This window comes from Gorilla gorilla, chromosome 9 (genome assembly GCF_029281585.2).
Source record: "Gorilla gorilla gorilla isolate KB3781 chromosome 9, NHGRI_mGorGor1-v2.1_pri, whole genome shotgun sequence".
Taxonomy (NCBI): Eukaryota; Metazoa; Chordata; class Mammalia; order Primates; family Hominidae; genus Gorilla; species Gorilla gorilla.
Window position 1 is genome coordinate 69,887,210 of NC_073233.2, and position 72,089 is coordinate 69,959,298.

Genomic DNA, 72,089 nt, shown 5'->3' on the forward strand with positions numbered 1-72,089 from the left:
AGCTTCCAAATCTTGGCTATTGTAAATCATGCTATAATAAACATAGAAGTGCAGATATCTCTTCAGTGTACTGAGTTCCTTTCTTTTCGGTATTTACCCAGCAGTGGGACTGTTGGATTATATGGTAGCTTTATTTTTAATTTCTTGAGGAACCTCCAAACTGTTCTCCATAGCGGTTGTACTAATTTACATTCCCACCAATAGTGTACGAGGCTTCCCTTTTCTCCACATCCTCACCAGCATTTGTTATTGTGTGTCTTTTGGATATTGGCCATTTTAACTGGGGTGAGATGATTGTAGTTTTGATTTGCTTTTCTCTGATGATCAATGATATTGACCATCTTTTCATATACCTGCTTGTCACTTTTATGTCTTCTTTTGAGGAATGTCTATTCACCTCTTTTGCCCATTTTTAGAAGATTTTTTCCTATATCATTTTTTGAATTTTTTTTTTTTTTTTTTTTTTTTGCAACAAAGTCTCACTCTGTCACTCAGGCTGGAGTGCAGCAGTGCGATCTCGGCTCACTGCAACCTCTGCTGCCCAGGTTCAAGCCATTCTCCTGCCTCAGCCTCCCAAGTAGCTGGGATTACAGGCAGCTGCCACCATGCCTGGCTAATTTTTTTTGTAGTTTTTAGTAGAGACGGGGTTTCCCCATCTTGGCCAGGCTGGACTTGAACTCCTGACCTCATGATCCACCCACCTTGGCTTCCCAAAGTGCTGAGATTATAGGCACGAACCACCGTGCCTGGCCTTGAACTCTTATACAGTCTGGTTATTAGTCCTTTGTAAGATGTTTGCAAATATTTTCTCCCATTCTGTGGGTTGTCTCTTCACATTATGGATTGTTTCCTTTGCTGTGCAGAAGCGTTTTAACTTGATGTGATCCCATTTGTCCATTTTTGTTTTGGTTGCCTATGCTTATAGGGTATTGGTCAAGAAATTTTTGCCCATTTCAATGTCCTGAATATTTTCCCTGATGTTTTCTTGTAATGGTTTCATAGTTGGAAGTCTTAGATTTAAGTCTCTCTCTTTTTTTTTTTTTTTTTTTTTTGAGACGGAGTCTCAGTCTGTTGCCCAGGCGGAAGTACAGTGGCCTGATCTCAGTTCACTGTAACTTCTGCCTCCCGGGTTCAAGCGATTCTCTTGCTTCAGCCTCCTGAGTAGCTGGGATTACAGGCAATCACTGCCACGCCCAGCTAATTTTTGTAATTTTAGTAGAAACAGGGTTTCACCATGTTGGCCAGGATGGTCTTGAACTGCTGACCTCAGGTGATCTGCCTGCCTTGGCCTCCCAAAGTGCTGGGATTACAGGCATGAGCCACTGCACCCAGCCCAGATTTAAGTCTTTAATCCATTTTGATTTCATTTTTGTACATGGTGAGAGATAGCGTCGTTCTTCTCCATATGGATATCCAGTTTCCCCAGCACCATTTATTGGAGAGACTGTCCTTTCCTCAATGTGTGTTCTTGGCACCTTTGTTGAAAATGAGTTCACTGTAGATGCATGGATTTGTTTCTGGGTTCTCTATTCTGTTCCATTGGCCTATGTGTCTATTTTTATGCCAGTACTATGCTGTTTTGGTTTCTATAGCTCTGTAGTATAATTTGAAGTTAGGTAATGTGATTCCTCCAGTTTTATTCATTTTGCTCAGGATAGCTTTGGCTATTCCAGGTCTTATATGGTTCCATATACATTTTAGAATAGATTTTTTCTATTTCTGTGAAGAATGTCTTGGTATTTTGATATAGATTGCCTTGAATCTGTAGATAGCTTTGGGTAGTATGGACATTTTAACAATATTGATTTTTCTAATCCATGAACATGGAATATCTTTCCATTTTTTCATGTCCTCTTCATTTTTTTCATCAATGTTTTATAGTTTTCATTGTAGAGATCTTTCACTTCTTTGGTTAAGTTAATTCCTAGGTATTTAATTTTATTTGTAGCTATTGCAAATGGGATTAATTTTTTGATTTCTTTTTCAGATTGTTCACTGTTGGCATATAGAAATGTTATTAATTTTTGTATGTTGATTTTGTATTCTGCAACTTTACTGAATTTATCAGTTGTAACAGTTTTTTGGTGGAGTCTTTAGGTTTTTCCAAATATAAGATCATATCATCTGCAAACAAGGATAATTTAACTTTTTCCTATCCAATTTGAATGCTCTTTATTTCTTTCTCTTATCTGATTGCTCTAGCTAGGACTTCCCTTTTGATTGTTTTTAACTTGTTTGAATGTAATCTTATTGTTTGTATTTTGTTGTGTCCTGTATTTTTTGCTCAGTATTGTTTATGAGACTCATCCAAGTGTTACATGTAGCTACAGTTTGTTCATTGCCATCACTGCATAATATCCATTAAATGAACTTATTTTTACATTCATTTATTCTACTGATAATGGATGTTTCAGATGTTTCCAGGTTTGTTTTTTTTGTTTTTTTTTTTTTTTTTTGAGATGAAGTCTCGCTCTTGTCCCCCAGGCTGGAGTGCATGGCACAATCTCTGTTCACTGCAACTTCTGCTTCCCGGGTTCAAGCAATTCTCCTGACTCAGCCTCCCGAGTAGCTGGGATTACAGGTGCCTGCCACCATGCCTGACTAATTTTTGTATCTTTAGTAGAGACGGGGTTTCACCATATTGGCCAGGCTGGTCTCGAACTCCTGACCTCAGGTGATCCACCCGCCCCGGCCTCCCAAAGTGCTGGGATTACAGGTGTGAGCCACCGTGCCCAGCAGACGTTTCCACATTTTTGTTGTTGTTGTTATTACAATCCTGTGTAAGTATTCCTATATATCAGGTCTAGCAAACTTATTCTGTAAAGCACAGATAATAAACATCTTAGGCTTCGTGGGTACAGCTGGTTTCTGTTGCATATACATTCTTCTTCTTTTTTTAAAATAGAGATGAGTTCTCACAATTTGCCCAGGCTGGTCTCAAACTCCTGGGCTCAAGTGATCCTCTTACCTCAGGCTCCTAAAGTGCTCAGATTACAGGCATGGGCCACCACTCCCAGCCTACATTCTTTCTTTCTTTTTTTAAAAAGAAAAATGTGGCCAGGTGTGGTGGCTCACGCCTGTAATCCCAGCACTTTGGGAGGCCGAGGCGGGTGGATCACCTGAGGTCAGAAGTTCAAGACCAGCCTGGTCAACATGGTGAAACCCCGTCTCTACTAAAAATACAAAAATTAGCCGGGCGTGATGGCGGGCGCCTGTAATCCCAGCTACTCAGGAGGCTGAGGCAGGAGAATCGCTCGAACTCAGGAGGCAGACAGAGGTTGCAGTGAGCCGAGATCGTGCCATTGTGCTCCAGCCTGGGCAACAAGAGCGAAATTTCGTTCCAAAAAAATAAATTAAATAAATAAATGAAAAATGTAAAAACCATTTAAAAATGTAAACATTGTTCTTAGCTTGCAGGCTATACAAAAACAGGTTGTTGGGGTTGGCTTTGGCCCACGGGCTGCAGTTTGCTGACCTCTGCTTTCTGCTATTCGGCGCATGTGACAAACATTTCTCCAGGAGTGCAATGGTTTGCACGTCTTTTGCCTCACTGGATGGTGCCCATCTTAAATTCAGCATATGGAAAATGGAAATTTCATCTTCTCAAGCAAATGAATCTGTGGGTACCAGCTTCCTGGGGAAAATGACATTCCGGTGGTTGCTATGGGACCTGAGCCCTCTGCAATGTCTTCCCCCTTCATTCCAGATGGTAGTGAATGGCACTGCTGTCCAGCAGGTGCCCATCAGAGTGGGCCAGGGAGGGTGGTACCAGACAGGTCAGAGGTGGGTCACAGTGGGCATTGAGGCTAGGTGGGGAGGTTGGATTTTATTCCACTTGTAATAGAAAACCAGTTTAGGAGGTGGAGCAGGATGGTGACAAATGAGCTATGTTTTAAAAGGATCACTTTGGGCCGGGTGTGGTGGCTCACTCTTGTAATCCCAGCAGTTTGCTAGGCCGAGGTAGGTGGATCATCTGAGGTCAGGAGTTCGAGAATAGGCTGGCCAACATGGCGAAACCCCGTCTCTACTAAAAATACAAATAATAATAATAATAATAATAAATAAATAAATAAATAAATAAAATTAGCTGGGCATGGTGGCAGGCACCTGTAATCCCAGCTACTTGGGAGGCTGAGGCAGGAGAATTGCTTGAACCCGGGAGGAGAAGGTTGCAGTGAGCCGAGATTGTGCCATTGCACTCCAGCCTGGGTGACGGAGCGAGACTCTGTCTCAAAAATAATAATAAAACGAAATAAAACAAAAGTATCACTTTGGCTTCTGATAATGGATCTTAGGGGGACAACAGGGGAGGTAGAAAGGCAGGCAGAAATCTCCCTAAGGAGTCTCATGACGGGGACACCCACAGCTCCAGCCACCCTGCACCTGAGCAAGTCTCTGAGCCATCCCCGCCCTTATCCCCTTGCACATCCTGCAGTCCTATCCCATTTCTGCAGTCCTCTCTCCCCTTACACAGTGAACATAGTTCAAATATCCTGCCCTGGCTGACCCCACTCCTAAGCCCCCAGACACTTTCTCTGTAGACAATTAGGTGACCCTGCTTCACATGTCTTGAGGATAAAATGTGACACATGCCTCAAATCTGTGGGTTTTTTTTTTTTAAAGGGAAATATCTTTTATTTTATTTTAGACAAGTCTTGCTCTGTTGCCCAGGCTGGAGTACAGTGATGAGATCTCAGCTCACTGCAACTTCTGCCTCCTGGGTTCAAGCAATTCTTGTGCCTCAGCCTCCCGAGCAGCTGGGATTACAGGCACCCACCACCACGCCTGGCTAATTTTTGTATTTTTAGTAGAGACGGGGTTTCCCCATGTTGGCCAGGCTGGTCTCGAGCTCCTGACCTCAGGTGATCCACCCGCCTCAGCCTCCCAAAAGTGCTGGGATTACAGGCGTGAGCCACCACACCCAGCCACGACTGTTTTCCCACTGAACTTTAGACAACCGTATCTTTGAGTCTTATCTTTGCAGTTCAGCTGACCACAGGCAATTGAGTGGGCCTTGAAGGAAAGAATGTGGAACTGAATCTGTTATCTGGCAGCCACCTGGGAGACTGGCAGGGCAGAGACGGTTCTGACTGTTGCGATTAGGAAACAGGGCCACGTGGATGCACCTGCAGACTGGGTCACCAGAAAAGATACAGGTCACTAGAGTGTGTGAGACCAAACTGGAATCCATGGGGCATGTGACATCCTCGAAAGAGTAAAGGCAGGTGGGGGTGAGTTAGAGTGGTTGCAGTAATAGTGGCACCCACGCTGTGCCACAGGGAGTGGGCTGGAGGTGCCCAGGGCTGGGGCCGCCCTATAATGCCAGCTGGAACACACCTTGCTGTTGCTTAACTAAGAGTGAGTCTCTCTTATCACTCCTCCTGCAACGTTAACTACCATAAACTGTTAGGAGTTGTTACAACCACCTCTGCCCCAAGATACCTTGGCTCCACTCCCATCTGTTCTCTGAGAAGCTGCAATACAAATTAACTCATCAAAAAAGGTCAAGACATCCAGTTAGTTTGGAATAAAGGGAGAAGAAGAGGAGGGAAGTAGAACTGACTGCTGGAGGAGGGGGCAGAGGAGTGGATTGGAAAAGGATAAATACTGTTTTTTACAATTGTAAACAAGTTATTTATAATATTATAATAAGGGACATGTTTTATTAAAAATACAGCAGATTATTTCATGGTAGGCTAAACCAGTACTACACACACTGTGTCCCTGGGACAGGACCTGGTCCATGAACTGTTGGTTACCAGTCTGAGAAGTAAGTAAAGAAGTCAAGAGAAATTCTTTAGAAAGTTTTGTAGCAATTGGACAGCATAATTTTCTGTCTGTTGTGAAAGGAAAATAAATCTTGGGACTCCAAAATCACCAAGCTAAAGGGGAAAATCAAGCTGGGAACTGCTTAGGCCAAACCTGCTTCCTGTTCTATTCAAAGTTATCCCCCTGAGGCTCACCTAAGACAAATGCATATCTGATTGCTTCCCCTGCCCTATTTATTTATTTATTTATTTATTTATTTATTTATTTATTTATTTATTTTTGCGATGGAATTTCACTCTTCTTACCCAGGCTGCAGTGCAATGGCCTGGTCTCGGCTCACCGCAACCTCCGCCTCCTGGGTTCAAGCGATTCTCCTGCCTCAGCCTCCCGAGTAGCTGGGATTACAGGCATGCACTGCCACGCCTGGCTAATTTTGTATTTTCAGTTGAGACGGGGTTTCTCCATGTTGGTTAGGCTGGTCTCAAACTCCTGACCCCAGGTGATCCACCCGCCTCGGCCTCCCAGGGCTGGGATTACAGGTGTGAGCCACCACGCCTATCTGCCCTACCATTTATGTAAAAATGAAGATTCACTGAGACAGCCTTCAGTGGAAGGCTGATCAAGGACTCAAAAGAATGCAACCTTCTGTCTCTTATCCACTTCTAACCTGGAAGCCCCCACTTCCAGTTGTCCCGCCTTGCTGGACCAAATCAATGTACATCTTACATGTATTGATTGATGTTTCGTGTCTCTCTAAAATGTATAAAAGCAAACTGTACCCCTGATGACCTTGGGCACATGCCTCAGGACTTCCTGAGGCTGTGTCACAGGCATGTCCTTAACCTTGGGAAAATAAAGTCTCTAAATTGACTGAGACCTGTCTCAGATATTCGGGGTTCACACTGTTGAATGTAATCATGAGAATGGGACCTGTATTTTGTAAGGCTTTTAAAAAATTTTCAACTTCCCAGTAATTTCTAACGTACTATACGGAAGTATTGGTCTCTGAGCCCTGTCAGTGAAGAAAAATAGCCTGGTTCTTCAGCCCAGGGATTCTGAGAAGCATTGAGTCCAATTTGGGGAGGTGTGGGGGTTGGGGGGAAGAGGCTGAAGCATTGAGACCTGTGTCCCTCTGGGAAAGGCAGTATTTGGACACTGGCCCTATAAAGAGAGTGCACGCGGTGTTGGGCAGAGAAGCAGCCACGTCCAAAGAGGAGAGGCCACTACAAAGAACAAAGAATAAACAACTCACCATGGGCAGTCCCATCGGATTTCCTCGTCCTTGTCCCAAACTCAACACCGAAAGAATAAGCACAGAGCAAGAGAGTGTAAGAAAGTAAACCACCCTCCTTGCTCACCTCCCCATCTCCCTCGCTTAGCTTTCTGGGCAGCCTTGAGGGGAGATTTGAAACAAATGACATTGAAGTTTTGTTTTTTTTTTGTGAGACGGAGTCTTGCTCTGTCGCCCAGGCTGGAGTGCAGCGGTGCGATTTCGGCTCACTGCAACCTCTGCCTCCCGGGTTCAAGCGATTCTTCTGCCTCAGGCTCCTGAGTAGCTGGAATTACAGGTGCACACCACAACGCCCGGCTAATTTTTGTATTTTTAGTAGAGACGGGGTTTCACCGTGTTGGTCAGGCTGGTCTCGAGCTCCCGACCTCAGATGATCCACCCACCTCAGTCTCTCAAAGTGCTGGAATTACAGGCATGAGCCACCGCGCCTGGCCCAAACTCTGTAAAATATTTTAAGAGATTTATTCTGAGCCAAATATGAATGACCATGGCCCATGACGCAGCCCTCAGGAGACCCTGAGAACATGTGCCTGTCACGCGCTTCTGTGTGAAGAGACCACCTAACAGGCTTTGCGTGAGCAATAAAACTTTTTATTTCGCTTGGGTGCAAGTGGGCTGAGTCAGAAAAGAGTCAGCAAAGGGAGATGGGGTGGGGCAGTTTTATAGGGTTCGGGTAGGTAGGTGGAAAATTACAGTTAAAGGGGGTTGTTCTCTTGCAGGCAGGAGTGGGGGTCACAAGGGGCAGGGTGGGGAGCTCATGAGACTCATTGTCCAGGGGAGGAATGTCACAAGGTTGATTGATTAGTTGGGGTGGGGCAGGAACAAATCACAAGGGTGGAATGGCATCTTTTGTGGTTCTTCAGTTGCTCCAGGCCATCTGGATGTATACGGGCAGGTCACAGGGGTTATGATGGCTTAGCTTGGGCTCAGAGGCCTGACAGTACCCAAGGTGGTCGGGATACAGCTTGGTTTTATACATTTTAGGGAGGCGTGAGACATCAATCAAGTACTTTTAAGAAATACATTGGTTTGGTTTAGAAAGGGAGGACAACTTAAAGCGGAGGGCTTCCAGGCTATAGGTAAATTTAAACATTTTCTGGTTGACAACTGGTTGAGTTTGTCTAAAGACCTGAGATCCATAGAAATGAATGTTCAGGTTAATGATAAAGGATTGTAGAGACCAAGTTTTATCGTTCAGAGGAAGCTCTTATAAAGCGGACTTCAGAGAGAGCAGTTTGTAAATTGTGTTTTAGCGGACTTTAAATTTTGGCTTTGTATTTTTTAGTGCCTGGCTCTTAGTTGATTATCTCCTGGATGTGGGAAGAAAGGAAGGAAAACAAAGGGGAAAGGGGATTCTGTATAGAATGTGGATTTTTCCCACAAGAGACTTTGGAGAGCAATTTCAAGGTATGGCAAGGAAATAGATTTTGGGGCAAAACATTTTGATTTTCTTTCTTGTTAGGCCAGAGTCAGATTGGAAAGTAAGTCATGATATGCAGGGTCAAACAAAACCCATCTGATGAGAATTTATGGTTTGTAGGGCATGACTCCCCAGACTCCTTAGATAGGAATCTGGGCAAGATAAAAAATCAGAGCTTAGTTCTCAATGCCAATCAACAAGGTGAGCAGTTCTCAAAGCAGCACAGACTCTGGGTAGGAATTGATCAGATTACTGTGAAAACGGGCTTCTTTGATAATCACAGAGGTGAATCTAGAAGGCTGGTAGAAGTTTAATTGACAAGAACAATTTGTTTGGTTTTGTTGGCTAGAAGGCAAAGGAAAGAATACAATAGAATGCCAGAATGCCAAAGGGCTTCTTGGTAATTGAATCACATTAAGTGACTCAGAGTTATTTACACCCAAAGCAGATAAAAACTGGCTCATACCTGTGAAACTGGCTCACGCCTGTAAAACTGGCTCACATCTGTAATCCCAGCACTTTGGGAGGCCAAGGCAGGTGGATCATGAGGGCAGGAGATTGAGACCATCCTGGCTAACATGGTGAAACCCCATCTCTACTACACATACAAAAAAATTAGCTAGGCCTGGTGGCACGCACCTGTAGTCCCAGCTACTCAGGAGGCTGAAGCAGGAGAATCGCTTGAACCTGGGAGGCAGAGGTTGCAGTGAGCTGAGATCACGCCACTCAACTCCAGCCTGGGTGACAGGCAAGACTCCATATCAAAAAACAACAACAACAAAAAAAAAACAGGTTCAAAGAGCACCTTTGGTGTTGTCTATAATTGCACTAGATAGCGATAAGGAAGATAAGGAAGAGCTGCTTTGGAATTACTTTTTTTTTTTTTTTGGAACGGAGTCTTACTCTTGTCACCCAGGCTGGAGTGCAGGGGTGTGATCCTGGCTCACTGCAACCTTTGCCTCCCAGGTTGAAGCAATTCTCCGCCTCAGCCTCCCGAGTTGCTGAGATTACAGGCGTCTGCCACAATGCCTGGCTAATTTTTTGTGTTTTTAGTAGAGATGGGGTTTCACCATGTTGGCCAGGCTGGTCTTGAATTCCTGACCTCAGGTGATCCACCCGCCTTGGCCTCCCAAAGTGCTGGGTTACAGGCGTGAACCATCGCACCTGGCCTGCTTTGGAATTATTAACATCAGCCAACCAGGATTGTAACATCCCTGGTTACAAATAGTACAGGAGAAGCAAGAAACTCCCTGTATCCGAGGAGACCAGTAGTGTCACCATGCACCACTAAGACAGGCAGTTCCTTGTCCAGAATGGGCAGAAAAGGCTGGCTCCTCATTCCAGTCCCTCCTTAGTTGGGTCAACATAACCTGCCTCAGAGTCCCCGGCTTGCTGGAACACCTCCCATTTCCTACACTATGCACCCCGAACATAGTCCTAGAAATGCACAGTGGGGAGATAATGTGGGTGACTGGAAGGTGGTGCTTTACTCCTGTGCCCAGCAAAGGGGTCCTCAGGGCAGAGGCCAGGGAGCACCCCACAAAGCTGACCCGGCACCCTCAATGTTACTTTGCCCAGGCCTCTTTCCAGAACACTCACTTGTATCCTCCTGTACATAAGCTAAATTTCTCATTTTTTGGGAAAAGGGCTAGGTGGTTATTTTTTATTTTCAGAGATCCTCAAAGGGCAAAGCCAACCAAAAGGGGACTTTGGATGAGCAGCCAGCTCCCCTAGCTTAGTCCTCAGGCTTGGCCAGTGCCGCAGGAGGCTCTGAGAACCCTTGGAGGTCCCACTACCCAGGGTTATTTGCTTATTCAATTAGTAAATATCAGTGTAAAGAATGGAAGGGTGGAGGGTGCCAACAGCACAGCTCCCACACTCCAGAGAGCCTCTGCTCACCTAGCTCATCGCCATTCTCCAGACCGGCTGGGCTGCTTCCTTTTTACCGGATCCAAGCCACAGACCAGGGCCACCTCAGATTATTCTTTCTCTTTCATGCTCCCTTCCCTGTCCTCCTTCCCTGCTCCCCACTATCTAATCCATCACCGAACTTTCTCAATCTCACCTCTTACAACTTCCCAAATACTAAATGTTAATAACTGAAGACAATGGGTGCTTGGGGCATGGAGGTTCATTATACAATTCTCTCTCCTTGTGTATGAGTCTGAACGTTTCCAAAACAGAAAATTACATGTAACAAAAGATAAAGGAATACAGTATCTCAAGCTGGTCCCCTCTGCTCTGTTACTTGCAGAATCCAGACTTTCACCATCTCCCTTGCCCACTTCGGCCCCAAGCCTCCAACTAGCCCGACCAGCCACCCTTGGATTAGCAGATGTGTTTCCCTCCATGCTGACGTGGATGGTGGCAGGGTCTCCTGTTTCCAGACAATAGTTTAAACTGCCTTTAAGTGAAGGAGTTTTAAGACATGTGATGCAGTTAGGCATGTAGCCAGACATACTTTACCCGAGGCTGGGGCTCAGGGCCCAGGTTCTAGTCCCAGCAACACCTCCAACAGGGTGATAGAATGAGCTATTTCTTCCACTTCTGTTTTGTACAAGTGAAATACACAAAAACACCACTAGCCCTGGGCCCAGGCTTTCACTGTCAAAGGGACTTGAAGAATTTTGTCATCATATATGAATCTCAAAACAGCCCCAGGGGAAGCAGGGCATGTTTTAAGAGGACTTCATCCAATGCTTTCTTGGTATGAACTAAGCACCTTCCCTTCCCTCCCTCTTCCTAGGGGAAGGCTGAGACATGTCTGGCTCCAGTAAATTAACGACCTCATCTCCACTGACTTATTTGTCTGAAACATGTTCAAAAAGCAAAGCAAATAGAAAAGAGGAGAAGTCTTGGAGGAAGAAGGAAAGCAGACACAGGATATTAGGATAAATATTTAAAGGCATGTATTTTAGCTTATTAGGATAAATGTTTAAAGGTATGTATTTTAAATTATGCATCAAGAACCAGATTCTTTGGATGACAAAGAAGTTCACAGAGGTGACCTGATCTGGCCAAAGCAATTCTTTTTTTTTTTTTTTGGGTCGGGGGGAATGGAGTCTCACCCTGTTGCCCAGGCTGGAGTGCAATGGCACAATCTTGGCTCACTGCAACCTCTGCCTCCCGGGTTCAAACGATTCTCCTGCATCAGCCTCCTGAGTAGCTGGGATTACAGGCACCCACCATCATGCCCATCTAATTTTTGTATTTTTTTTAGTAAAGGTGGGATTTCACCATCTTGGCCAGGCTGGTCTTGAACTGCTGACCTCCTGACCCTCCCACCTTGGCCTCCCAACATGCTGGGATTACAGGTGTGAGCCACTGCACCAGGCCAAAGTAATTCTTAATAATAATAGTAAGAGTACAAAATACTTACTGTGTATCAGGAGCAGCATAAAGAGCTTTCCTCATGGAAGCCTTACAAGGACCCTATGAGATGAATAGCACCCCCTTTATAGAGATAGGGAAACAGATCCAGAGAGTTACAAGTCCTGGAACCAGGGGTTGATGCCTGCTCTGCTGGACTCTATGGCCCATGCATGGCCCTGACTTTTCTTCTGCATGTCTTCCAGCCCCACCAGATCACTTCCCAGTTAGTGTTGGAACTGGGACAACACCTAGATCTGGCGCAGTGGTCTTTCCTAGTGTTTTCTCAAATAGTATCCAGGGCTTCCCTGGTTCTAAAACAGAAATAAATAAATGAATGAAGCAAGGAAGGAAGGAGGTATGGAAGGGAGAAAGAGAGAGAGAAATTAAAGAGGTGCCAAAAATTCTCAGACTTTTTCTTTTCTTGCTCTTGTCGCCCAGGCTGGAGTGCAATGTCGTGATCTTGGCTCACTTCCTCCCAGGTTCAAGCAATTCTCCTGCCTCAGCCTCCCAAGTAGCTGAGTTTACAGGCGTGCACCACCATGCCTGGCTAATTTTGTATTTTTTAGTGGAGACAGGGTTTCACCATGTTGGTCATGCTGGTCTCAAACTCCTGACCTCAGGTGATCCACCTGCCTTGGCCTCCCAAAGTGCTGGGATTACAGGCATGAGTCACCACGCCTGGCAATTCTCAGACTTTCAAAGCCAGTGATACCAGAGTGCTCAGTCCTTTGACCTCCACCTCCAGGCTCATATCTTCTTCCCCTCTCCCATCCTGTTCACAGCCTCACAGGACAGTGTAGCCTGCCACGATCCCTGTTGGACTGAACAAAGGGGGCTAACATGGGAATAAAAGACAAGGACGTAAGAGTATATTTGGAAGAATGGGTCGGGGGCACCTTGCCTCTAGTGGACAAGGGCCCCAAGCTTTACACAGCCCTCCGTATTTATTGGTAAAAGAGATAACAAGAAGGGGGGATGGTTGTCAGCCGGCAGTTTGATTCACAGCAAGCTTGCAAGACTGCATCCTTCGAACAATAGGTGCTAGATTTCCCAGTAGATAACTTTAAGGAGCCCGGTGCCAAGGAATGATGACCCTCAGCAAGCCTCCTGGCGGCAGGCGCAGTCGTGAGTTTGCTCACATCCTGCACTCATGATAAAGAGTTTGCTGTTTGATCACATAGCCTCCAGTGGAATGCTGGGTTGGTCACAATCCCTTCGGCCTTTTCAGCACCCAACATCTCCCCTTTTCTGTTTATGTATTAATTGAAAGAATGTAAGGCCAGGCTGGGCAGCTCTCATTTTCCAATTGGCGGTCCATCTGATTTTATAGACTATGAACAGAAGACAGAGACAAAACCACATTATTCCAAGAACTACATATAAGATGTTAATGTGGTGCCTTAGATAGGTCCAAGGGTTGAGGCTCTCCAGGCCTTGCTGGAATTCAGTCCAGTCTTCTAAAGAAGGCTGAAATTCTTGAGTTTGCCTATTTAAATCAAGAATTTTGTTCTGTAATTCACCAATATCAAAGGTGATGTTGGATGTGAATGCTCCCTGCAAACGGGCCTTCACAAGGTCCCACGGATACTCACTTTGGTTATATTCTAAGTTGGTTACACAAATATGAGTGTGATTAAAATGATAATGCAATTGCTGTTGCAACTGCAAGTTCTGTACTTGTTCTCCTAACCATAGAACATGGATTTTAACATTGCCACTTAAGCTTATAACTCAGTGTTAATTTTATTCTGAAGTAGCCACACTTGTTTGGCTGTGTGCATCCAGTTCTCCACGTACTGAGCTGTTTGGATAGAATTATGCAAAGCTACAGAAGACATCACAACAAAAGTTATTAGTGTGACCAAGGAAACAATAGCAAAAATTATCATGCCTAAGGCTCTACGGACACGATGAGTAAGCTGAGTTAGAAGAAGTTTCACAAAATGCCAGGCAGGTGTGGCAGCCCAAGGCTCAGACAGATTAACAGGAATCCATCACCCAGGGATGCAACCTAAAATCATCAAAGTAGAGAGATTATGTGTTTGCCATGTGCTATGATTAATGCAGTTATATAACTGGCAAGATTTACAGGTTAATTCGGTATTGTTTACCTGGAGCTGGTCCTTCTTAGCTGCCAAAAAGACATAAGGATTAAACACACAAACTGTAAATTGAGTGGTGATATCTTTACAAATGTAACATTAAGACTGCATTGCTTACTATTGCTATTATTGGATAGTATCCTAATCCAGATGCTGCGATTCGTAAATGGGATTGCTGCCTTCCACATCATCTCTTGAATTGGTCCTTTCCTCCCTAGATAACACCACTGAGGAAGAGGCGGGCTAAAGCCTGCTCCACGCCAAGCAATCTGGGTAGCAGACTGGGATTGGATCCCAGTACTGTATAAAGAAGAAGCATTAAAAGCTTGCCACCAATGCCAGCGAAGTTTGTGCCATGATTTCTGATTTTCATCTTTTCCATCTAATTGATCTTTAGGTCCCCAATCCACAATGTCTCCAGTTAACATAGATTGTTTTCTAGCCAGTGGACCAAGACACTGGGTCCATAGATGGGCGTAGGAAATATTGAATGGAATCCATTCCGTATAATCAGCACATTTAAGGTGATTGGGCCAGGAATGGTTGGTTAGCACACCAGTTACGTTAATAGAACCAAGACTTAACAGGTGCATGACTTTTTCATAGTGACTCAACCATGTTTGAGCTTGAATTTAAGACAGCTATGGCTGACCAACGTCTTTGTGGTGATACACAAAGGAAGTCCTTCCAGTGGAGCAGTATAATTAATGACATTATTCTGAAACTCTAACTGTTCTATGTCAGGGAGAGTCAGGGGGTCCTGGAGCCCACTCTCCCTGATCGTGATAAAGCTCAGGAGGAGTGTCACTCCAAAGCATAGGTCATACTACTGGGGGATTGGGAACATATGCCCAATATGTTTTTGCCTCTGCACAGGGAAAACATATCGCACAGGACATTATGGCTAACATGGCCAAGAACATGGAATCAGGGGTTCTGGCCTGTCCCTGATGCTACAGTAGTTTCTCAGCTTCCTGCATGGTTTTCTTGAGTTGTCCCCAGGTTATGGGGGTTGATGTCATTGGGCTCTGGTCAGACTTCTCTCTGTCTTTGCGCTCAGGCTCAGCTGGCTCACGGCTCGTACCGGAGGGACCGGGCCCATGGTTGGCCACCCTGGGCTCCTCAAGTCTCCCGTTCCATGGTCGCACACACCTTGAGGGCACCCACATGGCTTGTCCATCTCCTGTAAAAACACAAGCATACCCTCGTCCCCATATTAGTAAACACACCAGACCTTTCCATTGTTCTTCTTCCGGAGATTTCTCTAACACTTTCAGATAAACTTTCCTCTTTTCATCTAACACTTGCCAATGTCTTTCTTCTGGAGTCTTATCATTCATACCAGGAGTCAAAAAATTTAAGGTAAATAAGGCTAAATATAGTTTTGATTGAGGTGGTAGTTGGCCTCCTATACCCCCTTTTTGTCTTTTCAACATGCATTGTAATGTTTGATGTGCCTGCTCTATAATGCCTTGTCCTTTAGGATTATAAGGAATTCCTGTTTTATGGGTTATGGCCCAAAGCTGTAAGAAATTTTTAAAAGCATGACTAGTATTAGTGGGTCCATTGTCAGTTTTTAATTGTTGAGGTATCCCCATATGAGCAAATGATGACAGACAATGTCACCGTACATGACCAGCTGTCTCACCTGTTTGGCATGTAGCATGCAGCATATGAGAATAAGTGTTTATAATCACATGAACATAGCTAAGCTTACCAAAGGCTGCTATATGTGATTGTATATATATATATATATATATATATATAAAATTGCTATACGTGACTGGCTACATTTACAACATAAGCTGAATCACAGACAACGTTGATAGGATCTGAAGCTGTGAGCTGTAAAACCTGAATGACTGCAATTAGCTCTGAGCATTGAGCTGAAACCCCAGAGGTCATTATTGTTTCCAGACTTTTTTGGGATAACAAATTCCGGTGAATTCCAGGGGCTAACTGACGTTTCTGTATGTCCTGCATTCGATTGCTCTTTTACCAACAGGTGAAGTTGACCTAGCTTCTCCTGTGTTAGGGGCCATTGATCCACCCACACAGGTTTGTCACTAAGCCATTCTAATGATAAGGCAGGGGGCGGAGGAGAAAGATCAATGACCCCCATCAGAAATCCTGACATCCTAACACTTTTCTATCTGTTTTTCCAGTTACTGATATCAGGTTAGGGTTTCCTTGTAGAAATTTCCCTAAACCTTTTCTACTCTGATATCTCATGACCTTCAACATTTTAAATTCTGGGTTATCAAAGTTTTCATTTATAAGCCTCATATCCCATGCTGTAAGTAAGTCTCAACCCCATAAATTGATAGCTATATTTGCAACATAAGGCTGAAAAGTACATGACTGTCCGTCTGGACCAAGACAAGGTAAAATCTCAGCACTTTGTTGAACACTTTGAGCTGTTCCTACTCCCAGTAGGGACATAGAAGTTAATTGCAAGGGCCAGGATGGGGGCCAATTGTCTTTAGATACTACTGACACATCAGCTCCTGTATCCATAAGCCCATAAAATTTCTTTCCTTTAATTTGTATTACACAGGTGGGTCTACTAGAGGCTATGGGTTGGGATAGATAGATTTCCCATGTAGTTGTGCTCCCGAACCCTTTGTTTCCTTGTATCTCCTTTTGTGGAGAAGGGTGTAATTTGCAGGGAATAAGCAATAGCTGAGCAATATATTCTCCCAGTTCAAAAACCCAAAGATCTTGTGACATTAAAACTACTTGAATTTCTCCTTCAAAATCAGAGTCAATCACTCCCAGGACTACAGTGATGCCCTGTAAGTTAAGATGGCTTTTGCCTAAAATTAGTCCTGTGTATCCTGTTGGTAAAGGTCCCCAAATACCAGTGGGAACTTTGATAGGTTTGTCTCCACCAACTACTGTTATTCTTTCTCTGGCAGGTAGATCTAATCGTGCACTTCCTGGTGTTCCTGGGGTGAGGGAATCAATGTGCCTCTGGGAACCCATCCCTGAAACGGGGTTGAGGTCTGGACTGGGAATGCCCTCATTGTTTGAGGGGCCTGGGTCCAGGCCCCTGCCTCGTTTCCTGATAGGGGTGCTATTTTGATGAAATTTTGAGTGGCACTGATTAGCCCAGTGATTTCCTCTGTTACAGCGAGGACAAAGTCCTGGCATTTTTTTCCACTGAGTGGGGCACTGCATTGTAAGGTCCTTTCTGTCCTGAGATCTGGTGGCATTCCTTTTTAAAATGTCCAGTTTTTCCACAATTATAACATTTTCCCATTTTAGAGTTTGACCCTTGGCTCCTTTTAGATTTGTCAACTGCTAAATTAGCCATTGCTTGCACTAACATTGCAGATCGATGAAGCTCAGTTCCTACATCCTGACAAGCTCAGAGAAAATTTCCCAAGTTTTTTGTACACCTCACTGATGCCAGTGCACGTTTACAATCCGCGTTTGCATTCTCAAAAGCTAGAGTTAAGGTTAGCATTTCTGCAGCCGCAGTGTGAGGAATCTGACACTTCACTGCCTCTTGCAATCTTGCAAGAAATTGCGCATAGGGCTCCTGTGACCCTTGCATGATATGTAAGAAGGATTGTGCTGGGACTCCCTCTTCAGGAATTGTGGCCCAGGTGCATTTAGCAACCTGTGCACACTGCTGATAAGCAGCCTCTGGGAGTGTCATTTGTCGTTCCAGGTCTGAATAAGGGCCATTACATAACAGCATATCCTTTGTAAATATGCCCATGTCCAGCAACACGATTCTGTCTAGCCTGCTCTGCACACATTTCTTGCCAATTTAAATTCCATGTCAGATATGCACTAGTGGACAAGCAAGTTCACACCAAGTGTTTCACATCAAAGGGTAAAAGACACATAGCACTGAACACAGATTCTAGCAATCCTAAAGTGAATGGGCTCCGTATGCCATTATTTACCACACTTGCTTTTAATTCCTTCAACAACTTAAACTCTAGTGGAGTGTGTTCATGAATAACCTGCTATGGATTATATGGATCAGGCCTTATGGAAATAGGAAAAGCATAAGGTCCTAAGGGCTCTCCAGCCATGGCAGCAGAGCATAAAGTTCTTTGTATTGGGGTCTCTATTTCTGCCACTGAAGGAGGCAGTACAGACATTTCTGCAAATGGAGGAGGTGGTATAGGCCAATTTTTATCCTCCCTCTCCTGTTTTTTATTTTCAATTGGAGCTGTGGGTGGGATAACAGATTCTTTCAGATTTTTAGATTCAGCCTGCTGTCCTGCAGAATAATAAGGAGATAATGGCAGAAGCATAGTACGAACTAAACTCCAAGTGGAGAAAACAGAAGAATCAACTTTAAGACCTTTTTGATGAGCCCATTTTAATCCTTCTGCTGTTCTGTCCCAGTTTTCCACATCAAGAGTGCCTGCCTGTGAAAACATAGGTTATGCAAAATAACCTCCTGCAGCAGCTTAGTTAGTGTCTGAGAACTAACCTGAGCCCCAAACTGTCTCAACAGAACTTTGAGAAACTGCAGATAATGTTATTCTTCAATAGGCAAATTCTGCCCCATGTTACCCTGATTGCAAAAACTTCCTGTCCAGGACTTCTTTAAAGCACTGCTTCCAATACCTCTTTAGGACACTGATCAGTACCTCTTTAGGGCACTGACCTTATATCCGCTGCTGGCAGACTCGTCCCGGGGTCCCTGTTTGCCTTGTCAATTGCAGTTCCTCTGCTCCAGCAGACCTTCTTCGCTCACATCCTTGAAGTCCCATGTTCAGACGCCACTTGTTGTGCGCCTGATTGTGTTGCTGTTTGGGGTGCCACTTGTAGACTGCCATGATCCCTGGTGGATCAAACAAAGGTGGCAAATGCAGGAGTAAAACATAAAGACAAAAGACTATATTTGGAAGAATGGGTCAGGGGCACTTTGCCTCTAGTGGACAAGGGGCCCCAGCTTTACACAGCCCTCCATATTTATTGGTAAAAGAGATAACAAGAAGGAGGGGGAGTGGTTATCCACCGGCAGTTTGATTCACAGCAGGCTTGCAAGACTGCATCCTTGGAACAATAGGCGCTAGATTTCCCAGCAGATAACTTCAAAGAGCCCAGCGCCAGGGAGTGATGACCCTCAGCAAGCCTCCTGGAGGCAGGCACAGTCGTGAGTTTGCTCACATCCTGCATTCATGATAAACAGTTTGCTGTTTGATCATATAGCCTCCAGTGGAATGCTGAGTTGGTCACGATGCCTTTGGTCTTTTTGGCTCCCAACAGTTCAGGATGGTTGCAGGGGTCCTGTAATCATCTCTCAGTCCTTGCTAATCCATGTATAAGGTGCAGTTCCTCTGGTGTTAATGTCTAGCAAATGGACTTTGTATCTTAATATGAAGGAAAGGGAAGGTGCTATGGTCTAAATGTTTGTGTCTCCCCACCTAACCCCCAAGGTGATGGTATCAGGAGGCAGGGCCATTGGGAAGTGATTAAGTCATGACAGCAGACTTAATCTGCCCTCACGCATGGGATAAGTGTCCTTCGAGGCCCTAAAGAGACCCCTCACTCTGGAAGATGCCGTCTGTGAACCAGAAAGCAGGCCCTCCCCAGATACCAAATCTGCAGGCACCTTGATCTTGGACTTCCCAGCCTCCAATACTGTGAAAAAAAGAAAGAAAGAAAGAAAAAAAATATATATATATATACATGAGATGGGGTCTTACTCTGTCACCCAGGCTTGAGTGCAGTGGTGCGATCATAGCTCACAGCAGCCTCAACCTTTCAGGTTCAAGCAGTCCTTTCACCTCAGCCTCCCAAGTAGCTGGAACTACAATTGTGTGCCACCATGTCTGGTTAATTTTTAAAAAAATTTTTTTTGTAGAGTCAGGGTCTCCCTGTGTTGCCCAGGCTGGTCTTGAGGCTCAAGGTCCTGGGCTCAAGCCATCCTCCAATATTGGCCTCCCAAAGTGCTGGGATTATAGGTGTGAGCCACCATGTCCTGCCAGAAATAAATTCGTGTTGTTTACAAGCCACCCCCAGTCTATGGTGTTTTGTTATGGTAGTCTGAACAGACTAAGAAGGTCAAGGGAAAATGACCTTCTCATGAATACTCCCTAAGGAAAGAAGCTATTGACCTGTTTACGGAAGTTTTGCTGACATTGACTGCTTGCAGGGTGCTGTCCTTAGTGCTTTATTTAAACCTCACCGTTCCCCTGAGAGTAGGGCCTATCATTTCTAATTTTAGAGATGAAGAAACCAAGGCTCATAGAGGTTGACGAAGGTATTTTATACCATACAACCAGTAATCATGGAGGGGCCATCTGAACCCATGTATTTGATCATTTTATTAAAATACCTCAAAAAAAAAATCCTCTCTTCTTTCTTAAGGAAACAAGCCCATATAAATTTAGTGGATGGGAAAAATAAATGTAGCAGTAGTGAGAGGTCACTGAACTGTAGCCCTGAGGCTACATTTTGATCTGGGACTTCATATGTAGATCTGAGACCCCATGGAGTGCCCCCTGCTTGTAAGTTTCATGAAGTCAGGGATTGTATCATCCCAAATCCACTGCCCAGAAGGCATGTAGTCATCCTCCAGGAGCCTGGCCCTCTGGAGTGGTACTTCCCAGCTGGCTGCAGAGAAGGCTCAAGCGTGGACACCTGGCAGTGGCCACTGGCTACCAGTCCTGGCTTTGCTTAAATTCCCCATCTGTCTTTGCAGTACATTGTTTTCACTGTTGTTTTTGAGACGGACTCTTACTCTGTCACCCAGGCTGGAGTGCAGTGGTATGACCTCGGCTCACTGCAACCTCTGCCTCCCAGATTCAAGTGATTCTCGTGTCTCAGCCTCCCAAGTAGCTGTGACTACAGTTACGCACCACCATGTCCAGCTAATTTTTGTATTTTTAGTAGAGACGGGGGTCACCATGTTGTCCAGGCTGGTCCCCAACTCCTGACCTCAAGTGATCTGCCCGCCTCGGCCTTCCAAAGTACTGGGATTACAGGTGTGAGCCACTGCACCCGGCCCGGTTTTATTCTTTATCTCAGTGAGGCCATGGTCAAGTTGCTGAAACTCCATATACTTCAGTTTCCTCCTCTGTAAAGTGGGGATAAGAGGAATTTAATAAGGATTATATGAGATAATGCATGTAAAGCGTTTGTCTTAGCATGGTGTGGGCGACACGTGCTCCGGAGTCTCGCTGCCATTGCTCCACCTGCACTGGGCCTGCTTCAGTCCCTGAGCCTCTGTCAGGACACATGGGGCGGGCACAGAGAGTTGCATTTCACTATCCCAACTCTGAGATGCAGCTGCTGCTGGGTCTGATCTGGCCTCGAGGCATCTGCTCTCCCACCTCTGCCCTGTCTTTCTCTCATCCCCACGCCCTGCTGAGCTTGGTCCTTGAGCCCATTCAGGGTGGCTGCCATCACTGTTTGCCTCCTCCACTTGGACCTGGGTCTCATCCAGGCTCTGACCCAGCTGCCAATTGGTGGGAAATCAGAAAGTGAAGCCCGTGTTGAACCGAACCGCGAGGCTGTGACCGGCCAAATCCAGATTGTGGGAAACTGCAGGTCAACAGTTTCTGGAGAATCTGTTATTGGGCTCTGCCCTAGAGAAACTGTAGGGAAGGAACAGATCCTCCAGAAATTAAAGAGGCCAAACAGTCATCTCCAGTTAAACAATGAGCAAGACTACAGAGTTTAGTGATGTACACCTGTGTGGCCAGACTATCAAAAACTCAAGTTTGTGATTCTCATAAAAGTCAGGACAGGGAGCCAGGCGTGGTGGCTCAGGCCTGTAATCCCAGCACTTTGGGAGGCTGAGGCAGGCAGATCACGAGGTCAGGAGTTCGAGACCATCCTGGCCAACATGGTGAAACCCCGTGTCTTCTAAAAATACAAAAATTAGCTGTGCGTGGTGGCACGTTCCTGTAATCCTAGGTACTCGGGAGACTGAGGCAGGATAATCACCTGAACCAGGGTGTCAGAGGTTGCAGTGAGCCAAGATCGCACCACTACACTCGAGCCTTGTGAAAGAGCGAGACTCCGTTTCCAAAAAAAAAAAAAAAGTCAGGACAGGACTGGTGTTGGGGGTGGGGAAGGTTTTTGGTTGGAAATTGGAAAGTTCTATTTTTAGACCTGGGTAGTGGTTACAAAAGTATTCACCTTATAAGAATATATTAAGGTCATATATTTGTTCAGTGTGGGTTTTACCTGTGTGGTTTCTTTTTTTTTTTAAGTGTATATTATTTGTGTATGTGTGTAGTACTTGTGGTTTGTTTTCTTGTCTTTGAGACAGAGTCTCTGTCACCCAGGCTGGAGTGCAGTGGCGCTATCTTAGCCTACTGCAACCTCCGCCTCCTGGATTCAAGCGATTTTCGTGCCTCAGCCTCCCAAGTAACTGGGACTACAGGTGTGCACCACCACTCCTAATTTTTTTTTTTTTTTTTGTATTTTTAGTAGAGATGGGGTTTCACCATGTTGGCCAAACTGGTCTTGAACTCCTGACCTCAAGTGATCCGCCCCCCTCAGCCTCCCAAAGTGCTAGAATTACAGGCGTGAGCCACCGTGCCCGACCTGTACTGTGGCTTTTATTTGACAATAAAACAGTTCTTTAAAATGTACCCTGGGGGCAGAGCTGGGCATAGTGGTCCTTGCCTGTAATCCCAGCACTTCGAGAGGCCAAGGTGGGAGGATTGCTTGAGCTCATGAATTTGAGACCAGCCTGGGCAACATGGCAAGACCCCGTCTCTACAAAAAAATTTAAAAATTAGCTGAGTGTGGTGGTGTGTGCCTGTAGTCCCAGCTACTCGGGATACCGAGGCAAGAGGATTGCTTGAGCCCAGGAGGTTGAGGCTGCAGTGAGCCATGATGGCACCACTGCACTCCAGCCTGGGTGACAGAACGAGACTGTGTCTTTTAAAAAAAGAAAAGAAAGGGCCGGGCATTGTGGCTCACGCCTGTAATCCCAGCACTTTGGGAGGCCAAGGTGGGTGGATCGCTTGAGGTCAGGAGATCGAGACCAGCCTGGCCAACGTGGTGAAACCCAGTCTCTACTAAAAATACAAAAATTAACCAGGTATGGTGGTGGGTGCCTGCAATCCCAGCTACTCAGGAGGCTGAGGCAGGAGAATTGCTTGAACCTGGGAGGCGGAGGTTGCAGTAAGCCAAGATTGTGCCATTGCACTCTAGCCTGTGCAACAAGAGCGAAATGCCATCTTGAAAAGAAAAGAAAAATATCCCTTGGGTCTAGTCCCAGTGCTGCCACACAAAGGCCACCTCTCTTTCTGCTCTCCCATCCTGCCTTTGTCACAATTCTGACCCGTTTAGAACCTAACCTAAGTCAAGGCCTGGACAGAGTTATTCTAAAGCAAAGTGAGTGAGTGTGTGTGTGTGTGTGTGTGTGTGTGTCTCTCCAAGTGTACATATTTCCTTTTTACTTCTGAGATTGTACCTTCTGGGACAGGTGGAAACCTTTCTTCTTTCAAGTCCTTCATCTTCAGTGGCTACTTACCATCCCCATAGCTGGAGTTTAAGGAAATCTATCCCTAAAGAAGGGGTCCAACCTCAGTCTTAACTTTTTTTTTTTTTTTTGAGACAGAGTTTCACTCTTGTTGCCCAGGCTGGAGTGCAATGACACGATCTCCACTCACCACAACCTCCGCCTCCCGTGTTCAAGCAATTCCTCCTGCCTCAGCCTCCCAAGTAGCTGAGATTACAGGTGTGCGCCACCACGCCTGGCTAATTTTGTATTTTTAGTAGAGACGGGGTTTCTCCATGTTGGTCAGGCTGGTCGTAAACTCCCAACCTCAGGTGATCCGCCCGCCTCAGCCTCCCAAAGTGCTGAGATTACAGGTGTGAGCCACTGCGCCCGGCCATCTCTCTTTTTTTGAGATGGAGTCTCACTGTGTCTCCAAGGCTGGAGTGCAATGGCGCAATCTTGGCTCACTGCAACCTTCGCCTCCCGGGTTCAAGTGATTCTTGTGCCTCAGTCTCCCGAGTACCTGGGATTACAGGCATGCACCACCACACTCGGCTCCTTTTTTTTTTTTTTTTTGAGACAGGGTCTCTCTGTTGCTCAGGCTGGAGAGCAGTGGGGCGATCATAGCTCACTGTAACCTTGAACTCCTGGGCTCAAGCGATCCTCCTGCCTTGGCCTCCCAAAGTGCTGGGATTACAGGCATAAGACACCACACCTGGCTAATTTTTGTATTTTCAGTAGAGAGGGGGTTTTCCTATGTTTGTCAGGCTGGTCTTGAACTCCTGACCTCAAGTGATCCGCCTACCTTGACCTCCCAAAGTGCTGGGATTACAGGTGTGAGCCACTGCACCTGGTCTTATTAACTCTCTAGAAGGCCTTAGCAGCCCCAATTTGCTTGCTGAACAGATCTTCCTTGCATGAGTTGGATAAAACTTCTCTCCAAAATTTCATGTGTGGACTTTTTTACCTGATGAGCAGGTAAGCTTTACATTTTTATCCCACGAGCGCCACCTTCCTATCTCTCTTTGCTGTTTTTCTCTCTTTATCTGCACTACTTGCTTCACATTTACTCCGTTCTGCATTTGGAAAGAGAAGAGGGAAAATGCATTTTAAAAAAAGAGGCGAGAAATGGAAACTAGAGAGGCCTCCCACTGGCCTCCCCCCATGGTGGCGTCCACTTAGCCACTTGGCCTCCGCTGTTCTGCTGCAGAAAAGTCAGTCTGAAAAGTCAGTCTGTGTCTACGCTCATCCTGAAAACAGGCAGAGGTAGGAGGAAGGAGGCCTCCCACTGCCTTCTCTGGGGAGGGATCCTAAGTCCCGCGGAACATTTATAGAGTCCCTGCTCTCCAACAAGGCAAGAACCTTGTTGCAAAGGAGCACAAAGATCCCCAGAGAAGCCTGTGCAGGAAAGATAAAATGGAAAAACCCACAGTCAAAAAGGAAAGGAAAACAGCTGTGGCATTCTGAAAAGACAAGCATCCACTGTTCTCTAATGTGGCTGGTTTTCCTAACTCCTCACATACTGATTCCCTCTTCATTGGATGTCCCCAAGGCCAGAGCACAGTCTGATTTGTCCAGAGCCACTTTGTGAGCGGAAAAAAAACCAACTGATTTTCCTCTGCTCTCACACTACACAATAAAGACAGAAGACTTCTGTGACCAAATGTGTGGGGTTTTTTTCCCCACATGCCAAGCAATCAATCAATTTTGCCATGGACACCAACTGGGTGTCCTCCAGTTTAATTCTGACACCACCTACCCCAAAATAGCATCAGATCTCCCCGGTTTAGGGCTCAGTGCCTCAGGACTGCCCCCCTCGCTTTAGATGCCAGTTGCATCTCAAGATACATGATGCAATTAGGTGCATAGCCAGACATACTTTACCCCAGGCTGGGGCTCAGGGCCCAGGTTCTAGTCCCAGCAACGCCTCCAACACGGTGTGAGAATGAGCTATTTCCTCCACTTCTGTTTGTACAAATGAAATACACAAAAACACCACTAGCCCTGGGCCCAGGCTTTCACTGTCAAAGGGATTTGAAGAATTTTGTCATCATATTTGAACTTCAAAACAGTCCCAGGGGAAGCAGGCCATGTTTTAAGATGATGTCATCCATTGCTTTCTTGGTATGAACTAAGCACCTTGCCCTCCCTCCCTCTTCCTAGGGGAAGGCTGAGACATTTCTGGCTCCAGTCAATTAACAACCTCATCTCAACTGACTTATTGAAAGAATGAAGTAGCTGGGATTACAGGCATGCACCACCATGCCCAGCTAATTTTGTATTTTTTAGAGAAGACTGGGTTTCACCTTGTTGGTCATGCTGGTCTTGAACTCCTGACCTCAGGTGATCTGCCCGTCTTGGCCTCCCAAAGTGCTGGGATTACAGGCATGAATCACCATGCCCGGCAACCATCACAGGTCATGATGGTTGCAGGGGTCCTGTAATCATCTCTCAGTCCTTGCTGATCCATGTGTAAGGTACAGTTCCTCTGATGTTAATGCCTAGCAAATGGAATTTGTATCTTAATATGAAGGAAAGGGAAGGTGCTATGGTCTAAATGTTTGTATCTCCCCAAAATTTATATGTTGAGACCTAACCCCAAGATGATGGTATTAGGAGGCAGGGCCGTTGGGAAGTGATTAAGTCATGAGAGCAGAGCTCTCACGCATGGGATGAGTGTCCTTCGAGGCCCTAAAGAGACCCCTCACTCTAGAAGATGCCGTCTGTGAACCAGAAAGCAGGCCCTCCCCAGATACCAAATCTGCAGGCACCTTGATCTTGGACTTCCCAGCCTCCAAAACTGTGAAAAAAGAACTGTTGACTGACCAGCTTCAAGGGTTCCCACGGCCCCCTCTTTAGGCTCAATTAATTTGCTAGAGCAACTTACAGGATTCAGGGAAATACTGATGTTTACCAGTTTATTATAGAAGCTATGACGAAGGATAAAGATGAAGAGGTGCATAAAAAGAGGTATGGGGGTGCTGAGTGCGGTGGCTCACACCTATAATCCCAGCACCTTGGGAGGTTGAGGTGGGCAGAGCACAAGGTCAGGAGTTTGAGACCAGCCTGGCCAACATGGTGAAACCCGGTCTCTACTAAAAAAATTTAAAAATTAGCCGGGCATGGTGGCACACGCCTGGAGTCCCGGCTACTCGGGAGGCTGAGGCAGGAGAATCGCTTGAACCTGGGAGGTGGAGGTTGCAGTGAGCCGAGATGGTACCACTGTACTCCAGCCTGGGCAACAAAGCAAGACTCCATCTCAAAAAAACAAACAAACAAAAAGGTATGGGGGAGGAGAATGGAACTTCCACGCCCTCCCCAGGCAAATCATGCTCCAAGAACCTTTCTGTGTTCAGCTGTCTGGAAGCTCTTCATACTCCATCCTCCTGGGCTTTTTTTTTTTTTTTTTTTTTTGAGATGGAGTTTAGCTCTTGCTGCCCAGGCTGGAGTGCAATGGCCCAGCCTCAGCTCACTGCAACCTCCACCTCCCGGGTTCAAGCTATTCACCTGCCTCAGCCTCCCAAGTAGCTGGGATTACAGATAGCCCACCACCACGCCCAGCTAATTTTTGTATTTTTAGTAGAGATGGGGTTTCACCATGTTGGTCGGGCTGGTCTTGAACTCCTGACCTCAGGCAATCTGTTCGCCTTGGCCTCCCAAAGTGTTGGAATTACAGGTGTGAGCCACCACGCCTGGCCCCTCCTTGGCTTTTTATGGAGACTTCATTGGTTAGACATGATTGAAGCATGGACAGCCATACACAAATGTGATTGAACCGAAAGGGAATGATCAAAGGCTAATGGACTGACTCAGGAATGCCAGCAAGTCCTGTCTGTCTAGATTCTTCTTGACCTCTCTGCGCAGCTGTCCTTCCTCCAGGGTATGGGGCAGGATCTTGTCTGGAATGGTTGTCTTGTAACCTACAATTAGGCGAGGTAGGTTGGGGAATTTCTTTAGGGCTAGCTCCTAGACAAAAAGGCAGGAAAATGATTACTGCCTTGGGGAGAAAAAGGAGCAGGTAAAAGGAGGGCAGGAGAAGGTCAGGGAGAGAGATTCTGTTTTCTGAGGCTGGGTCAGAGGCGTAAAACACCCCAATATTATCACAAAAGACTATGACAAGGGCTATGGGAGTTATGAGCCAGAAACCGTCGGTGAGAACCAATACATATGTATCATAACGTCACACCAACTAACCAGCTCTGAAGTTTTCACTTTTCCCTGGAGCTTTCTATTTCTTCTGCTGTCTTTTTTCCTTTTTTTTTTTTTTTTTTTTTTGAGTTTCACTCTTGTTGCCCAGGCTGGAGTGCAATGGCCTGGTCTTGGCTCACCACAACCTCTGCCTTCTGGGTTCAAGTGATTCTCCTCCTCAGCCTCCGGAGTACCTGGGATTACAGGCACCTGCCACCACGCCTGGCTAATTTTGTATTTTTAGTAGAGATGGGGTTTCTCCATGTTGGTCAAGCTGGTCTCGGACTCCCAACCTCAGAAGATCCGCCCACCTCGGCCTCCCAAAGTGCTGGGATTACAGGCATGAGCCACAGCGCCCAGCCTATTTCTTCTGCTTTCTTGTGGGCTATTTCTCCCCCTTGATCTTCTCTTCCAATGTTCCTTCCTCCTTTGCCTGGGAAGGCCCTGATGAACACCACCAGACTTGGATACCCACCTACCGATGGAGCAAATGAAGAGAGGATCAAGGACAAAGCCCTTTAACCTCCCTCCATCTTGGTGCCTCCCTCACCAGCACTCAGACCAGAAGTATCAGGCAGAGAAGAAGCCTTAAAAACTCTTTCCACAGTGTCCAGCCTTGGAGGAATTGGAGAACAGCAGCTAAAGGCTGAATTTGAGGGATAAAGATAAAGTATGGAGAAGGCTGAAATTAAACCCAAATCTGTATCAACTCAGGGCTTTCACAGGCAGCAAAGACCCCTAGATCTATCATGAATCTGAGTCATTGCCTTGTAGCCCCTAGCTAGCAGTTGATCTGTTGATATTTCCATTCTTCATTCAATATCAACTTACAAGGGGCCTTCTCTCACACCAGCACTCCACAAACTGTTGTGGGTGATGCCAAGACACCAAACGACAACATCCAGCCTTTAGTGAGCTGGTGGTGGGAATGTGAGAAGCACATGGAAGATACATGCTGGTCTCTATGGTTAGTTCAGCATCCAACTGCACACACAGTTGATGCACGCCAGAGGAGTTCAAAGGAAGGTATATTTAGGGACTGTATTAGTGTCCTCTGGGTGCCGTCACAAAGTGCCACAAGCTGGGTGGCTTAAAACAGCAGAGAGTTAGGCCGGGCGTGCTGGCTCACACCTGTAATCCCAGCACTTTGGGAGGCCGAGGTGGGTGGATCACCTGAGGTTGGGAGATCGAGACCAGCCTGACCAACACAGAGAAACCCCGTCTCTACTAAAAATACAAAAATTAGCTGGGCATGGTGGCGGGTGCCTGTAATCCGAACTACTCGGGAGGCTGAGGCAGGAGAATTGCTTGAACCTGGGAGGCACAGGTCGTGGTGAGCTGAGATTGCGCCACTGCACTCCAGCCTGGGCAACAAGAGCAAAACTTCATCTCAAAACAAACAAACAAACAAACAAAACAGCACAGATTTATTCTCTCATAGCTTTGAAGGCGAAAAGTCCAAAATTTCCAGGCAAGACTCCTTCCTCAATTAGGAGTCTTCAGCTGTTGGTTGTTGCCAGCTATCCGTACCATTCCTTGGCTTTGTAACTGCATCACCCTGATTCTGTCTTCATCTTACATGGCTGTGTTCTTTCTGTGTGTGTCTCTGCCTCTGTGACCAAATTTCTCTCTTCTTACAAGAAGAAGTTATAGCCCACCTGAATCCAGTATTACCTTATTTTTACTTGGTTACATCTGTAAAGATCCTATTTCTTTTTTTATTTTAACTCAGCTAAAAAAGATCACATTTCCAGGCTGGGCGTGGTGGCTCATGCCTGTAATCCAAACACTACGGGAAGCCAAGGTGGCAGGATCATTTGAGCCCAGGAGTTCAAGACCAGTGTGGGCAACATGGTGAAAGTCTGTCTCTACAAAATAATACAAAAATTAGCCAGGAGTGGTGGTGCGTGCCTATAGTTGCAGCTACTTGGGAAGCTGGGGCAGGAGGATCTCTTGAATCTGGGAGATGGAGAGTGCAGTGAGCCAAGGTTTCGCCACTGCACTCCAGCCTGGGCGACAGAGTGAGTCCCTGTCTCAAAAAAACTAAAACATAAAAGGAAAGAAAATATCTTATTTTTTTTATTTTTATATTTTTTGAGACGGCGTCTCGCTCTGTCGCCCAGGCTGGAGTGCAATGGCATGATCTCGGCTCACTGCAACCTCCACCTCCTGGGTTCAAGCGATTCTCCTGCCTCAGCCTCCCGAGTAGCTGGGACTACAGGCACCCGCCACCACGCCCAGCTAATTTTTATACTTTTAATAGAGACGGGGTTTCACCATGTTGGCCAGGATGGTCTCAATCTCTTGACCTTGTGATCCACCTGCCTTGGCCTCCCAAAGTGCTGGGATTATAGGCGTGAGCCACCGCGCCCGGCCAGAAAAGATCTTATTTTTAAATAAAATCATGTTCACAGGGACTGGGGTAGGACTTGAATGTATCTTTTGAGGGGACACAATGCGACCTATACCAGGTAGATAAAACAAAGGCTGGACAAAGTGATTGATTTTTCACTGTAGAGGTCACAGTACTGTACCCCTGGGCTTGGAACAGAGAATCAGGGAAGAATATAATGAAAGATCAAAGATGCTGGGGGCAAGATCTTGCATCCTTGACCCTTGAGTCATGTGTTAGTTTCCTAGGGCTGTGGTAGCAAAGTACCACAAAGGTGGTGGCTTAAAGCAATAGAGATTGTCGAAGCCCAAAATCTGAAATCAAGGTGTGGGTCAAGGCCATGTTCCTGCCTGCAGCTCCAGGGGAAGATCTCTCCTTGCCTTCTTAGATTCTGATGGCCACCGGCATTCCTTGGCTTGTGGGAGCATTGCTCCAATCGCCGCCCCTGTCTTCACCTTGGCCTTCTCCTTTGTGTCTCTGTGTCTTCTCCTCAACAAGAGGGCCCCCCAGGGTAATCCAGGACAACTTAATTGTATCTGTAGAGACTGTTTTCCCAAATAAGGGCAGATTTACAGATTCTGGGGCATGAACATATCTTGTTGGGGACGACCATTCAACTTACTACATGTGATATTCCTGATGTTTAGGGAATGCACTTTTTAAAATTTTTCTTCATTATACATATATATATTTTTAGAGACGGGGTCTCACTCTATTGCCCAGGCTGGCCTTGAACTCCTGGGCTCAAGGGATTCTTCTACCTCGGACTCCCAAAGGGCTGGGAGTTCACAGGCGTGAGCCACTGTGCCTGACTGGGAAATGCGCTTTGATTTGTCACCCATTCACTCAATAATACTTGTGCCCATTATGTGCCAGGGACTATTCTAGATGCTAGAGACACAGCAATGCAGGTTCCTGCTCTTCATGCAGTTTTTTTGTTTTGTTTTGTCTTTTGTTTTTTTGAGACAGAGTCTTGCTCCATCACCCAGGCTGAAGTGCAGTGGTGCGATCTCCGCCTCTTGGGTTCAAGCGATTCTCCTGTCTCAGCCTCCCGAGTAGCTGGAATTACAGGCACATGCCACCACGCCCAGCTAATTTTTTAATATTTTTAGTAGAGATGAGGTTTTGCCATGTTGGCCAGGCTGGTCTCAAGCTCCTGACCTCAGGTGATCCGCCTGCTTCAGCCTCCCAAAGTAGTGGTATGTGAGCCACCGTGCCTGGCTGTTTTATTTGTTTTGTTTTGTTTTGTTTTGTTTTAAGATGAAGCCTCACTCTATTGCCCAGGCTGGAGTGCAGTGGCGTGATCTTGGCTCATTGCAACCTCCACCTCCCAAGTTCAAGTGATTCTTCTGCTTCAGCCTCCCAAGTAGCTGGGATTACAGGCGCCTGCCACCATGCCAAGCTAAGTTTTTTGTATTTTTAGTAGAAATAAGGTTTCACCATGTTGGCCAGGGCTGGTCTTGAACCTCTGACCTCAAGTGATCCTCCTGCCTTGGCCTCGCAAAGTGTTGGGATTATAGCCGTGAGCCACTGTGCCTGGCCTTTTGTGCAGTTTTTATTCTAGGGGGAGGAGATGGACAATACGTTATTAGACAAATAGACAAGGAAATATTTAGGATAAGGGCTGCAAGGAAATGCAGCAGGGATGAGTGACGGTGTGACTGGGGGGCTACTGCAACCTAGAGGGAAAGGCTTCTGTGTAGAGGTGACATTTAAGCCGAGGGCTGAGTGCCAACAAGGAGACAGCCATGCGGAGACCTGGGACAAGCATTTCTGGCAGAAGAAACAGTAGGAGCAAAGGCCCCAAGGTAGGAGTGAGCTGAGCACATTCAAAGAACAGAAAGATGGTGCAAGTATCTAAAACATGGTGAGTCAGAAAGAGAGGAGCTGGATTTGGGGTTGGAGAGGCTGACTGAGCCAGATCACATGGGGCCTGGAGGCCAGCAAGGAAGCTGGGCTTTTATTCCAGGGGCCAGGGGAATCCATTAGGTTTTTTGTTGTTGTTGTTGTTGGGAGTCTTGCTCTGTTGCCAGGCTAGAGTGCAGTGGCACAATATCTCGGCTCACTGCAATCTCCACCTCCTGGGTTCAAGCGATTCTCCTGCCTCAGCCTCCTGAGTAGCTGGGATTACAGGTGCGCACTATCACGCCCGGCTAATTTTTGTATTTTTAGTAGAGACAGGGTTTCACCATGTTGGCCAGGCTGGTCTCGAACTCCTGACCCTGTGATCTGCCCACCTCGGCCTCTCAAAGTGCTGGGATTACAGGCATGAGCCACAGCCCCCGGCCGATCCATTAGGTTTTAAGCAGGGGAACACTATGATCACAGTCATGTGCTTAAAAGCTCACTCTGGCTGCTGAGGGAAACATGGGCTGCAGAGGGCCAGAGTCGAAGCAGGGAGATGAGTTAGGAGGAGGTCACTGCTGCAGTACCCAGAGGTGGCGATGGCAGCTTGGACCAGGGCATGGCCACAGAGGTGGAGGGATGGATTCCCGACGAGTTCTGGAGGTGAAGGTGACAAGAGGCCCTGACAGATTGGTCGTGTGGGGTGAGTAAAGAAGAGACTCCAGAATGAGTCTTAGGTTTCAGAAGCCAGCAAATAAGTTTCTGTTGTCACTGCTTTAATTTTGGTAAAATACATGTCACATAAAATTTACCATTTTAACCATTTTAAAGTGTACCGTTCCATGGCATTAAGTGCATTCATAACGTTGTGTAACCATCACCACGATCTATTTCCAGAGATTTTCTGGGCTTATGCATGTGTATTGAACAATCTGAGTATTCGTCAGATTCTATTGAGAGAAGAGTGTGCAAAGTTTCTTGTGAGCCAGTGTTCCTGTCCATAAAGACCACCTCTGATGGGGGCTGCGATTTCCTCCGATTGTTTCCAGTTGGCTCCTGGGGCTGGGGAACATGACATCCTATTTTATTTTCCCTTTGCTTCTGCCTCAGCAGAACCTAGGAGAAATCCTGGCATGGTGCCGGATGATCAATTTCATCTTGACCTTAATGAGGACCGAGGCCCTGACACTCTATGCTTCCTGCCGCCTCTATGCACACGCACAAGAGAATTCTGAGTGCAGTAAGGGTTAAAAATCCTTTTAACACTAACCTAAAGCTTTGCTCCCTCTGGTCCACAGGGGGAAATCAGTTACGGATAGCAAAGGTCGACTGAAGGATAGACAGAGTGCCTGATGTTTCCAGCTGAAATCCTAGTAGGCCTGACTGCAGAGCTCTGCAGAGAGGGCGGGAGGAGTGCGGAGGGGGTGGGGGTGGGGGTATGTGTGGGGGTGGCTATGGTGTGCAGAGACCCTGGCTTTTCACAGTTGCCTTTAGAGAGGTCTTTAATGCCTACATTAACCCTAGGGCTACCGAGGGAGAACCTACAGCTTTGCAATACAGACTAAGAATGCTACTCCCTCTCTCTCCCACTGCCTATCCCCAAGATTGGGCTCCACTGAGTGATGTGCATAGCTGCTAACAATTTCTTCTATAGTTTAATTTAGAATTGAGGCCATGCGGGTGTCTATTTGGTATTAGGTTGGTGCAAAAGTAATTGCGGTTTTTGCCATTAAAAGTAATTTTGCCTGCCGGGCACGGTGGCTCACACCTGTAATCCCAGCACTTTAGGAGGCTGAAGCGGGTGGATCACCTGAGGTCAGGAATTCAAGACCAGCCTGGCCAATGTGGTGAAACCCTGTCTCTACTAAAAAATACAAAAATTAACTGGACATGGACTGGTATGTGCCTGTAGTCCCAGCTACTCAGGAGGCTGAGACGGGAGAATCGCTTGAACCCAGGAGGTGGAGGTTGCAGTGAGCTGAGATCACACCACTGCACTCCTGCCTGGGCGATAGAGTGAGATCTGTCTCAAAAAAAAAAAAAAAAAAGTAATTTTGCCATTATTTTTAACAGCAAAAACCTCAATTACTTTTGCACCAATGTAATAAACAGTTTCATTTCATAATCCTCTGGGACGAAACTGGATGGGCCATCCTACAGGTAAGAGGAGGAATCATATTCAGTAGTCCCCCAACTTATCAACAGTGGGTACAGTCCAAGACCCTCAGTGGATATGTGACATCGTGGATAGTCCTGAAGCCCATATATACTATACATGCACACCAATAAAAAGTTTAATTTATAAATTAAGCATAATAAGAGATTAACAACATTAATAATAAAATAGAACAATTGGGCTGGGCATGGTGGCTCACACCTGTAATCCCAGCACTTTGGGAGGCTGAGGCGGGAGGATTTCTTGAGTCCAGAAGTTCAAGACCAGCCTGGGCAATAAAGCGAGACACCATCTCTAAAATATAAAAATAAAGAACAATGATAACAACAGACTACAATAAACTACTGTAATAAAAGTGATGTGAATGTGGTCTGTCTCAAAATATCTGTACTGTACTCACCCTCTGATGAGATGATGCAATGTGGTGAGCTACACGAGATGAGTGGCATAGCATTGTAATGAGTGTTGGGCTTCTCTTGAGCTTCTGACAAACATCAGGAGGATCATCTGCTTCAGGTGATCCTGGATCACTGGGCCATGATGATGTCAATGGTTGGATGTCAGGAGCAGATGATATCAATGATATCAACTATCAATTGATAGTTGAAGGGTTTTTTTGCTGAAATCTTTTGGAAGAACATTGTAATCTGAAGATATTGTCTCTTTCTTTCTTTTTTTCTTTTTCTTTTTTTCTTTGAGATGGAGTTTCGCTCTTGTTGCCCGGGCTGGAGTGCAATGGCGTGATCTCGGCCCACTGCAACCTCCACCTCCCAGGTTCAAGCGATTCTCCTGCCTTAGCCTCCTGAGTAGCTGGGATTACAGGCATGCGCCACCATGCCCGGCTGATTTTGTATTTTTGATAGAGATGGGGTTTCTCCATGTTGGTCAGGCTGGTCTCGAACCCCCGACCTCAGGTGATTCACCTGCCTCGGCCTCCCAAAGTGCTAGGATTACCGGCATGAGCCACCACGCCCAGACTTTTCTTCTTTTTCTTTCTTTCTTTCTTTTTTTTTTTTGAGATGGAATTTTGCTCTTGTTGCCCAGGCTGGAGTGCAATGGCGCGATCTCGGCTCACCACAACCTCTGCCTCCCGGATTCAAGCAATTCTCCTGCCTCAGCCTCCCAAGTAGCTGAGATTACAGGCGCCCGCCACCACACCCAGCTAATTTTTGTATTTTTAATAGAGATGGGGTTTCACCATGTTGGCCAGGCTGGTCTTGAACTCATGACCTCAGGTGATCTGCCTGCCTCGGCCTCCCAAAGTGTTGGGATTACAGGCATGAGCCACCGCGCCCAGCCCGTCTCTTTCTTTCTAACTGATCAAAGTGTTGCTGCAGGCGTTGTAATCCTTCAGTGATCATTCGAGTGACCTTGATGCTGCCCTCCATTCGAGGATTGTATTCCATAATTTTGCCCTTTAATGTCTATGCAATTTGAAACACTGGCAAATTTTTATTATTGATTCATTTATTTTTTGGAGGCAGGGTCTCACTCTTGCCCAGGCTGGAGTGCAGTGGCACAGTCATGGCTCACTCCAGCCTCAATGGCCTGGGCTCAAGCAATCCTCTGGCCTTGGCCCCCCTTTAGCTGGAAGCACAGGCACATACCAGCACATGCTGCTAATTTTTAAATTTTTGGTTGAAATGGGGTCTCACGTTGTCGTCCAAGCTGGTCTCAAACACTCGGGCTCAAGCAATCCTCCTGCCTTGGCCTCCCAAAGTGCTGGGGTTACTCATGAGCCACTGTGCGGGCCTTGAACTGTCTTTTTAATCTGTATTTTCTCAGTATGGCACTGTTTGTGGTAGAGTTTGGCCTTCTTTGAATGTTCATGAGCCTCCCAACTATCCTTCTTTCTCTTTTTCTCGTGGTAATCCAAACAACACCCATAGTGTTGACAGGGTAACTCAATATATTCATTTTGTGGCCTGGTAACAACCCCAAAGCCACCTGGTGCAGCCCCCAGGGCCTAGAGAAGCTATGAATTTGGGGGTCTCAAAGACCCACAAGCTGACTCAGTGCAGCTTTCAACAGAAAAGGGTCATCTTCTCAAGGAGAAAGCGTTTAATTGAACTAAACTGGGAGCTTCTCAGGGTTTTACCACAAACCTAGCCCCGAGCATGTCTACAAAATTACTGACATGAAGGCTTTGTTTGTTGAACTGCTCTTCGTCTCACAAGCAGAAGAAAAAAAATAGTAAAAAGAATTCCTGCCATATATTACTCTGGAATAAACTGTTGGAAGTGCCACTCTAAAACATTTTTATGGTGAATACTTTGGTGATATGTTTTCTATTCCTCCTATCCCATTCATTGTTTCTATGCCAAAATAGGGTAGGTCTTATCTCCAGTCTACAGTCAAAGAAACTCATCAGCTCTAAAAGTAGAAGCAGAATTTATACCATGTTCACAACGGTCACTAATTACAGAAACTCAGATTTAGTCTGTTTCCAATCCCCTTTTAAAGTGAGTACTGGCCAGGCACCGTGGCTCATGCCTGTAATCTCAGCATTTTGGGAGGCCAAGGCAGGAGGATTGCTTGAGGCCAGGAGTTTGACATCAGCTTGGGCAACATAGTGAATCTCCATCGCTACTAAAAATGCAAAATAAAAAATCAACTAGTCAAAAATGGTGGCACTCGCCTGTAGCCTTAGCTACTTGGGGGGAATGAGGGAGGACACTCCCTTGAGTCTAGGATTTTGAGGTTGCAGTGAGCTCTGATCGCGCCACTGCATCCCAGAGTGACACTGTGTCTCTAAAATAATAATAATAATGATGATAATAAGATGAGTACGGCCAGGCCAAAGCTTCATAATTTCTCTCTTAGTACACATGAGAATAGGTCTGAGATGCATCATTCATTGATTCCACAAGTATTTCTTTTTTTAAAAAAAAGACAGAGTCTCACTCTGTTGCCCAGGTTGGTCTCGAACTCCCAGGCTTCAGAGATCTTCCCACCTCAGCCTCCCAAAGTGCTGGGATTATAGGTGTACGCCACTGCGCCTGGCCCAACAAATATTTCTTTCTCTCTCTCTTTTTTAAAAAATTTACCATAAAGTCTTTTATCCCTAACAAATGTTTTTTGAATACCTTCCACATGCATGTTCCCAGGAAAGACTTATACAGGCCAGGTGTGGTGGCTCAAGCCCTTGTAATTCCAGCACTGTAGGAGGCCAAGGTGGGGACATTGTTTGAGCCTGGGAGTTCAAGACCAGCCTGGACAACATAATGAGACCTTGTCTTCATAAAAATAAAAATAGGGCAGTGCACGGTGGATCATGCCTATAATCCCGACACTTTGGGAGGCCAAGGCAGGTGGATCACTTGAGGTCAGGAGTTCGAGACCAGCCTGGCCAACATGTGAAACCCCATCTCTACCAAAAATACAAAAATTAGCTGGGCGCAGTGGCATGTGCCTGTAATCCCAGCTACTTGGGAGGCTGAGGCAGGAGAATTGCTTGAACCCGGGAGGCGGAGGTTGCAGTAAGCCAAGATCATGTCACTGCACTCCAGCCTGGGCAACAGAGCGAGACTCCGTCTCAAAGTAAATAAATAGATAAAATAAAAATAAAAATAGGCCAGATGCAGTGGCTCACGCCTGTAATCCCAACACTTTGGGAGGCTGAGGTGGGCGGATCATCTGAGGTCGGGAGTTCAAGACCAGCCTGACCAACATTGAGAAACCCCATCTCTACTAAAAATACAAAATTAGCCAGACGTGGTGGTGCATGCCTGTAATCCCAGCTACTCGGGAGGCTGAGGCAGGAGAATTGCTTGAACCCGGGAGGTGGAGGTTGTGGTGAGCCGAGATCGCGCCATTGCATTCCAGCCTGGGCAACAAGAGTGAAACTCTGTCTCAAAAATAAATAAATAAATAAATAGAAAGACTTACATGAAAAAAGTAGGCTGGGCGCAGTGGCTCACGCCTGTAATCCCAGCACTTTGGGAAGCCGAGGCGGGCGGATCACCTGAGGTTGGGAGTTCGAGACCAGTCTGACCAACATGGAGAAACCCCGTCTCTACTAAAAGTACAAAAAAATTATCCGGGCATGGTGGCCCATGCTTGTAATCCCAGCTACTCAGGAGGCTGAGGCAGGAGAATCACTTGAACCCAGGAGGCGGAGGTTGTGGTGAGCCGAGATCGAGCCATTGCACTCCAGCCTGGGCAACAAAAGCGAAACTCTGCCAAAAAAAAAAAAAGTAGAAGATCGTTCTTACTTTGGGAAGCTAGTGCCTATAACAGATTGACCCACAATGATGGTACTATAACCTAAAAAGGTAAACAACAGGACTGTGGTGGCAGGGGAAGAGGAGCATCAGAGATCCTACATGAGTTCAACTAGATGGAGGACTGCGGAGAGAGGAGAGAGAATGGAAAAAGAGGGTGCCAAAAGCCACAGCCTGTAGCCTGTGCAGGGACCAGGGACGGGGTGGCTCAGAAGGAACTGCTGCTTCCTACAGTGCTGGAGTGGCCTGGGGCTTAGGAAAGCCAGAGGGCAGGATTCAGTCATGCAGTGAAGAGAAGGACTAATGAAAGGCCTGGACGGTAACTCCTGATTCCTCTCATTCTGTCCTATCTTGAAGCCCAGAATCCAGAGAGTCAGGTTTTTCCATGTTTCACCCCATGCCAAAAAGTGGAGCCCTCTTCTTTAGTGAAATGGAAAGGCCTAAAAAGAGATAATCAAAACTGCTGGTTTCCCACACTGTCTCCCTAAAGCGAAGTCCGCTGCTACAATCCCTGACCTTGGATGGAAGCGCAGTCTTCTTACTAGTGCTTCATTTAAAAAATATTAACTTGGTTGGACGCGGTGGCTCATGCCTGTAATGCCAGCGCTTTGGGAGGCCAAGGAGAGCAGATCACCTGAGGTCAGGAGTTCGAGACCAGCCTGGGCAACATGGTGAAACCCCATCTCTACTATAAATACAAAAGTTAGCCAGGCATGGTGGCAGGCGCCTGTAGTCCCAGCTACTTGGGAGGCTGAGGCAGGAGAATCACTTGAACCTGGGAGGCGAAGGTTGCAGTGAGCCAAGACTGCGCCATTGCACTCCAGCCTGGGTAACAAGAGCGAAACTCGGTCTGAAAACAAAATAATAATAATAAAGTAAATAAAAATAAAAATATTAACTTTATTGAAGTGCAATTTACACACAATAAAATACACTTTTTTTTTTTTGAGACACAGTTTCACTCTTGTTGCCCAGGCTGGAGTGCAATGGCGCGATCTCAGCTCACCACAACCTCCACCTTCCAAGTTCAAGTGTTCTCCTGCCTCAGCCTCCCAAGTAGCTGGGATTACAGGCATGCGCCACCACACCCGGCTAATTTTGTATTTTTAATAGAGACGGGGGTTTCTCCATGTTGGTCAGGCTGGTCTCTAACTACCAACCTCAGGTGACCTGCCTGCCTCGGCCTCCCAAAGTGCTGGGATTACAGGCGTGAGCCACCGCGCCCAGCCTACACTCATATTTACATGAACACTTTGATGGGTTGTGACAAACATTTACACCCATGTATCCACCAACACAACAGGACATAGAACATTTCCACCACCCCAGAAATTTCCTCATGTCCCTTTATGATCCATCCCACTCCCACCTTGGTCCCAGGACTGGGAAACCACTGATCTGCTTTTTTGTCGTATCGAGTTGTTTGTCCTTTTCTATTTTCCTTTCCCTATTTTATTTTATTTATTTATTTTTTTGAGAGGGAGTCTCGCTCTGTTCCCCAGGCTGGAGTGCAATGGCACGATCTCTGCTCACTGCAACCTCTGCCTCCCGGGTTCTAGGGATTCTCGTGCCTCAGTTTCCTGAGTAGCTGGGATTACAGGTGCCCGCCACCAGGTATGCCTCATTTTTATATTTTTAGTAGAGATGGGGTTTCACCATGTTGTTCAGGCTGGTCTTGAACTCCTGACCTCAGGTGATCCACCCGCCTCAACCTCCCAAAGTGCTGGGATTACAGGGGTGAGCCACCACGCCCGGCCCTTTCCCTATTTTAGATGAAGGAAATCACTCTATTGTGTCTAGCCTCTTTTGCTTGGTATAATGCGTTGAGATTTACCATGTTGTTACATCTGTCAGTACTTAATTGCTTTTGATTGGTGAGTATTGTCTTAGTATTTTTGGGCTGTTGTAACAAAATACCTTAGACTGGGTAATTTGCAATCTATGTACATCTATTGCTCACAGTTCTGGAAGCTGGGAATTCCAAGATCATGGCGTCAGCAGATTCACTGACTGATGAGGGCTTGCTCTCAGTTTCAAGGATGGTGCTTTCTAGCTGTGTCTTCATATGGGAAAAGGCATAAACACGTTCTCTCAGTCCTCTTTTTTTTTTTTTTTTTTTTTGAGAGAGTATCTCTGTGCTAGAATGGCAACTGAAAATAAAAAAAGAAAAAAATATGCTAGAATGATAACTGAAAATAAAGTTTTTAAAAAAAGATAGGGTTTCCCTGTGTTGGCCACACTGGAGTGTAGTGGCAGGATCACGGCTCACTCAGTCCTCTTTTATAAGGGCCCTGATTCTTTTTTTTTTTTTTTTAGTTTTTTATTTTTTTTTTATTTTTTATTGATCATTCTTGGGTGTTTCTCGGAGAGGGGGATTTGGCAGGGTTACACGACAATAGTGGAGGGAAGGTCAGCAGATAAACAAGTGAACAAAGTTCTCTGGTTTTACTAGGCAGAGGACCCTGCGGCCTTCCGCAGTGTTTGTGTCCCTGGGTACTTGAGATTAGGGAGTGGTGATGACTCTTAACGAGCATGCTGCCTTCAAGCATCTGTTTAACAAAGCACATCTTGCACCGCCCTTAATCCATTCAACCCTGAGTGGATACAGCACATGTTTCAGAGAGCACAGGGTTGGGGGTAGGGTCACAGATCAACAGGATCCCAAGGCAGAAGAATTTTTTCTTAGTACAGAGAAAAGTCTCCCATGTCTACCTCCCTCCACACAGACACGGCAACCATCCGACCTCTCAATCCTTTCCCCACCTTTCCCCCCCTTCCACTCCACAAAACCGCCATTGTCATCATGGCCCGCTGTCAATGAGCTGCTGGGCACACCTCCCAGACGGGGCGGTGGCCGGGCAGAGGGGCTCCCCACCTCCCAGCAGGGGCGGCCGGGCAGAGGCGCCCCCCACCTCCCGGACGGGGCGGCTGGCCGGGCAGGGGGCTGACCCCCCCCACCTCCTTCCTGGACGGGGCGGCTGGCCGGGCTGAGGGGCTCCTCACTTCCCAGTAGGGGCGGCCAGGCAGAGGCGCCCCTCACCTCCCGGACGGGGCGGCTGGCCGGGCGGGGGGCTAACCCCCCCACCTCCCTCCCGGATGGGGCGGCTGGCCAGGCGAGGGGCTGACCCCCCCACCTCCCTCCCGGACGGGGCGGCTGGCCGGCGGGGGGCTGACACCCCCACCTCCCTCCCCGACGGGGCGGCTGGCCGGGCGGGGGGCTGACCCCCCCCACCTCCCTCCCGGACGGGGCGGCTGGACGGGCGGGGGGCTGACCACCCACCTCCCTCCCGGACAGGGCGGCTGGCTGGGCTGTGGGCTGACCCCCCCACCTCCCTCCCGGACGGGGCGGCTGGCCGGGCTGAGGGGCTCCTCACTTCCCAGTAGGGGCGGCCAGGCAGAGGCGCCCCTCACCTCCCGGACGGGGCGGCTGGCCTGGCAGGGGGCTAACCCCCCCACCTCCCTCCTGGACGGGGCGGCTGGCCGGGCGGGGGGCTGACCCCCCCACCTCCCTCCCGGACGGAGTGGCTGGCCGGGCAGAGGGGCTCCTCACTTCCCAGTAGGGGCGGCCGGGCAGAGGCGCCCCTCACCTCCCGGACGGGGCGGCTGGCCAGGCGGGGGGCTAACCCCCCCACCTCCCTCCCGGACGGGGTGGCTGGCCAGGTGGGGGGCTGACCCCCCCACCTCCCTCCCGGACGGGGCGGCTGGCCGGGCGGGGGGCTGACCTCCCCACCTCCCTCCCGGACGGGGTGGCTGGCCGGGCGGGGGGCTGACCCCCCCACCTCCCTCCCGGACGGGGCGGCTGGGCGGGCAGAGGGGCTCCTCACTTCCCAGTAGGGGCGGCCGGGCAGAGGCGCCCCTCACCTCCCGGACCGGGCGGCCGGCCAGGCGGGGGGCCAACCCCCCACCTCCCTCCCGGACGGGGCGGCTGGCCGGGCTGGGGGCTGACCCCCCCACCTCCCTCCCGGACGGGGCGGCTGGCCGGGCGGGGGGCTGACCTCCCCACCTCCCTCCCGGACGGGGTGGCTGGCCGGGCGGGGGGCTGACCCCCCCACCTCCCTCCCGGACGGGGCGGCTGGGCGGGCAGAGGGGCTCCTCACTTCCCAGTAGGGGCGGCCGGGCAGAGGCGCCCCTCACCTCCCGGACCGGGCGGCCGGCCAGGCGGGGGGCCAACCCCCCACCTCCCTCCCGGACGGGGCGGCTGGCCGGGCTGGGGGCTGACCCCCCCACCTCCCTCCCGGACGGAGCGGCTGGCCGGGCAGAGGGGCTCCTCACTTCCCAGTAGGGGCGGCCGGGCAGAGGCGCCCCTCACCTCCCGGACAGGGCGGCTGGCCGGGCGGGGGGCTGACCCTCCCACCTCCCTCCCGGACGAGGTGGCTGCCGGGCGGAGAGGCTCCTCACTTCCCAGATGGGGTGGCTGCTGGGCGGAGGGGCTCCTCACTTCTCAGACGGGGCGGTTGCCAGGCAGAGGGTCTCCTCACTTCTCAGACGGGGCGGCCGGGCAGAGACGCTCCTCACATCCCGGATGGGGCGGCAGGGCAGAGGTGCTCCCCACATCTCAGACGATGGGTGGCCGGGCAGAGACGCTCCTCACTTCCCAGATGTGATGGCGGCCGGGAAGAGGCACTCCTCGCTTCCTAGATGGGATGGCGGCTGGGCAGAGACGCTCCTCACTTTCCAGACTGGGCAGCCAGGCAGAGGGGCTCCTCACATCCCAGACCATGGGCGGCCAGGCGGAGACGCTCCTCACTTCCCAGACGGGGCGGCGACCGGGCAGAGGCTGCAGTCTCGGCACTTTGGGAGGCCAAGGCAGGTGGCTGGGAGGTGGAGGTTGTAGCAAGCCGAGATCACGCCACTGCACTCCAGCCTGGGCACCATTGAGCACTGAGTGAATGAGACTCCGTCTGCAATCCCGGCACCTCGAGAGGCCGAGGCTGGCCGATCACTGGCGGTTAGGAGCTGGAGACCAGCCCGGCCAACACAGCGAAACCCCGTCTCCACCAAAAAAATATGAAAACCAGTCAGGCGTGGCGGCGCGCGCCTGCAATCGCAGGCACTCGGCAGGCTGAGGCAGGAGAATCAGGCAGGGAGGTTGCAGTGAGCTGAGATGGGAGCAGCAGCTTCGGCTCGGCATCACAGGGAGACCGTGGAAAGAGCGGGAGAGGGAGACCGTGGGGAGAGGGAGAGGGAGAGGGAGAGGGAGAGGGAGAGGGAGAGGGAGAGGGAGAGGGAGAGGGAGAGGGAGAGGGAGAGGGAGAGGAGAGGGAGAGGGAGAGGGAGAGGGAGAGGGAGAGGGAGAGGGAGAGGGAGAGGGAGAGGGAGAGGGAGAGGGAGAGGGAGAGGGAGAGGGAGAGGGAGAGGGAGAGGGAGAGGGAGAGGGAGAGAGGGAGAGGGAGAGGGAGAGGGAGAGGGAGAGGAGAGAGGGAGAGGGAGAGGGAGAGGGAGAGGGAGAGGGAGAGGGAGAGGGAGAGGGAGAGGGAGAGGGAGAGGGAGAGGGAGAGGGAGAGGGAGAGGAGAGAGGGCTCACACTGAAAACCTTAACCCTAGCAAGGGCCCTGATTCTTTCATGAGGCTTTACCCTCATGAACATATCACTTCCTAAAGGCCCCACCTCTTTTATTTATTTATTTTTTTGAGATGGAATTTCTCTCTTGTTGCTCAGGCTAGAGTGCAATGGCACCATCTCGGCTCACTGCAACCTCCGCCTCCTGGGTTCAAGCAATTCTCCTGCCTCAGCCTCCCAAGTAGCTGGGATTACAGGCATGCACCACCATGCCAGGCCAAATTTGTATTTTTTTTTTTTTTTTGAGATGGAGTTTTGCTGTTGTTGCCCAGGCTGGAGTGCAATGGCGTGATCTCGGCTCACTGCAACCTCTGCCTCCCAGGTTCAAACGATTCTCCTGCCTGAACCTCCCAAGTAGCTGGGATTACAGGCATCTACCACACCCGGCTAATTTTGTATTTTTAGTAGAGATGGGGTTTCACCACGTTGGCCAGGCTGGTTTTGAACCCCTGACCTCAGGTGATCCACCTGCCTCGGCTTCCCAAAGTGCTGGGATTACAGGTGTGAGCCACCGCGCCCAGCCAGGCCCCACCTCTTAACACAGGCTGAGCACCATCATTCAAAATGCATTTTTTTTCTTTTTAGACGGAGTCTCGCTCTGTCACCCAGGCTGGCACAATCTCAGGTTACTGCAGCCTCTGCCTCCTGGGTTCAAGCGATTCTCCTGCCTCAGCCTCCCCAGTAGCTAGGATTACAGGCGCCCACCACCACGCCCGACTAATTTTTGTATTTTTAGTAGAGACAGGGTTTCACCATGTTGGCCAGGCTGGTTTTGAACTCCTGACCTCAGGTGATCCGCCTGCCTTGGCCTCCCAAAGTGCTGGGATTACAGGCGTGAGCCACCGCCCTGGGCTTTGAAAAGCTTTTTGAGTCCTAATGTGACCCTCAAAGGAAATGGTCACTGGAGCATTTCAGATTTCTGCTTTTTGGATTTGGGATGCCAGTAAATATTATGCAAATATTCCAAATCCAAAATGCTTCTGGTTCTAAACATTCCAGATAAGGGATAGTTAGATTTCAACATATGAGTTTTGTGGGACAGAAACATTCAGATCATAGCAAATGGTATTCCATTCTATGGATATGCCACAATTCCTTTATTCATTCTCCTGTTGATGGATATTTGGGTCCTTTCTAGTTTGGGGGTTATTATAAATAAAGCTGCCAAGAACTTCTTCAGACAAGTCTTTATGAGTATACATATTTTCTCTTGGGTAAACACCTACAGGTGAAATTGCTGGATCATGAAGTAAGTATATGTGAACTTTATAAGAAACTGCCAAAATGTTTTCCAAAATAGTTGTGTCATTTTTCATTACCATCAGCAGCATATGAATGTCCCAGTTGTTCCACATCCTTGGCAACACTTGGCATTATCAGTTCATTTACTTTTAGCCATTTTAGTGGGTGAAAAGTGGTATGTCACTGTGTTGTTAATTTGCATTTATTTGAACGTAAGGTGAGGGCTTCCCCCCACCAAAATAGCATCCTTTGGAAAGGAGGGAATTATATTTCTGTTCTTTCTTTTTTTTTCTTTGAGACAGAGTTTTGCTCTTGTTGCCCAGGCTGGAGTGCAATGGTGTGATCTTGGCTCACTGCAACCACCACCTCCTGGGTTTAAGTGATTCTCCTGCCTCAGCCTCCCGAGTAGCTGGGATTACAGGCATATGCCATCATACCCAGCTAATTTTTGTATTATTAGTAGAGATAGAGTTTCACCATGTTTGCCAGGCTGGTCTCAAAGTCCTGACTTCAGGTGATCCGCCTGCCTTGGCCTCCCAAAGTGCTGGGATTACAGGCGTGAGCCACCGTGCCCGGCCTATATTTGTGTTCTTATGAAGTGCCTGAAAAGCTGGAGGACAATGGAGCAATGCCTTGAAAAGATTTATGGGAAAATGATTTCCTACCTGGAATTCAATTCCTAACCAGATCATCAGTCAAGCAGAAGCAGACATGGAAAGTTTTCAAAAATTTCCACTACCGAGCATCCACTTCCAGAAGTCTTGAGGATGCGTTCTATAAAAATGAAGGAGTAAACCAAGAAAGAGAAAGCCATGAGACCCAGGAATCTAGGGCTCAACACAGGAGAGAAGAAAAGGAAGTCCCCAGGGTGCTGGTGCAGGGAGATCCCAGGATGACAGCAACCCGGCCATTTGGGAGCCAGTCAGAAGGTGCTGGGAAAAATAGCCCAAGAAGATGATACTGGTAAAGTGCACTTTTCTTTTTTACTTTTTGAGACAGGGTCTCACTTTCTTGCTTTGTCACACAGGCTAGTTTGCAGTGGTGCCAACATGGCTCACTGCAGCCTCTATCCCCAGGCTCAAGCAATCCTTTTGCCTCAGTCTCCTGAGTAATTGGGACTGCAGCTGCACACCACCACACCCTGTGGCTTATTTATTTATTTATTTGAGATGGAGTCTTGCTCTGTCACCCAGGCTGGAGTGCAATGGTGTGATCTCAGCTCACTGCAACCTCCGCCTCCCAGGTTAAAGTGATTCTCCTGCCTCAGCCTCCTGAATAGCTGGGACTACAGGCCCGTGCCACCATGCCTGGCTAATTTTTGTATTTTTAGTAGAGCGGGGTTTCACCGTGTTAGCCAGGATGGTCTCGATCTCCTAACCTCATGATCCGCCCACCATGGACTCCCAAATTCTTAGGATTACAGGCGTGAGCCACCGCACCCTGCTGCTAATTTTTTTGTGTTTCTTGTAGAGACGAGATTTCACCATGTAGCCTAGGCTAGTTTCAAACTCCTGAGCTCAGGCCATTGACCTGGACCTCTCAAAGTGCTAAGATTACAGGCATGAGCCACCACTTGTGGCCACAGTGAAATGCCTAATGTGCTTAAATATACAGAATGGAGTTTCACACCTTCAGGAAATATTTGGGAAAAAAAAACAGAGATAGGTACAGAGAAAGCAAAGCAAACAAAAAAAAAATAAGACCAGCATTGAATCTAGGATAAATAAAAGGTGGGGCTGAGTGATGGGGGTGGGGAGAGGGCTAAACCCCCATTTCCAGAGTCAGAAGTCAGTAGGTGATGTCTGATAGTCATGTGCTGGTAAGTAGAATATGAATACAGTGTTATTTTAAGACATGGAAGTAAATCCCAAAGGAATTGACTAAAATATTTCAAGTTTTGATCTGGGGAGCAGGATAGAAGACAGACTTGAACTACTGATTCTTAGATTATGTGCATGTACATCTTTGATGAAAAAGAAAGCAAAACCAGACAAAATTATATGCATTGATTCAAGAAAGTAGTCACAATATAATGTTAAGTTAAATAACAGGATATAAAAGGTATATTCAGTATAGTCTCATTTTGTACATTAAATTGGAGGAGCTGATAGAAAAAATTAGAAGAAAATATTTCTAAGTGAAAAGATTAAGCATATATATATATATTTTTGAGACACAATCGTGCTCTGTTGCCCAGGCTGGAGTGCAGTGGCATAATCATAGCTCATTATAACCTCAAACTCCTGGACTCAAGCGATTCTCCCACCTCAGCCTCCCCAGTAGCTAGGACTGTAGGCACATACCACCACACCTGACTAATTTTTTAATTTTTTGTAGAGGAGGGAGTCTCACTATGTTACCCAGGCTGGTCTTGAACTCCTGGTCTCAATCGGTCCTCCCGCTTTGGCCTCCCTAAGTGCTGGGATTGCAGGCGTGAGCCACTGTGCCTCTTCAGAACTAGGTGTAATTTAATTTTCTTCTTTATATTTTCTTAGATTTTCTAATTTTTATTTTCAAATTAACATTTATTAATTTGTAGCTAGAAAGGAAAACTTCTACAGATTGTAGAGACCAGGTTTTGCCATGTAGCCCAGGCTAGTCTTGCACTCCTGAGCTCAAGCCATCTGCTCACCTGTGCCCGTGGCTGCCAGCTCTGCAAAACCCTTCCTGAGATCAAGAAGGGGAAGCAACTTACCCAGGTTCACTCAGGCAGGTTTTGTGAATCCGAAACCATTGCTCTTTTATAGCTTCCTGTTTCTCCACTTGGGATTTCTTCCAGCTGAAAGCTTACTCATTATATGAAGGCTCAGAGCTCCCAGGTCAATGTCATCTTCTTCATGGAGCTGTGCCTGGAGATGTCGCACCCTTTCTCTGCTCCATTAAACCCGGTGTCTTTCCTGCTGTGTGTGCCAGCGGCTGTGTTGTGGTTGTGGGTGTGCTTGCTTTCGAGTCTTCGTTCTGCTGTAAGCCCCTTGGAAGTAAGGACCACACCTTAGGTATTTCCATCTCTCCTTATGCAGCATCCAGGTGCATCACTCACGTACAGGAGGGATTGGCTGAACACAGAGGCAGGTTAACTCAAGAATAAACTTTATTATTTGCTTTTAGGTGCTGTAGTGTGACGTGAAGCAGGTAGCTCATAATTGTGAAGATAAACTTGTGGAGTAGGTGGGTTTTGAGGTCCAGTAGGAAGATAGGCCCCACACAATGGTAGTTTGAGTATTAATCACCGTGGAGCAGGTGAATCAGCTGTTGCATTCCCCGGGAAGAAGGCGGGCTCGGCCGGCCTGTGCTGGACTCTGGCGCCCCCAAATGGTCACGTAGGGTTTATTACACATCAGAAGTAAACAGTTTTTACTGATGATGAAGTAGTGACTGTCTTGGTAGCTCTCTAGAAGCTCATTCGCCTTCTCTTTAAAGTTACACTTCACAGAGGCAGGATAATCCGGTCAAGGAGAAAGGAAAATCGGATTAGGGCTTCCAATAAACCTGTAATATTTTAGGTGTTCCGCTGAGTCATAAATATCAGCTAAGTCTGTTGTATCATCATCTGTACTTCTTTTTGCGCGTCTTAAAATACCATTTAAAATAACGAAAAGAATCTACAACTTAGCTCTAGAGTATCACGCCTCCAAAAGACACTGGGTTTAATTTTTAGATGTTTTCCCTTTTTCCTTGGAGGTAAAAATAAAATTCAGGATAATGTTTTTCAGACCTATGTTTGTTTTCATACTTGTAAAACCTACATATGTATCCATAAACACACAGAGTATTGATTTGTGTTTCAATTTTAAAAAATTGATGTCACACTGTACCATTCTGAAGGTCTTTTTTGTTTGTTCGTTTATTTTTTGAGATGGAGTCTTGCTCTGTTACCCAGGCTGGCGTGCAGTGGCGTGATCTTGGCTTACTGCAACCTCTGCCTCCCAGGTTCAAGTGATTCTCCTTCCTCAGCCTCCTGAGTAGCTGGGACTACAGGTGCGTGCCACCACGCCTGGCTAATTTTTGTATTTTTAGTAGAAATGGGGTTTCACCATGTTGTCCAGGCTGGTCTTGAACTCCCAACCTCAAGTAATCTGCCCACCTTGGCCTCCCAAAGTTCTGAGATGATAGGCACGAGCCACCACACCTGGCCATATCTTGCTTTTATTGATCAACATTGTGTTTAAGAATTATTCATGTTGGTACATATATTTCTAGTTGATTCACGTTTACCGCTGAAAAATTCCTTGTATAACTATGCATGTATGTGTGTGTGTGTGTGTGTATCTATATATACATATATATATATATATATATATATATTTTTTTTTTTTTTTTTTTTTGAGACAGAGCTTGTACTGTTGCCCAGGCTGGAATGCAATGGCACAATCTCCGCTCACTGCAACCTCCACCTCCCAGGTTCAAGCGATTCTCCTGCCTCAGCCTCCCGAGTAGCTGGGATTACAGGTGCCTGCCACCATGCCTGGCTAATTTTTTGTGTTTTTACTAGAGATGGGGTTTCGCCATGTTTACCAGGCTGGTCTCGAACTTCTGACCTAAGGTGATCTGCCCGTCGAAGTGCTGGGATTACAGGGGTGAGCCACTGCACCTGGACTTTTTTTTATTTAATTTATTAAAATAAAAAAAATAGAGACAGGGTCTTCCTGTGTTGCCCAGGCTGGTCTCAAATAGCTGGGCTCAAGCAGTCCTCCAGCCTTGGCCTCCCAAAGTGCTGGGATTACAGGTGTGAGCCACTGTGCCTGGTCTTTATGATATCTTTTTGTATTCCAAAGTCATAAGATAGTCATTTAATTTTGAAAAGTATTTTAAAATTTTGCTTTTTACATTTAGATGCTTAAATCCCCTTGATTTTATTTATGTAGTTGGTGCAAGGTGAATGCTTCTTTATCTGTATGGGTGACTTTCTCTTGGGCAGGGTACACATTTAAAAGCTCCAAGGAAGCTTTTAAAAGACCATTTCTGGGCCTCATCACAGAACAGATGAAATCAAAATTTCTGAGTGTGGACCTGAGACATCAGATTTAAAAAATAAAAACAAAACTCTCCCAGGCGTTTTTTAACATGGAGCCAGGGCTGAGAATCTTTGCTTTAAGGTCAGACCAAGAGTAGAGTTGCTGGGGTGTGTATTATTCGCATTGTCAGCTATACTGGATATTGCTGGTGCTCTCTAAAGTGATTAAACTAGGCCGGGAGCAGTGGCTCACACCTGTAATGCCTGCACTTTGGGAGGCCGAGATAGGCAGATCACCTGGGGTCTGGAGTTTGAGACCAGCCTGGCCAACATGGTGAAACCCCGTCTCTACTAAAAATACAAAAATTAGCCAGGCGTGGTGGCAGGCGCCTGTAATCCCAGCTACTTGGGAGGCTGAGGCGCGAGAATTGCTTGAACTTGGGAGGCAGAGGTTGCAGTGAGTAGAGATTGCACTGTTGCACTCCAGCCTGGGCAACAAAGCGAGACTCTGTCTAAAATAAATAAATAAATAAATAAAATAAAGTGATTAAACTATTTATGGTCCTCAAGTAGGAGAATTTCAATTGCTTCACACTTTTGAAAACACATGTTGTGATATTTATATAAAACCAAGAACCATGGATGAAAAAACATATATGTGTGTCTCATATATGTATGCACTTCATATACATGTGTGTTATAAACATATGTATATGTCTTTCATATATATATATACCTTTCGTATATATATACCTTTCATATATATATATATACCTTTCATATATATATATATACCTTTCATATATATATATATACCTTTCATATATATATATATATATATATATATATATATATATATATATATATATGTTTTCACCCATGACTCTTGGCTTATAACTCCCATAGCTCTTGTTATTACAGTTTTTGTTATAATGTTAGGGCACTTCAGTTCTCACAAGCAGCAGGAAACAGAATCTCTCTCTCTCTCTCTGACCTTCTCCTGCCCACCTTTTACCTGCTCCTTTTTTCTCCCCACCTTTTACCTGCTTCTTTTCCTATCTTTCTGTCTAGGAGCTGGTCATGAGGAAATTCTCTGGCCTACTTTGATTGTAGGTCACAATACCCTCATTTCAGAGAGGTCCTGCCCTATTCCCTGGAAGGAATGCTGCACAGAGAGACCAAGAAGAATCTGATCAGATGGGCCTTGTTGGGTTTCCCCATTCAGCCTGTTAGTGTTAGATCGTATCCAATCATATTTATTTTATTTATTTATTTATTTTATTTATTTATTTTTTTTGAGATGGAGTCTCACTCTGTCACCTAGGCTGGAGTGCAGTGATGCGATGTCGGCTCACTGCAACCTCCGCCTCCCGGGTTCAAGCGATTCTCCTGCCTCAGCCTCCCAAGTAGCTGGGATTACAGGCTCCCACTACCATGCCTGGCTAATTTTTGTATTTTTAGTAGAGACGGGGTTTCACCATATTGGCCAGGCTGATCTCGAACTCCTGACCTCGTGATCTGCCCGCCTCGGCCTCCCAAAGTGCTGGAATTACAGGCGTGAGCCACCGTGCCCGGCCTACCAATCATATTTCTAGAAGGTTGTCCGTGCTACAATCACATCTATCCAAAGAAGTCTACATAAAAGGCCCAAGAGGACAGGATATGGAAGCTTCCAGATAGCTGAGCACATGGAGGTTCCTAGAGGATGGCGTGCCAAAAGAGGGCATGGAAACTTGGAGCGCCTTCCCCCATACCTTGCCCTATGCATCTCTTCATCTACGTTTTTTTTTTAAATGAAGAAGTATTTTATTATTTTGCGGCAAAGCTGTTGCTTCACAGTATAAAAATAGCATGAGCAAATGCAGCATATTGCAAAATTAAGATAGTGTTGTTCTTCATCTGACACTGTACAAGCGGCAAAAACCTCTTCACTCCAAGTTATTTCCAATGGAAAGATTAAGTATTTCAACCCCAATCCAGGTATGGATATATGCAAGTTACAATATTATATAAGGCTTAAGAATAATGTTATCTTTGAATTATGTAATTTTTATAACTAGTTTCTACCATGGATGATTTCATGAATTCTGAATACTAGAGCGTAGCCTAAAAATCATAGGGTACTGTGGAAAAGACACATATTATGTTTCTCTATAATCATTTGAAAGATAAAGGACATTTTCTCTCATTAGCAGTGTTAACAGTAGTTTTTTTTCCCCATCGGTAATGCTAAAAGTTGCTATTCTAAGTCTTCTATCCACCACTAATTTAAGACAACTCTGCTGGGTTGCATAATTTCACACTAGTTTATTTAGGGGTTCCATCATCACTCAATAGATTTTATGTATTTCTTATATGCTTCTTCACTTATAAGTTCATCTAGTTCTGAAGGTTTACTCAGTGTCATCTTGATCAGCCAACCATCTTCATAACAAGATTCGTTGACAAGTCCTGGATTTTCTGCAAGGGCTTCATTAACTTCAGTTGTGTCTCCTGATAAAGGAGAATAGAGTTCACTAGCAGCTTTCACACTTTCTGAAGCACCAAACTCTCATCGTTTGCTCAATTTTGTCCCAGCTTCAGGCAGACTGCAGTAAACATCTCCCAATGCTTCCTGTGCAAAATTGCTGATTCTCACTGTTCCAATACCATTTTCTGTTGTTTCCATTCGTGTTTCTCTGTGAATTTACACACTGAGAGCAGAGCGGGTCCTGTGTGCCGCGTCCAGACTGCGCCCGCCCTCAGCTGCCAGGGCCTCGGAGGGCAGGGTGCGGCGGGTGCTAGGATTACAGGCGTGAGCCACCGCGCCCAGCCGATACATGGGTATTATTATCCCAGTTGAGTGACAAGGAAACTGGAGTCAGAGAGTTTAGGTGATTAGGGGACACAACTCAAATCACCCCAGTGACACTGGTGGAATATAGGGCCAAAGCTGCGCTCCACACCACCTTTGACATCCTGCCTCTCCACTTAGCAATGTTATCCGTCCGATGTGCTCCTCTCACCAGCATTGCTGTACTAGGACAACGGCAGTATTTTCAGTTCCATATATCCCATTTGCCTCCTATTGGGACTCTAAATTTGATCTCTGCTTGAAGGGAGAGATTGATCATACAGTTGACTTCTAGAATCCTGGAGGCAAGTGGAGCACAGTGGCTCATGGAGGTAATCCCAGCACTTTCGGAGGCCAAGGTGGGTGGATTGCTTGAGCCCAGGAGTTTGAGACCAGCCTGGGCAACATGGTGAAACCCCGTCTCTACCAAAAATACAAAAATTAGCCAGGGCATGGTGGCGCATGCTTGTGGTTCCAGCTACTCAGGAGGTTGAGGTGGGAGGATTGCTCAAGCCCGGGACATTGAGGCCGCAGAGAGCTGTGATTGTGCAACTACACTCCAGCTTGAGTGATAGAGTGAGACCCTGTCTCAACAACAACAATAAAACAAAACAAAACAAAAAAACAGTACAAATAGAATCCTGGAGGCAGCCACTCCCATAGGCTTGAGCTTTCAAAACACACAGGAACATCAAATCAAAGGGGGCTGAATATTGACCAATGAATTAATCTTCAAATACCAATGATGACTGTGACTGTATTTGCCAAGTTTACCAAAATGTATCTATTCCTGGCTATATGCCAAGACACAGACAAGATGTTCCAAGGGTTTCAGAAGTGTAAGGCAGGGTTCCTGCACTTTTGAGATATTGAGATTCTAATGGACATGAGATAAAGATTATGGAATTCAGCTTTAAATTATCAGTACAGATTTTAAGTGGTACAGTTTTAAAGAAGTGACTCAATATGAGCTAGTTGTTTGGACCAACTGACCTTGAAATTCCTCTCCTGCTTTGAATTCTAGGAATCTGCGAGTTAGTGAAATCTCTGTGGCTGAAAACAAAATGAAACCTTCTGGGTTGTGGGCAGCCTCCAAGATGGACCCCAGTGATCCTTGTCCCTGGTTTTCATGCCCTTTTGCAGTCTCCTCCACCATAAATAGAGCTAAACTGTGAATTCAATTTGGATATTGTGGAAATGACGGTGGGCGACTTCTGAGGCTGTCATAAAAGGCATTGTAGTTTCCACCTTGCTCTGTCTTGCACTACTTGCTTTGTGGGAAGCCAGCGGCCATGTTGTGAGGACATTCAAGCAGCCCTGTTTGGGAGGTCCCTGTGATGAGGAATGGAGACTTTCTGCCAACAGTTAGCACTAACGTGCCAACCACATGAGTGAGCCACCTTGGAAGCAGATCCTCCAGCCTGAATCAAACCTTTGAAGCAACTGCACCCACGGCTGACATCCTGACCACAGCCTCATGAGAGACTTGGGGCAGAACTACCCAGCTAAACTGCTCTCAAATTCCTGACCCACAGATACTATGTGAGACAGTAAATGTTTGTTGTTTTAAGTTCCTAAGCTCTGGTATACTATGGAGCAGTAGATAACTAATATAGCGGTTTTCATGTGGGCTGCATTGCCAACCTAGCAACAAGAAAACTATTCTAGGCCGGGCGCGGTGGCTCATGCCTGTAATCCCAGAACTTTGTGAGGCTGAGGTCAGAAGTCTGAGACCAGCCTGGCCAACATGGTGAAACCCCATCTGTACTAAAATTACAAAAAATTATCTTGATGTGGTGGTGGGAGCCTGTAGTTCCAGATACTTGGGAGGCTGAGGCAGGAGAATCGCTGGAACCTGGGAGGCAGAGGTTGTGGTGGGCTGAGATTGTGCCACTGCACTCCAGCCTGGGTGACAAAGCTAGACTCCGTCTCAAAAAAAAAAAAAAAAAAAGAAAAGAAAAGAATTTCTAATTACTCGAAAGCCTTTAAATACTGTCATTATCCCACAAACTCTGAAACAGGCAGATGATAAAATAGAAGTCTTAGAGAAAATAAATTATTTCCTTAAATATCATGGGGGCCAGTCACAGTATATTAGTCCATTTTCATGCTGATAATAAAGACATAGCTGAGACTAGGTAATTTGCAAAGGAAAGAGGTTTAATTGACTCACAGTTCCACAGGGTTCAGGAGGCCTCAAAATACTTACAATCATGGCAGAAGGGGAACCAAACATGTCTTTTTTCACATGGCGGCAGGAAGGACAAGAATGAGAGCTAAGGGTAAGGTAAGCCCCTTATAAAACCATCAGATCTCGTGAGAACTCACTCATTATCACGAGAACAACATGAGCATAATTGTCCCCATGATTAAATTACCTTCCATTTGGGTACCTCCCACAACACACGGGGATTATGGGAACTACAATTCAAGATGAGATTTGGGTGGGGACACGGCCAAACCATATCACACGGTGACTCCCACCTGTAATCCCAGCACTTTGGGAGGACAAGGTGGGTGGATCATTTGAGCCTAGGAGTTTGAGACCAGCCTGGGCAACATGGCAAACCCCTGTCTCTATTATAAATACAAAAATTAGCTGGGTGCAGTGGCAAGTACCTGTAGTCCCAGCTACTTGGGAAGCTGGGGCAGGAGGATCTCTTGAACCTGGGAGGTTGAGATTGCAGTGAGCTGAGCTCTCACCACTGCACTTCAGCCTGGGTGACAAAGTGAGACCCTGTCTCAAAAAAAAAAAAAATGTCCCTAAGCTTTGCTGTAATTTGTTATGTAGCAGTAGATAACTAACACAGTGGTTTTCATGTAGATGCATTGCCATCCTAGTAACAGGAAAACAATTCCAATTACTTAAAAGCCTTTGGATATTGTTTTTATCCCGCAAACTCTGGAAGAGGCATATGATAAAATAGAAGTCCTAAGGAAAATCAATTATTTCTTTTTTTTTTTTTTTTTTTGAGACGGAGTTTGTTCTTTTCCCCCAGGCTGCAGTGCAATGGCACGATCTCAGCTCACTGCAACCTTTGCCTCCCGTGTTCAAGCGTTTCTGCTGTCTCAACCTCTCGAGTAACTGGGACTACAACAGGCATGCACCACTGTGCCCGGCTAATTTCTGTATTTTTTTAGAGATGGGCTTTCACCATGTTGGCCAGGCTGGTCTCGAACTCCTGACCTCAGGTGATCCACCCGCCTTGGCCTCCCAAAGTGTTGGGATTACAGGCGTGAGCCATCATGCCTGGCAATAAATTATTTCTTCAAATATTGTGGGGATACGACTGCAGAGATCTCAGATTTCAACGTGTTTTTGTCCAATGCTTATACCATTCAGGTTATAACCATTTCAGAAAAGGTCTGTATAATTCTGGCAATTCATGTATGGCCTTGTAGTGTTAGGTTTTTAGGTGTATATGTGGGATATATGTGGTTTAGGAAAAAAGCCTTGCAACTTTACAAAGCACTGGACATACACTAGCTAGCCTTCTCTTCACTCCGGTCATTACTGATCTGTTTTCCCCATTTTAGTAAATGGTCAGGATTTACCCCTAGAGAAAGAGTCAGCTTGTGGCCAAATTCATGTTTGATAGATCTTCTCAGCTCTAAAACTGAAAGGGAGAAACTTAAGACAGCAGAAAGAGAAAACAAACAAGCAGGGTGGGTGAAATAATTTCCTATGGTTGTTGAAACAAATTACCACAAATTTCGTGGTTTAAAACAACACAAGGCTGGGCTCAGTGGTGCATGCCTGTAATCCCAGCACTTTGGGGGGCCGAGGTGAGAAAATTGCTTGAGCTCAGGAGTTTGAGACCAGCCTGGCAACACAGTGAGACCTTGTCTCTAAAAAATAAAGAAAGAAAGAAGAAAAAGAAAAAAATTCCAAAAACCAAAACCACCCCACACATTTATTATCTTATAGTTCTGGGGTCAGAGGTCCAAAATGGGTCTTTATGAGCTAAAAACCAAGGTGTTATCAGGCCTGTATCCCTTCTTTTTATTTTATTTAATTCTTTTTTTTTTTTGGTAGGGATGCAGTCTCACTCTAATGCCCAGGCTGGTCTTGAATTCCTGGGCTCAAGCAATTCACCCATCTCGGCCTCCCAAAGTGCTGGGATTGTAGGCATGAGGAACTGCGCCTGGCCTTACTTTTGGGTTTTTGAGGAAAAGTGTGGTTTAGACACTTGGAAATGTCTTTGTCGAAAAAAAATGTTTTTTAAGTGTACAGTAAAAGCATCACATGGTCTAACCTCATAATAATTCTCCGTTTTTGGAGACCCAAGATTCAACGTGAGCTTTCCCAGAGCTCAGATATCCAGTTAAAAGATAAGTAGGCCCTATCTAAATAAAATTGATCCCCTTATACAATCCTATGATAGATTTCTATAATTTTATGTTCAATTTGGCATCCATCTTTAATCTTCCTCTAGCACCACCAGACTTTTACTCTCTGTACCTTATGATGTAAATTTTTCTATTTGATTTTCACCTGAGTTCTTTCCTTTAATATGCACATTTAAGGCTTTTTAACTGACAACTGCCTAGTGTTGTGAAGCAGGTTATCAAGTATCTGAAAGTCTAAGATAGGGAAAAAAAAAGGTGTGTTTATTAAGTCTATAAGATGTAATTCTTTTTTTTTTTTTTTTTTGAGATGGAGTCTCGCACTGTCCACCGGCCTGGAGTGCAGTGGCGCAATCATGGCTGACTGCAACCTCTGCTCCCAGCTTCAAGCGATTCTCCTGCCTCAGCCTCCCAAGTAGCTGGGATTACAGGTGCCCGCCACCACACCCAGCTAATTTTTTGTATTTTTAGTAGAGATGGGGTTCCACTGTGTTGGCCAGGCTGGTCTCAAACTCCTGACCTCGTGATCTGCCCACCTCGGCCTCCCAAAGTGCTGGGATTACAAGCATGAGCCACTGCACCTGGCCTTTTTTTTTTTTTTTTCTGAGACAGAGTCTCTGTCTGTTGTCCAGGCTGGAGTGCAGTGGCACGATCTTGGCTCACTGCAACCTCCATCCCCCAGGTTCAAACAGTTCTCCTGCCTCAGCCTCCCGAGTAGCTGGGATTACAGGAGCCCACAACCATGCCCGGCTAATTTTTTGTATTTTTAGTAGAGGTGGGGTTTCACCATGTTGGTCAGGCTGGTCTCAAGCTCCTGATCTCAGGTGATCCACCCATTTTAGCCTCCCAAAGTGCTGGGATTATAGGTGTGAGCCACTGCACCCAACCTATAAGATGTATTTCTATTGGCATGCCTAGTACATGTATGTATTTATGTGTTGTATACACAATGTTTCACTACCAAAAATATATAAAAGAGGTCTAATTAATTGGCTTAAAGAAAAATAAAAGCATTGAAATAAAATACTTTATCAGAAAAAGGAAAAACTAGTCAAATTATTTTTCAAGTTTACACGACTTAAGTAAAATCTTTAATAAGTAAGCTAGCTTTAAAATTATTGGTAAAATAATATTAGAAATGTCTTAAGAATTTCCAGCATACATTTTATTTGCATTTATTAATCGAGCAATTTCATACTTATCCTAGCCAAATACTATAAGGTGTCAAAATTTGGCACAGGGGTTACAAAACCATAAACCCAGCCCAAAACAGAATGATTCTTGCTTGCCGATCTTTAATAAACAAGACATTGATATTGTTTAACAAAAATAGCTACATCTGGAATTACTTAGTAAAATTACCATAACTTCTAATCTTGTGGCTTTAGGCAGTCTACTCTACAGGCAGTAAGGAGGTTTGTTTCGGGAAAGGACTGCTATTGTCTTTGTTTCAATGCTAAACTATAAATTAAGTTCCTCCCAAACTTCAGGAATGAACAAGGACAGCTTGGAGGTTAGAAGCAAGATGGAGTCAGTTAGGTCATATCTTTTTCATTGTCTCAGTTAGAATTTTGCAGTGGCAAGTTTCATAGCTTTAAATGATGACTATCACAGTTTTCATAAATAATCTAGGTAAACAAAATAAAATAACTAGGTAAATGTAATGAGATAAATACTTGTAGACAAACTGGTCATAATTTAGAAGCTAAAGTTAAATTAAATAGTAGATATTTCATTGTTTGGGTATTTTCAAATAAAAATATATATTGTATGAAAAAATTGTTTCTTAAGAAAAGTGTCCTTTTTAAAAAGGTGAACAAATTTTGTCAAATTCAAAGCTTATTTAAAGGTTATGTATAAAACAAGGTAAAAGGAACCAGGAAATAAGAGAGATATAAAGAAAGTTATAGAAATAAAGAGGGTTTTTTTTTTTTGGGTAAGAAAGCTTAAAGAGAAATAATTTTATATGAGAAAGAATCTTGTATGGTAAATTTAGACCTAGAATAAAATGACTAGTTGTTTAAGAAAGAGGAATGTTTAGGACAAACCAGAAAGTCCAAGCATGTCATGAATGGTCTGTGTAAGTCACAATAAAAGGATTTATTTTTAAAAAAACTTTTATATAATCAACTTGTCTATACTTAAAGGGAAATTATACTGGTTTTTCTAGAGATTGGGTTTGATGTAAGAAAAACATGTGTACACTAAAGAATTGATTAGAACAACAAAGTTTCCTTACAGGATTTATTTACTCATAATAAATAATAAGATATTTTAATTTTTTTAACCCCAATTTCAACTTTTATTGCATCTTGCCATTTTCAGTTTTCTCTCCCCTTTTAAAAGACATGAAATAATAATGTTCTCCTTCAGCTCATTTTCAGCTCATAGAAGTTTTTTTTTCCCTCAAATTCTGTTTGTTGTGGCCTGATGCTAATAATATTTTCTTAAAGATTGAAAGGAAATGTTTTCTTCCAATATAATATTCTGTACACTGCAGAAGGTCTTTTCTTTTGCCTTTTGGTAACTAGTCTAACAGATTTTACATTTTATCAAAATTATTCCTGTGGCATTATTATTAAGTTTTGGCTTGCTTAGGAAAATCTGTGATTACAAATTTTTTTAATTAAGGTTATTACATCTGTGTATCTTTCTGTATGTGCTTTTAACATACTTGTGACATTGAGTTACAGGGCTTTGACTCCTGGGTCTAAAAAGGACACCAAGTCCTGCTATATCTCAAAGACTGACAACAATTAAAGCCTTGTCTTCAGGCCCCATAGAAGATGCCGGTCAAAATAAACTGCATTCCTGAGACACAGGGCCAGAAATTACAGCCATTTAGCTCCTCAAGGTCCAGGGACTGTCATGGAAGAGGTGGGCGTATAAGAGATTGTAACGGCCAAGTTTAAGAGATAAAATAAGTCCAGTTTCTCTACAAATTAACCATTAATGTCAAAGGCACACTGATGCAAGACCAGTACATAGGCCCCTGTGTCACATTAACAAGATTTTCTTCAAGCATTAACCAACTCCTTAATAAAGGGTATCAAAAACTTATGGAAGTTATATCTTATGATCAAGATTAAAATTTTATAGATTGTTTATGCAATTTTGAAAAACAAATTGGCTTCATGCTGTTTTTATTTGGGCTTATTGTTTGGAAAATTAAGTCTTCTCTCTCAAAGAATGAAGGTTTTTACCTTTTTTTTTTATTTTTTGGAAATCCCTGAGTTATCACTTTGGTTAAATGAATGACTTATTTTACAATGACCTGTAATCTTATTTTGTGATGTGTTTTAAACCTTTGATATTTGACAAACTTTCCAAAATCAAATTATAAATCATGTTTTTTCTGATCTAGCTAATCCTTTAAGATATTATTAATAGTTACCCTAAAGTCCAAAAATGACATATTTGGCTTATTGGATATTAAAATTATACCAGAAGCATTGTCAAATATGAAATGGGGTTTGGTTTTCTTTGGGCTATATTTGTATAAAATGTTATTGGTAAGTGTTCTAAAATTATGGGAGCCTCCTATAATTCTGATATGACTTAGTGTATATTATCAGTAATAATTATAATTACTATTTTAAATTATTGTGTGCCACAGAGGTAACACATTCCCTTGTCAATTGTGTCTTTGACTACGGCTGCCCTAGAAATTTTTGTCATCCATGAACAATTGTCTTGTTTTGGTCCTCTTTAGAATGTGGTTTTATAATCAGCTATAACACTCTAACATGTCCTCTTGAATGCAGGTTTCTAATAACTTTGGAGATTGTGACATCAGAATAGAGGAAAAACTTTCAGGACTCATGGACAGCTGAAATGTTCATGAATATCAAGCAGAATAGGAATTAACTGTGTGGAATAAACTAATAGAAGTCTGAAGTGATCTTTTTAACTTTTTGCTTAAAACGCTGCTGATCCTTTGTTTTGTTTTTCAGAGTCAAGAAAACTTTTAAGCTATTTACAGATTTTAACAAGTGAGTAAATTATATTCCTACGAACAAAATCTGGAGCATATTTGTTTCTCTCTACCTGATTTTTCAATAATTTGGAAACTATTTGTGAGTATTCTTTTTTCTTTTGAGATGGAGTTTCGCTCTTGTTGCCCAGGCTGGAGTGCAATGACGCCATCTCAGCTCACCACAACCTCCACCTCCTGGGTTCAAGTGATTCTCCTGCTTCAGCCTCCCAAGTAGCTGGGATTACAGGCATGTGATGCCACGCCTGGCTAATTTTTTTTGTATTTTTAGTAGAGACAGGGTTTGTCCATGTTGGTCAGGCTGGTCTCGCACTCCTGACCTCAGGTGATCCGCCTCACTCAGCCTCCCAAAGTGCTGGGATTACAGGTGTGAGACACCACGCCCAGCTGTGATTATTCTTAACTTATGACAATAAAGTTATTTGCATAAGTGCAATAATAATCTGTTTTCATTTGTAACAGGACACAATTGGAGAAACTGGTTATTTTACCAAGACTTTGACTGGAATGGCGTGCTTTCCATTAAGGAATCAAACTTGAATTATGGAGCCAAATAAAGCCCCTTGGAAAAACTGGCCTCATACCCCTTGTCTACTTCGCCCCTGTACGGGGTTCCTGACCTTTGCTAGGTAAAGAATGTCACTTTCTGACAGGCTTAGGAGCCCCAAATTTGTATTGGAACCCCAAGAGAGAGGAACACTCAACTCATAAGATATTTGATGGCACAAATCCATGGCTGGGCTCAGCTTTAAAAAAGTCTTATCCGAGATTCCTCCTATGGAACACAGTTCCATCAAAGCCAATTTAAAAGCCTATGTAAAAAATAATTATTCTTTTTTTTTTTTTGAGTTGGAGTCGCACTCTGTTGCCCAGACTGGAGTGCAGTGGCATGATCTTGGCTCACTACAACCTCCACCCCATGGGTTCAAGTGATTCTCATGCCTCAGCCTCCTGAATAGCTATGATTATAGGTGCCCAGCATGCCTGGCTAATTTCTGTATTTTTAGTAGAGATGGAGTTTCATCATGTTGGCAAGGCTGGTCTCAAACTCCTGACCTCAGGTGATCCACTCACCTCAGCCTCCCAAAGTGCTGGGATTACAGGCATGAGCCACCGCACCTGGCCAAAAAAAAAATTTCAATTTGTTAGTAAATATGTCCTGTTCCACACCGAAACATTCTTCCATTAGAAAGCCTATGTTTCTAAAAATTATAAAATGTGTATTCATAAGTTGTTAGCATGTGACTAACATTTAAAAATTGCTTACTTCTTGCTGGGCGGTGTGGCTCCCATCTATAATCGTAGCACTTTGGGAGGCCAAGGAGGGCGGATCACTTGAGGCTAGGAGTTTGAGAACACCCTCAACCACATGGTGAAACCCTGTCTCTACTAAAAATACAAAAATTAGCCAGGTATAGTGGTGCATGCCTGTAGTCCCAGCTACTCTGGAGGCTGAGGAATGAGAATCAATTGAACCCGGGAGGTGGAGGTTGCAGTGAGCCAAGATGGCACCACTATAATCCAGCTTGGGCAACAGAGCAGACTCTGCCTCAAAAAAAAAAAAAAAAAAAAATCGCTTGCTTCTTGGGTTTCCAATGGGAATTAAGGTTACTAAAAGTTAAAATTCTGACTAATATATGGTAACTAAAACTAGAGATGAGAAACAATTCTATATAGAGCGTATAAAGAAAATAATTTTTTTTGGTGAAAAGGTTATGAAAAAAGTCATAAAGATGTGGTTTTGTTAAACGAAAAGTAATTTTGTCTGGTTTAGGTTGTATTAAATTGAAGGAATAAAAGAAGGAAAAAATGAGGTAGATAAACCAAATGGAAATAGAAAATTGGAGAAGGAAAGAAAATGGGAAAAATTGTAAGAGGTTATCAAAGGTTTGTAGAAATTTATCTTGTGTGGTCAAAGCTGATTGATATTGGATAGAAGTTTATAAAGCTTTATTAAACTTAGCTTTAATATTAATAATACACTAATTTGGTTTTCTCTTTTAAACAAGATTTTCATGAAATATTAATAAAAGACTTTTTGAGTAGGCTGGGCGTGGCGGCCCATGCCTGTAATCCCAACACTTTGGGAGGCTGAGGTAGGAAGATCACTTGAGCCCAGGAGTTGAGGCCAACCTAGGCAACATAAAAAAAAAATTGGCCGGGTGTGGTGGTGCACATCTGTAGTCCCAGCTATTCCAGAGGCTGAGGTGGGAGGATCACTTGAGAGGGAAGTAGAGGCTGCAGTGAGCCATGGTCCATGCCACCGCACTCCAGCCTGGGTGACAGAATGAGACCCTCTCTCAAAAAACAAAACAAAAAAATATAAACCGGTCTGGGCACAGTGGCTCATGCCTATAATCCTAGCACTTTGGGAGGCTGAGGCGGGGGGGTCATGAGGTCAAGAGACGGAGACATCCTGGGCAACATGGTGAAATCCTTCTCAACTGAAAATACAAAAATTAGCTGGGCGTGATGCTGGGCACCTGTAGTCCCAGCTACTCGGGAGGCTGAGGCAGGAGAATCGCTTGAACCTGGGAGGCAGAGGTTGCAGTGAGCCATGATCATACCACTGCACTCCCGCCTGGGTGACAAGAGAGAAACTCTTGACTCAAAAAAACAAACAAACAAACAAACAAACAAACAAACAAAAAATATATATATATGTATATGTAAAATATTTTAATGTTCATGCTGGTCAGCTGGGCCTAAACTCCAAAAGGGAGAAGGTATCATGAAGTGTATCTGACCTCCCTTCCCGTCATGGCTGGGAATTCCATTTTTCAGGTTTCTCTGGGGTCCTCTTGGCCAAGAGGGGATCTATTCAGTTGGATAGGGGGCTTAGAATTTTATTTTTGGTTTACAAGAGAGTTGGAGAATGACTTGGTGTAGGAAACTCACACAGTTGATGTCAGAAGTGTTGTAAGAGTAGAAGGAATGTATTTTTCTTTATATGGATTTCCTACCAGTGCAATGTTTTCTAATTTATAATTATTCCAATTTGAAAAGATCCCACTAGTATTAAAAATGCTGGGTCAGGTGTGGTGGCTCATGCCTGTAATTCCTGCACTTTGGGAGGCCGGGGCAGGCAGATAACTGGAGGTCAGGAGTTTGAGACCAGCCTCCAACATTGCAAAACCTCCTCTCTACAAAAATACGAAAAAAAATCAGCCGGATCTGGTGGTGAGCACCTGTAATCCCAGCTACTCAGGAGGCTGAGACAGGAGAATTGCTTGAACCTGGGAGGCGGAAGTTGCAGTGAGCCGAAATCGCGACACTGCACTCCAGCCTGGGCAACGAGCGAAAACTCCATCTCATTAAAAAACAAAATAAAATAAAGTGTTGCCCGGGCATGGTGGCTCACGTTGGTAATCCCACCACTTTGCAGGACAAGATGGGAGTATCACTTGGGAGTTTGCGAGCAGTCTAGGCAACACAGCAAGACCCCATCTCCACAAAATTAATTTTGAAATTAGCCAGTCAGGGTGGCACACACTTGTAATCTCAGCTGCTCAGGAGGCTGAGGTGGGAGGCTCTCTTGAGCCCCAGGACTTCGAGTCTACAGTAAGCTATGATCACACTGTTGAACTCCAGCCTGGGTGACAGAATGAAACCTTGTCCTTCAAAAGTAAAATTTTTAAAAAGAAACACTGTGTGAGGACTGCCAAGCTCAAATAATTTAGTAAAGTCTTTGATACTAAATATAAAACTCGGTCCTTTTTACATTTTGTCAGGGAGCACACTAGTAAGCCTGTGAAACCCTTCATAGCTCAGCTTCTTAGCCACCATTGTAGGTTTTTACACGAATTTTTCAGACCTTCCTAATTGTACTGTCAGAAGGATGCATAAATTGAGCTAGTCAAATTAAATAGTTACGGATTGAATAAAAGCTTGGATTTGATCATACTAGCAGATCGTTCTTCCTTATTCATCAAAAATGACAAGCCCAGAAATAGCCCTGGTTGGAGATCAGTATCATTGTGCTCATAAGTTTGGTTTGAGGATAAATTGAGGCCTTGCATAAATAATCTCTCTTCATTATAGCATTGACCATCTTAGCTATATTTTACAGATTCTTCAGATGGCCACAGTGAATGGTTTGGTCATGAGAGTCTTCCTTGGGAAATAAACATACAGCTGGAGATCCCTATTAGGCTGAGGACATAAATAAATCAATGTTTTCTAGTTTGCACTGTAGCTCCAACACGTTAAAAGAAGAGGAGGAGGTGGAGGAGAAGGAGGGAGGGAAAGAGGGACGGGAGGAAAAAAATACACAGAAGAAAATACTCAAATCATAAAAGAAAGTTTAACCCAAAATATATGTAGATTGGAAAGTATTATGGATAAACCCTAAATATAGTTCTTGAAACTGGAAATTTGGCCTGGCATGGGGGCTCACACCTGTAATCCCAGCACTTTGGGAGGTTGAGGCAGGCGGATCACCTGAGGCCGGGAGTTTGAGACCAGCTTACCAACATGGCAAAACCCCATCTCTATAAAAAACACAAAAATTAGCCGGGCATGGTGGTGCATGCTTGTAGTCTCAGCTACTTGGGCTGCTGGGGTGGGAGAACCGCTTGAGCCTGGGAGGCGTAGGTTGCAGTGAGCTGAGATCGCACCACTGCACTCCAACCTGGGTGACAGAGTGAGACTCCATCTCAAAAAAAAAAAAAAGCTGGCAATTAGTAGGGGCATTCGGAGTGCTCTCTAGACAATGTGTGTGCCTGATAAAACCAGGAGCCCAGGGGTATTTCTGCCTCTAAGCAAACAGGAAACAATAACTGCTTGGGATGTAGAGGGCTTCTTGCCATGACGTGTCCCCTGAACTTGAAGTTATGCCCAAAGGTCTCATTTCCTCAGAAGAGATGAAAAAAAAATTGTAGGTGGCTGAACGAGGCAGAGAGGGAAGTTGATATAAGAAGAAAAATTGTTTAGGATTGTCAACCTAAAGGAAAAAACAGAGGCACAAAATATAATTTTAAAGAGTTTCCTTGGGCAGAGATAAGGACAGCTGCCCGGAAGACTCAGACCCAAGTAAACTTGATATGAGCTCTCGCTGGTTTGTGTGTGTGTGTGTGTTTTTGTTTTGTTTTGTTGTGTTGTGTTTTTTGAGACAGTCTCACTCTGTCACCCAGATCGGAGTTCGGTGGCGCAATCTCAGCTCACTGCAACCTCTGCCTCCCGAGTTCAAGTGATTATTCTGCCTCGGCCCCCTGAGTAGCTGGGACTACAGGCACATGCCACTATGCCCGGCTAATTTGTGTATTTTTAGTAGAGACGGGGTTTCACCATATTGGCCAGGCTGGTCTCGAACTCCTGACCTTGTGATCTGCCCACCTCAGCTTCCCAAAGTGCTGGAATTACAGGCACGAGCCACCAGGCCCGGCCCTCTGGTTGGTTTTTAAAGGCAAAAAGGGGCACAAGGAGTGGGTTGATAGCAAAGTTGTTTATTAGGATTCTCATTGATTTACAGAAATAACATTGATTGATGATTGGCTATTCATTTTTGAACTACAGGGTATGAGTTATGGTGTCCAGTGTGCAGCATTGTTTGATTAATTTATAGCTACTTGTGGTGGCAGTCAGTCTAGAGTCCACATAACAAGCAGCTTGAAGAAATGGTTACCTAGCTCAAGGCGGGAGTCCCCAGCACTGTGGGAGGCCAAAGGGGGCGGATCATGAGGTCAGGAATTCAAGACCAGCTTGGCCAACATGGTGAAACCCTGTCTCTACTAAAACTACAAAAATTAGCTGGGCATGGTGGCGTGTGCTTGTAATCCCAGGTACCCGGGAGACTGAGGTGGGAGAATCGCTTGAACCGAAACCTGGGGGGCAGAGGTCACAGTGAGCCACGATAGCGCCACTGCACTCCAGCCTGGGTGACAGAGTGAGACCTGATTTTTTTTTTTTTTTTTTTTAGACAGAGTCTCACTTTGTCACCCGGGCTGGAGTGCAGTGGCGCTATCATGGCTCACTGCAGGCTCGACCTTTGAGCTCAAGCGTTCCTCTCACCTCAGCCTTCCGAGTAGCTGGGTCTACAGGCATGCACCACCACATCCGGCTAATTTTTTGTATTTTTTATAGAGACAGGGTTTCGCTGTGTTGCCCGGGCTGGTCTCAAAATCCTGGGCTCAAGCATTCCTCCCGCCTTGGCCTCCCAAAGTGCTGGGATTACAGGAGTGAGCCACCGCACCCGGCCTCAAGATTTCTAATCATGTGTTCATGGGGGCATGCCCATGACATGTCTCCAATAAGGCTGAAGCATTCTCCCAGTGAAATGCGTGGAGCTATCTTCCTGATGGCCAGGCAGATGAATTAGCAGGTTTCCCCCAGATAAAATCTCCATTTCTCCATGTAAAATAGATTGGTGGTCAAGCCTAGAAAACAGTTTGAAGGAACTTTTCTTAGAAGTTCCAGTGTTAGGTTTCTTCAGAGGTACATATAGATAGAGGGGTGACCAAATATCTTTTTTTTTCTCATTTATTTATTTTTTTAATTTGAGACAGAATCTCAATCTGTTGCCCAGGCTGGAGTGCAGTGACACGATCTTGGCTCACTGCAACCTCTGCCTCCCCTGTTCAAGTGACTCTTGTGTCTCAGTCTCCCAAGTAGGGGATTAGAGGCTGTGCCACCACACCCTGCTAACTTTCTGTAGTTTTAGTAGAGATGGGGGTTTCACCATGTTGGCCAGACTGGTCTCAAACTCCTGGCCTCAAGTGATCCACCTGCCTCAGCCTCCCCAAGTGCTGGGATTACAGGCATGAGCCACCATGCCCAGCTGTGGCCAAATATCTTAAGAGACACTGCCCTTCAGTTTAGCAGCATGGGGGTTGGTAAGCAACACCTGATATAGTCCCTCCCAACAGGATCGGAGGGAATCTTCTATTTGATGGTGATTGTAATAAACAAAATCTTCAGGTTGGAGGCCATAATCTTTTATGTCTTCATCTCCAGGGAGCTTACTGCTAAAATAACCTTTAATTAATCTAGAATTTTTAGTGAGAGGCTTTATAAGGCCTTGGCAATAATGAAGAAAATCAGCTGGGCACAATGGCTCATGCCTGTAATCTCAGCACTTTGGGATGCCAAGGCAGGAAGAACACTTGAGCCCAGGACCTCAAGACCAGCCTGGGCAACACAGTGCGACCCCATTTTCTACAAAGAATTTTTTTAAATGTTAGCCGGGCATGGTGGCACGCACCTGTAGTCCCAGCTACTTGGGAGGCTGAGGTGAGAGGATGCCTTGAGCTCAGGAGGTAGAGGCTGCAGTGAGCCCAGATAGTGCCACTCCACTCCAGCCTGGGAGACAGAGCAATACCCTGTGTCAAAAATAAAATAAAATAAAGAAAATCACCCTTAAGGAAAGCTAGTTTGTAGGCTTCTTCACTCAGGCGCATGGGTGAAGTAGAAAATTCCTGTACATTTTGCCAATTGATTTTTATTACCCTCTGTGCATTCCACCAGTTCAGAAGACTTAGGGTGATGTATATATGTATATGTATGTATGTGTGTATATATATATATATATATATATATATATGAAACAAAAAAAAACTTTTGAGTAAACTGCAAAAGAAAAAAAGAAAGAAAAGAAAATGACCAAATTGACCAAATTCCTTCATCACTGGCATCTTTAACCATGGCCATTTTAAGTGTTGTCCTTTTCCTTCTTGGGGAGTTCCTTCTGTGCTTCACAGCAACTGAGGAACCCATTTCACTGGTCAAATAATTTGGTCTATTTTGGTCTATTTGTTCACATGGCTGATTTTCCAGCATTTCCAGTCTTCTGAACTGGTGGAATGCACAGAGGGTAATAAAAATCAATTGGCAAAATTTACAGGAATTTTCTACTTCACCCACCCTAAGTTTCTTCTGTTAGGATTGCTTACCGTTCTACCCCATTTGGAAAATATCAACTTTCTCCCATTAAAATAATAACAGGAAGACCCATGCGCCTGAGTGAAGAAGCCTACAAACTAGCTTTCCTTAAGGGTGATTTTCTTTATTTTATTTTATTTTTGACACAGGGTATTGCTCTGTCTCCCAGGCTGGAGTGGAGTGGCACTATCTGGGCTCACTGCAGCCTCTACCTCCTGAGCTCAAGGCATCCTCTCACCTCAGCCTCCCAAGTAGCTGGGACTACAGGTGTGTGCCACCATGCCCGGCTAACATTTAAAAAAATTCTTTGTAGAAAATGGGGTCGCACTGTGTTGCCCAGGCTGGTCTTGAGGTCCTGGGCTCAAGTGTTCTTCCTGCCTTGGCATCCCAAAGTGCTGAGATTACAGGCATGAGCCATTGTGCCCAGCTGATTTTCTTCATTATTGCCAAGGCCTTATAAAGCCTCTCACTAAAAATTCTAGATTAATTAAAGGTTATTTTAGCAGTAAGCTCCCTGGAGATGAAGACGTAAGAGATTATGGCCTCCAACCTGAAGATTTTGTTTATTACAATCACCATCAAATAGAAGATTCCCTCCAATCCTGTTGGGAGGGACTATATCAGGTGTTGCTTACCAACCCCAGTGCTGCTAAACTGTAGGGCAGTGTCTCTTAAGATATTTGGCCACAGCTGGGCATGGTGGCTCATGCCTGTAATCCCAGCACTTGGGGAGGCTGAGGCAGGTGGATCACTTGAGGCCAGGAGTTCGAGGCCAGTCTGGCCAACATGGTGAAACCCCCATCTCTACTAAAACTACAGAAAGTTAGCAGGGTGTGGTGGCACAGCCTGTAATCCCCTACTTGGGAGGCTGAGGCATGAGAGTCACTTGAACAGGGGAGGCAGAGGTGGCAGTGAGCCAAGATCGTGTCAGGTCTCACTCTGTCACCCAGGCTGGAGTGCAGTGGCGCTATCGTGGCTCACTGTGACCTCTGCCTCCCGGGTTTCGGTTCAAGTGATTCTCCCACCTCAGTCTCCTGGGTACCTGGAATTACAAGCACACGCCACCATGCCCAGTTAATTTTTGTAGTTTTAGTAGAGACAGGGTTTCACCATGTTGGCCAGGCTGGTCTTGAATTCCTGACCTTGTGATCCGCCCCCTTTGGCCTCCCACAGTGCTGGGGACTCCCGCCTTGAGCTAGGTAACCATTTCTTCAAGTTGCTTGTTATGTGGACTCTAGACTGACTGCCACCACAAGTAGCTATAAATTAATCAAACAATGCTGCACACTGGACACCATAACTCATACCCTATAGTTCAAAAATGAATAGCCAATCATCAATCAATGTTATTTCTGTAAATCAATGAGAATTCCTAATAAACAACTTTGCTATCAACCCACTCCTTGTGCCCCTTTTTGCCTTTAAAAACCAACCAGAGGGCCGGGCCTGGTGGCTCATGCCTGTAATTCCAGCACTTTGGGAAGCCGAGGTGGGCAGATCACAAGGTCAGGAGTTCGAGACCAGCCTGGCCAATATGGTGAAACCCCGTCTCTACTAAAAATATACAAATTAGCCGGGCATGGTGGCATGTGCCTGTAGTCCCAGCTACTCAGGGGGCCAAGGCAGAATAATCGCTTGAACTTGGGAGGCAGAGGTTGCAGTGAGCTGAGATTGCGCCACTGAACTCCAGCCTGGGTGACAGAGTGAGACTGTCTCAAAAAACACAACACAACACAACACAACAAAACAAAAACACACACACACAAAAAAAAAACCCGCGAGAGCTCATATCAAGATTACTTGGGTCTGAGTCTTCCAGGCAGCCGTCCTTATCTCTGCCCAAGGAAACTCTTTAAAATTATATTTTGTGCCTCTGTTTTTTCCTTTAGGTTGACAATCCTAAACAATTTTTCTTCTTATATCAACTTCCCTCTCTGCCTCGTTCAGCCACCTACAATTTTTTTTTTCATCTCTTCTGAGGAAATGAGACCTTTGGGCATAACTTCAAGTTCAGGGGACACGTCATGGCAAGAAGCCCTCTACATCCCAAGCAGTTATTGTTTCCTGTTTGCTTAGAGGCAGAAATACCCCTGGGCTCCTGGTTTTATCAGGCACACACATTGTCTAGAGAGCACTCTGAATGCCCCTACTAATTGCCAGCTTTTTTTTTTTTTTTTTTTTTTTTTTGAGATGGAGTCTCACTCTATCACCCAGGTTGGAGTGCAGTGGTGCTATCTCAGCTCACTGCAACCTACGCCTCCCAGGCTCAAGCGGTTCTCCCACCCCAGCAGCCCAAGTAGCTGAGACTACAAGCATGCACCACCATGCCCGGCTAATTTTTGTGTTTTTTATAGAGATGGGGTTTTGCCATGTTGGTAAGCTGGTCTCAAACTCCTGGCCTCAGGTGATCCGCCTGCCTCAACCTCCCAAAGTGCTGGGATTACAGGTGTGAGCCCCCATGCCAGGCCAAATTTCCAGTTTCAAGAACTATATTTAGGGTTTATCCATAATACTTTCCAATCTACATATATTTTGGGTTAAACTTTCTTTTATGATTTGAGTATTTTCTTCTGTGTATTTTTTTCCTCCCGTCCCTCTTTCCCTCCCTCCTTCTCCTCCACCTCCTCCTCTTCTTTTAACGTGTTGGAGCTACAGTGCAAACTAGAAAACATTGATTTATTTATGTCCTCAGCCTAATAGGGATCTCCAGCTGTATGTTTATTTCCCAAGGAAGACTCTCATGACCAAACCATTCACTGTGGCCATCTGAAGAATCTGTAAAATATAGCTAAGATGGTCAATGCTATAATGAAGAGAGATTATTTATGCAAGGCCTCAATTTATCCTCAAACCAAACTTATGAGCACAATGATACTGATCTCCAACCAGGGCTATTTCTGGGCTTGTCATTTTTGATGAATAAGGAAGAACAATCTGCTAGTATGATCAAATCCAAGCTTTTATTCAATCCGTAACTATTTAATTTGACTAGCTCAATTTATGCATCCTTCTGACAGTACAATTAGGAAGGTCTGAAAAATTCGTGTAAAAACCTACAATGGTGGCTAAGAAG

The 72,089-nt window shown here is 45.6% G+C and overlaps 1 long non-coding RNA gene across 1 annotated transcript; it reads right to left on the bottom strand.

Annotated features, from left to right (window-relative positions):
• Positions 1-12,724: 12,724 nt before the first annotated feature.
• On the bottom strand, positions 12,725-48,418 carry LOC129525228 (uncharacterized). The gene is made up of 3 exons (XR_008669376.1): positions 47,709-48,418; positions 18,588-18,764; positions 12,725-15,137 (listed from the first exon to the last, which is right to left on the bottom strand). It is a non-coding gene; the product is annotated as an uncharacterized lncRNA (long non-coding RNA).
• Between the last annotated feature and the right edge of the window lie 23,671 nt (positions 48,419-72,089).